Below are 69485 nucleotides of genomic sequence, written 5' to 3' on the forward strand. Positions count from 1 at the left end.
AACAACTTCCATCAAAATCAGTCCCACTATGACCGCGATAGATGGTTAAAGCCGGCCAAACCAAAAGACAAGTACCTAAACAAGGTGTTTTGGATCGTATATTTAGTATTAGTCAAGTTAAATAATATAGTTTAAAGTTTTAATATAAAGCCATAAAACAAAAACACGCTTAATAAAGACGGCTTTTTTTAACTTCATTACTAGGCAAAATTTTTATCACCTATCACTACTAGGTGGAGTAGAGATCTGCAAATCAGGCAAACTTTTGGGTCGATTCATCAAATTAGAAAGTTTGTACCTAGATTTGGTTTTGGTTTTTTATTTATTTAGAAAAACAGTAAATTTATACATCAATGATCTCTATGAAAAATCTTACAAGACATAGTCATGAATTGAACCCGTGAGTAAAAGCCACCAGAAATTTCTATTATGTATATATGTTTAATGAACCTTTAGGAGTTTTAAGCTTTAAAAAAACTTAACTGTATATATAAACATCAAAATATCATCATATCAATGAACATCGTACGCCACCACATATGCAATTCTGGCATACATTTTTTTTCAAAAGGAAATAGTTATTTACCTTACCGACTTACCCCAAAACTAAGGAGTGAGATAGTTATTTACACTTTCGTTTGTTGTACAACTCAACTTCATCCATTGCTAATTCAATTATTTATTTAGGGGATTTTTATTTTCAAAACTCAATTTTTTTTAAGAACCATGATATGATAACTCCTAAATTTCACAGAAACGTTATAAAAATATATATTGCAGAATTTATTTATTCTTTCAAAACTTTATATATAGTCGTTTGTCACATGTGAACAAAAGACGTGAACAAAGTCATTTACAAGTTCACAAAGGGCTATATATAAACTTTTGAAAATAAAAAATTTCTACAACATACAATTTTTGTATCAATTCACGTGTGAATGGAAAAAAAAAAAAACATATGATTATATGAACACATATAATTGAAGAGTTTCATGATTTTTAAAAAAATAAATGTTTCTTATTTAAAACTCTATTTATTTATTAATAACTATAAAGGTCAGTATATATCTATTTAATTTACATGCATTATATCGGTCAATTTTTTCTTTTCATAATTATAAAGTACAAATATATGTTCATTGACTCGATCACGACAAGTACATTTAGAGCCATTTCAGTTATTGACCATATGAATGTCCATAAATGCACCCGTCTAGCTTGGGGGAAATCTAAGTTGACAGAATTTCACATGAATATACACACTCACATAATGCATATACATGATATAAAACAAAAAATACAAATTAGATAGAGAATTTCTGAATCTCATGTATTATTTGATACTCACTAATCTCACAGTCAATATAGTATCCAGATGAATCTCAACTACTTAATAACCATCTAATTATCTCAAATTTGCCTTTAACAAGAGGCGAACTCAGGATCCTCCGGAAAGTGGGGGCAGGTGGCCATTGGGCCATTACCCAGTGGTTCACATACATGATATATATATATATATATATATATATATATAGGAACACTCAAATAAGAACACTCTTAAAATAAGAACGGTGAGAACACTTAAAAAACATCATTTTGATGCACATATATTATACACACACACACACATATATATATATACACACATATATTATATACACATACTAACTAATTAACCCGGGTTCAACCCGTGCGTTTATATAAAAGTTTCGCAAAATACGTTTATTAAAAGCATAAATACGTTATATGTGCCGTGGCTATACGGGAATTTGATATGAAAGCAGTGAATCAAAATTAATTTCATATGAAAGTAGCAATGTTAATAAGTTTCAATATTAGATATCAAAACTTCAATTCCATGAAAATGCTTTATCCTTTATCATGAATCCTAAAACAATTATAGTGTAAAAATATCTGCATTTTTGGTGTCAAGTTCGCAATGTTGCTAAAATCGAAAGAAAACATTTAATAAACTATATATATGATATATCAACCTCCTAGCTGCATCTTTTTTATACAACCAACCAAATAGTCCTTTCTCATTCTTTCACTTGCATCCTTTCTCATTCTTTCACTTTCTAACACACCATTCGTAATGGGGTCCATGTTCATGGTTCCTGTTGAGAGAACCACCGTGTCAGATGAGATATATTTTGAAAGAGTTCCCTTTTCACAGCAAAATAAAGATTACATGTAATATTAATGGTGGAGGCAATATATATCTTGTTTTATAAAATCAATGTTTACCAGTAGTGTGATATGCTACTACAGGGCAACTTCAAGAAGCCGGAAAGCCTCTAGATATATTTTCTTAACCCATTTTGAGAATCGAATCCGAGCATGGGAATCACTTTCACGTATCATGTCAGCCTGACATGACCACCCTAACCCATCTAATTTGAATACAAGAAAGTCAAGGAATACCTTGGTTATATCGGAAGCTTTGGTTACAACATGCATCCCAGGAAAAAACAGGAATTCCTGTATATTCATTTTTAAAAGTCAGCTAAGAGGTAACATGTTTAGGACACAAATTAATAATGATCAATACCCACCAAGAGAGACTTCCTTTTTAACAGCCGTATTTGGAAAAACGCCAAGATCAACTACTCCAAAAAAGATAGATATTTGCTCAAGAAGCTGTTACACAAAAAAGATACAATCATATTGATATATACTTGTCCATTTTGTCACTGATGAATAATGATCAAAGTCATGTACTCACCTAGTGGAGAGTTTAGGGAGAACTCCTTTGGTACGTATGCAGGTAGATGCAAATGAAGTCCAGAATCCACCTGTAAAGAGTAGCCTAAATAAGCTGAAGAGTTCACATCCTCTGAGTTTGACCAATCCTCGCACTCATAGCCCGGTATATAACAGTGATCTTTTCAACAAAAATAAAAGTCAGTTCAAAAATGAAAGCTACCAAGCACAGTAAATAAAATTCCAACACATTTCAAGTTCATATTGAAGTTTACCTCAACACTGTCACCGAGTTTACCAGAATCGACCAATTAATCGTATGAGCTTATACTCTCATTTCATCAGGCGTATCCTGAAACCTTATAACTTGGTTATCGGCAATCCTGTTATAGTAAAATCAACTTATTACATATACAATCTCAGTAGCAAACAATGTTGCTTACGACATATCTAAAAGTGTAGTATATTCAATCAAATAAATCAACATTATTGCGTTAGATGCATACATCGTACATGATAATAAACACTTCATAAGACAAGACAAAGAGGGCAGCAAGTTTCCTTATGGACCTTAAACATGATGTATCAACACCTTCAAATGCATAAAATTGGCGTTAAGTGTTACTAAATGCGTGCTTGACTATATATTTTTAATAGTATTAGCGTTTAGTGTCATTGTATTGTTTAGCTCGCAGTTTTGTTTACCCTATGACACAAAAGTTGGAAGACATGAATTCAGTTGATAGCTTCAGACAAAGCTTGTAGGAATAGTCTGGCAAAAGTTACAAAGAAAGAATGCGAATGATTTAGGTTTCAATTGCTTTACATTCAAAATAAGTGAAATGAGAAATGACTATCACTAACCACAAGTTGGTTTCCGTTCAACTTGTATGTTTTTTATATACAAATAGAAAGTATGCCCTCAGTAGTGGAAATAAGTTGTTTTAACCCATAATGTGATAAGTAAGATTAATTTTGAATTGTTACATAGACTACATATGATCGGATACATTATACAACCATCTAAGGTTATCTAATATTGTTGCAGTCCACCTAGCAAGATTTTTGTGTCATTCACATTAAAAATATGGGTAGCCAAATCAGATGGTAAATACAAGTTAAACACAATAATTTGACGTGGTTGCAACTAATAAAGCCTTTGACAATACACTTATCCAACAAAACTCCATGTCGTCAATCCCAAGCAACCCAAATATCTCATCCAACAAAACCCTCAAAAAGAATAGTACTAAAATTGCATTTTATATATATAAAAAAAATACGTTTGACGGGAGGCGAGCTCTGAACAGATAATCAACAAAAATTAGTTAGAAATAAGATAAAAACAGAGAATAGATCTAAATTTGCATTTTATATAAAAAAAATAACTATAAGCCAAGAAAAACAAATCATAATCCTAATTTGAAACTTTCAATGCTGTTTTCCCGGGGAAAATTCCGTGCAAATTCCGTCTGGCCAAGAGCAAAAAACATCTTCAAATTGAAACCCTAAATATGAGAAAGGTGAAGAAATAGTAAAGTCATGGAGAAGAAACATCCCTGAAAAAAAACATTGAATCATTTTCCAATATCTTTTTGTTTAAAGCCTCCGTGTAAATTTTGTTAAGTTAAGGGGGTGTTTTTTTTTAAAAGAAAGGGAGAGGTTGCCACTTGGCAACTTTTTAAAACATTTTAGATGTAAGGAACCTTGCTTTATTAGGGATAGAGAAGAGATATTATACTAGTAGCTATAGGATATCCGCACACTACGACGGCGGTGACGGCAAAGACGGTGTAGTGATGGCGGTGTCGGCGGCGGCGAAAACGGTGCGGTGGTGGTGACGGCGACGTCGAATGGTGCAGTTAATTGATGTCAATATAATCAATGGAAAGGTGTTAGTGGTGCCACTAGCCGCCGCCACCACCAGACCGATATTGCCACCACCATCTTATTGCGTAGATAATGTGCTATATTAATGTATGCATATGTAACAGATCGATCAGTTACTGCATGCTGGTATATATTACATGAGACAAATTCTTGTGCATTGAATTGAAATTTAATTCATAAGGTACAATATGCAGGCATGCAATTTCTTATGAAAAGAAAAAAACCCTGTAAAGATTATGTTCTATATCATGTGAAAGACCATGGCCATGAGTTCACTATTAAATGAAGTCTTTAGAGTTACATGCTTACATGTGATCATCACTAGTTCCCTTTTGGCCTAGGGTAGTTCCATACCCAGATTCAAATTACGAAGCATTTAATCAGCTAGTAAAAATTTTATGTTAAATATATGTATAAACTACGTACGTGATAAATAGAAATTTAATTATCGGAATAATGAAAAAAACTGTAGAGTTTAAATAATGAATGAGCTCAGACTGATCGATGAATGACTCCCTTCTTTTAAGAAACATATAGAATGGTAGGTATGATTCAAAAAAGTTTTAATGATGCAGTTTATGAATACACATTAGTAAAGCATCTTTTTAACCATAACATTTGCAAAACTGATAAAGCCTGTTCGAAGTACACGGAAATTAACTTTTGCAAGACTATAATAGTCAATTATGGACATGACTGGTCAATGGGCCAGAAGGACTCTAGCTAATCTTGGTTCAACTCATTAAAATCTGGGTATGCTAGAAGCCTAGTGAGCAGCAATCTCACCCTTGCATTACTGACTACATCCAGTTCTAGACTCCAAAAATCGAGCCCTTCTCACAAGTAAACTTGCACTGTTGCACATCACCTATACGATCAGAAATCCATTGCACATCCAGTTTTGGACTTTTCAAAATGTCTTCCTTGAAAAGAGATGAGCATTTATCCGGTAAAGGCAAATAAAATGTCATTTCGCCTCTTCCACAATCCAGAGAGCGATGTAGCATGCAGATAGGAAGGCTTTAACTCTCCATTTGCTTTCTATATTTTCTGGGGGTTTTTTTTAGCGTCCTGCACTTGCAGCCCTGCAAATGCCCCCATGCCCCACCAACTATACAACTTAGCCCATACAAGTCTGATCAAAGTACAATTAACCAAAGCACGCCAGACCAAATGTTTTAAGCTTAAAATGGTTACACGACCATGAGCTAGTATGTATGAGACTAATCTACTACATGAGTTTGCACCAAATAAATCAAAACTTCCATCAATTCCTCTTTACAAATACCCGTCTAATTAGAAGTACCAAAAAACTCAAAACTATGATTCTATAACTATACACACATTTGATTCTACAAAATTGGTTATAGTATCTATTAAATGTGTGGTAATGAACGTTAGACCTATGACATACACAACTGAACAACATCATCCTACATAAGATTTAATTGGCTTTTCTACAATTTACTAAAGGCCGAGTTTGTCAGGTAATCCTCAATAGTTCAAACGCGGTGCTAAAAAACCAAAACCAGAACTTTCACGAAGAAGAGGGGGAGGCTCAATATCTGATATACTGATCCGATCCATTGATTTTGTCAGATCATCAGTGGAGAACGGTATGCTGCACCACATGATAGGCTTTAGTACATACAGGGTGACGATAAGAAAAAAAAACTGCTAATTATCGACTAACCAGGCTAGTGCAGATTTGAAATTTGTCAAGTTCCATTTGACTAATCTAACCTCTCAGTTTTAATCACGAGAATAGCCGTTTTTTGTCAATTGACTGCATATAAAGACTATTCTCCTTGATACAGGTGACTCAAAGCTTAACGTAGAGGTGGTAGTCTCGACCTACTTATTAACTGATAAACTTGGATTATGCTTTCTAAAGCTAATGTTTCAAATGGGCTTAAGAAAGTAGCTACAAATGAAAAAAGACAAATGGGTCTGGGAAAAGTTATCCAATTATATTATTGTAGTAATAATATCCCACACTTAAGTTGCTCATTACATTTATTAACAAATGGACATAATATGTTTCCAAAGTGACATGAACAAGACTACAAGAGTCACATATTTTTACCAGTTAAACCCCTATTCAGGACCTATAGTTTAAAGAGAAAACTCGGAGCTGCCTATTTCAATCGACCGTGAAATTGTGCACTCTATTGAAAGTGGTGATAAAAAGTATTGACAAGAAGAAATGTTGAAGAAAGATATTATCTATTAGGTTATATACAACCTTGAATCATCATCAAGCAAGAAAGAATTGTTGGTGACGGCATTATTTGAGTCCTGGGTCATTAGAATCCTCATGTTGGAAATAACCTGTCAACAGAAAATATAAGAAGCAAGTCTGATGACCATTGGATATTCACTGGGTTTCCACATGATATCAGAATTTAGTAAGTCATTTCAACAGGTAACATTAAGCCAGTCAGCATTCAGACAGTACTCAGCACAGAATAAAGACAGTGTTTTCTTTGTGGTAATTCCATGTGTTGAAATGGAATTCGAGAATAGTATTTATACGGTTCGGCCAGAACATCTTCAATTCTTCTTTTAATTTCAATAGAGCATCTAAAGGTTTATACTACCTTGAAATTCCTGATACAGGCCTTACAGCAACTCACTATGTCCTTATCCGTTCAGAGAAATCCTTCACAGATTGCCAAAAAAGTAATGACAAAGGCACTTCCTCAATATGCCTAGCTGAGCTTAATAGTCCTAGTTTGGTCCTTATTTACTTTCTAAGAGACTGGTTAGAAGCCCAGTACGGCAGTACTGGACAAGAACCGCTGTCTAGTCCGGAAGTCTTGGTTAGTTTGGCAACCATATGATTTGGTTACTTCTTAAACTTTCTAACCATTCCTAGATCAAATGATCAACTGCTGAAAAGTTAACAATCACGGATTGATGAAAACCACACACATATAACTATGGATATTCATATTGAGACTTACTTCTGGAGAAAGGCTATGTGTGCCATGTTTGTCATCCCAATACATTGTACTGATTCTGTATAGCTGTTGTATACTAAGCATCTGCAGGTCATCAATAGTTATACCCTCAGTTAATGATGTCAGATTGTAATCTAAACTCTACTGGCATCGGAAAGAAGTTCACACTTACAGGACATAGATCACGGCTTATTTCAACCAGCCTAATCTTTGGTTTTTGATGGGTAACCTACACCAATAGAGCAACTAGTTGAAGCAAAGCTATATTTTTCAGTTAGAGGACTACAAAAATAATATAAATTGAAGAACACAAAACAATACCAGGAATGCAATAGCTTGTCTTATGTGCTTGAGCTCATCCCAAGCTGATCCAGAGTACTGCAATTTGACTTCTCCAAAGTCAAGAGAAAGAATATAACACGCAATAAATTAGCGGTGACAAAATATGTGAGTTGGGTAATGGGTCAAAACATGTCGGTTTTGTACGGTCGAAACTGTTAGGGTCGGGTTGACCCAAAGTACTTTTCTGTCCAAGATTTATAGCTTTTATATACATAGCTAGAGCATCAAGTATGAACATAGAAACTATAATAGCAATTTATAACCCAATATATATTCGAAAAATTTAATATTGATGTTATTAAAGATCCATCTTGGATAAAATTTGGCATTTTTGATCCATTAGACCTAATTTATTGAAGATTTAGCTATTTGACCCGTTATTAATGGAACAGAGTCCTAGTCTGCCTAGTTATCAATAAAAAGGTTGAATTTGCCACCTTTAGAATAAATAGATTAAGATGCTTCATGAAGCATAGGTTATAATAATGTTACCTCTTCGGTTGCCTTATGGCACCAGCGTTCCAACATAGCCAACCCAGACCTGACGTATTCTCCATTACTGTAAGAGCAACATTCTCGTCTCAGTAGAAGGCTGCACGGATAGAACAAAATTATAAAAATCGAAAGAACAAACTTCCACTACTGAAAACTTTAGAAGGCATAGACACATGCAGCTTGGTGCCTTGAAACCTGTTGAATAATTGGACATTGATGAAAGCAAATATCTGTGTGAACACTTGGCGTATTAAAAATGGTGGAACCTACAAAAATAAAATCGTTGATGACATCAGCAAGATTCTGGCTCTTAAATTATCAAATAATGGAAAGCATAACCACATTAAAGACCTCAATACTAACTCACATAATAGGCAAAAAATGACCCATTTACTTATGTATGGGTCAATTTAGGGTATCTTTTATCTCTAGCTGAAAAATAAGACAATAGTTTCAAAGGAATGGGTCAAATGTTACCCGACTTATGTGTTGATACCTAAATCTCCTCAAAAAAATATATGATTATTATCTTTTTGAATGGCGAGTTAGCAGTTAGATGGCTCGATAATCTATAGTGACATCCAAACGGGAAGTATGCAGCATTCGAACCCACGCTCCATATGCTACACTAGTTCCCATCCCCATGGGATACCCTCAGGGTTACTGTGAGAAGGAAGAATCCCAAGAGTGAGACTTGAATTCAAGACCTCGCTCAGAGGATACAACCCCCTACCCCATCTGAAAGCAGGTGGCTTAACGTTTTGTAATCATAAATAACAAACTATTAACTTATACAAAATAAAAAGATATTTGAAGAAAGGTTTTCGGTAAACCTGATCCGGTTTACCATACCAAAAATTATGCATTTTTCGAGCTTTAATATTGGACTTACATAATTAACCTTCAACGTGTTTAACAAAGTTCCAACTTTGGTGACAATCCCTTGCCATTGAGCAAGCAAAATCTCATGAGAAGCAGCATTAGCAAATGCACGCGCCGTCCCCTTTGGCATATTTGTTCTGGAAATTCTTGGTGCCTACGTCATTTGCCCAGAAATGTTGTAAGCTTTCCAAAGAGGCAAAGAGATTTTTACATCAGTAAACGATGATTACTGTACTGATATAAGAACTAATATATAACCTGAATGCACAACCCAAGCAATGGAGAAATCTCTCTCTTTAAGTTATCTCGTATCAAACCATAAGTTTTTTCAACATATGCTGTCAATTGCTGCTTGAAAAGCAAAGCTGGGTATTTAGGTTCAAGTCGGCGAGGGGAGTCGTTTACACTGATTGCATCACCATCGACTGAAGGAACGTTTACACTATGAGGACTTCCACGAAAGCTCTATACAGTAAGACGAAAAATTATATCCAGAGATTATAATCAGAATTTGAGAACAATCATTATAACCCATCATAACTTCCCTACATTCACTAAAAATGAAGAAGTGTCGTTCACATTATCCCCTGGAAAATATTAGGTTTTTGTCTTTTTTCTTATAAAGAAACTTTAGTTTTTTTACGTACATTGTGTGCAAGTTTTTTTTTTTTCATTTTTTTTCAAGAAAGGGGAAGGAAGGAAACAAAAAAACATATCGTGTTTTAGAAATCTTTGGGATAATTGTGAAGGAAAGAAACCCTCCCTTTTCTTTTCCTTTTCTCTTCTCTCCCCTTCCTATTCTTTCCTCGACTATCCTTCCAACAAGGGTAAACTCAAGAACATAGTGTAGTGTGTCGAATGTGATTGCTAAAGCATACTCTTTCAAACCAATTTAATTTTTGGATAAAATGATTAGCGGGTTTTATGTATTAATAATACACTTTGAAAGACTTATGGTCCAATTGATTCATTATGTATAAAAGATGACCAGATATAAATAGGTAGCTATTGCGACCTGCCCACCTCAACCAAAAAATGCATGTTACTTACGTGAGTTCTCTTCCCTGATCTTGTTCGTCTGTAATACTGATCTTCTGCAGCACCACTAGATTTCAGTGTATGTTGTAAAAGAAACATAAGCGTTGATGCATTTGATAACCAATAGGCTAAAACATCACTGTTGTCTTGTTTCTACATTTCAAAACAAGATTTCAATTAATTACACAATTAATAGATACTAAAGGTGGCAACATGGGTGGGTCATGTGGTTAAAAAAATGGGTCAAAACGGGGCTCAGGTTGACAGTTATCTTTCTAAACGGGTTGAGTTGACTCCCAAACAATGATAAGCTATATCTTTAAACTAAAAGTTTTAGAAATGTGTTTGCATGAAAAATAGACTTAGTATCAACAGGCATTGGCCTAGACGTACCAAAAAGGTACCCTTCCAAAGTGATGTGTATCTGAGTATTTTCCAATTTCCATTAATATAAGATTAAAAAATAAAAATTGTGAGACTCCATCCTTTTCAACGCATTCAGTCCATTGCCACAATTTGTTATTTGACCCATTTGAGATAGAACACAACCCAAATCAGGTCATTTATAAGTGATGTGTCAAAATCGCCACTTCTAATAGATCATGTTATTCAAACCTCAATAGCGCTGCCTATAGCTTGGATTATGCGATCAAAAATGCCGGTTTTTTCAACTTCGAATGATCGCCATTTCCTTAAACATTTGTATATGATGCAGGCAGCAACTGGTCTGCCCTTAGAAAATCCTACCCGTTGTGCAATACATCGAGTGAGCAAATCATGATATTCATGTCTCTCATCAAGCGGTCTCTTTAGTCTTTCCTCTGGATCCGAGGCATCTCTTGAGTGAGTTGAAGAGCTATGAAGATCCTATTTCAGTTAACAATGGCATACATTAAGTTGAATACATGAGTTCACAATAATTTATTTTTAAGAAACTTTAACTTGCTAAAAAGGTTTTGCTCCATCTTATGAGTACCTTAGCTGAATTTGAGTGTCCTTCATGGCACTTATTATTTTGCGGCACTGATAAACCCGGCTGTCGAAGAACTTGATTTTGTGACTCAATGTCAGAAAGCTTATCCTCCAGCCTAGTTGCATAGAAGATTTTATCAGCATTGCTAATACACATAGAAGCAAGGAGCAAGAAATTGAATATATGGCTGTCCTATCTTGAGGAAGCTCTAATCAGATAAGCAAATCCCGTCTTTAGTAATTGAAAGTTTCCTAAAATCCCAAGTCTAGCTACTAACAGTTGAAACATACAAGACAGTAAAATGTAAAATAGATGAGAAACTGATTTGATGAACTCTAAAGGATCTAGGTATCCAAAGGACATATTTTACATAGTGCAATCTTCATTCCCATTGTGCAAAACTCACATATGCTAAAGCTAAAACTCCTATATGTAATAAGGATATAAAATGATTAATTATAACTTGACTTGGCTGAAAACAGATTATTGCTTATACGAACACAATATTAATTTATATTAGATTCTTGTTGCTATTGCAATATGAACTCGACAAAAAAACCAATGTGATTTGTAGCAGATTCAAGGTAGAAGTGTGATATGATCCTGCATCGGCCAAGTATGGGATTGGTTGGTGGTTTATAAGCCTAGGTGTCCCAATCCTACTTTGAGCTAGCTTTTGGGAGTGAGTTCTACACTAAGCTTATGGCATGATGCGAGCCTATTATGGGATGGGTTCGTATCAAAGTGACCTAACATTTTTTATTTTGGTACAGGACAGTTTATTTGTGGTCCTAAGTCTAACTAATCGTTTTACTGAAGATGTTTACAGCAATGATACCTATCCAAAGCTTCCTGAAGCTGAAACACTCTTCTTTCAGTTTCTTCCAACTTCATCCGCTTAGTTTCACTTGATTCCAGGGCTTCGTCTGCTCGTTGCCTTTCCCATTCTGATAAAGCCTGTACATGAGAGGAACTATTTGTATTAAGTAGAAGTCACACACACACACAGTGGCAGTCCTTGATGTGCTGGAATTCACCATTAACAGTCTAAAGAAGCTAACAATAGAGGTCATAAACAGGATACTAGGGTGGATTGAGTAACAGATCAATGCGAATTAGATTTGAAATGGCTTAATTATAGTGCTGGGCCGAAACGTGGTTGTGTTAACCTGAAATTTTTTTTCCAAAATTTAAAACTGTATCACAAAAGCCACAATAAAAGATAGCTTTTTGGAGTAAAAAAACTTCGGGCTGAAATGAATTAAAAGTACACTTGGAAGGGCCTTAAATTTGTTTCCCTTCTAGCAAAAGATATTCATTGACCCTTTTAGCCCATTAGAGATTTCCAACTTTAATCACATGCAGTACCTTCAAGTTTTTCACTTCTGTAGTTAAATTAGCAATTTTTTCTGTGTCCTCCACATGAACTGGAATTTCTTTGACTATCGATGCTTCTTCAATTGCTTTCCGTGCAGACTCACGTTCCTTGACAAGCAATGCATTTGTTTCATCCAACTTATTCTGTGTTTCTTGCAGGGAGTTCTGCAATTTCTGAACTTCCTGATCTTTTACATGTTTTGCTTCTTCTATTACTTTCTGCAGAGACTCACTTTCCTTCACAAGCAATGCATTTGTTTCATCAAACTTACTCTGCAATTTCTGAATTTCCAGATCTTTTGCTTCTTTTGCTTCTTGAATTGCTTTCTGTGCAATATCACGTTCCTTGAGAAGCAATTCATTTGTTTCATTCACTTTATTCTGCATTGCCTGCAGAGAATCCTGCAAGTTATGAATTTCCCGATCTTTCAATTCTTTTATTTCTTCAATTTCTTTCTGTGCAGAATCACGTTCCTTGAGAAGTAGTTCATTTGTTTCCTCAATTTTATTCTGCAATATCAAAACTTCCTGATCTTTTTCTTGTTTTGCTTCTTCAATTGCTTTCTGAGCAGAATTACGTTCCTTCAATAACAATTCATTTGTTTCATCAACTTTATACTGCATAGCTTGCATAGAATTCTGCAAATTCTGAATTTCCAGATCTTTAGATTCTTTTGCTTCTTCAATTGCTTTCTGTGCATATTCCCGTTCCTTGACAAGCACAGCACCTATTTCGTCCAGCTTAATCTGAAACTTCAGTATTTCGTGATCTTTTGATTCTTTTAACTGTTCAATTGCTTTTTCTGCAGATTCACGTTCTTTGACAAGTAACGCATTCATCTCATCGACATTACTCTTCATGACTTTCAGGGAGTTCTTCATTTCCATTATTTTTTTATCTTTTTCTTCTATTACTTTCTGTGCCGACTCCCGTTCCTTCACAAGTAATGCACTTGCTTCATCAACTTCACTCTGCATGGATTGCAAGGACTTCTGAGCCTTCTGAATTTCCCGATCTTTTGCTTCTTCCAACTCAGTCTACACCATACGATATACTAATTTATCAAATTCAATCATTGATAGAACAATAATGGACACAATTCACAGTGATAAATAACACGAATGTGACATATTCCACTTGTTTTACTAAAGTTTATAGCCATAGATATAAAATTAGAAGTATCTTGTTGAAAAGAAGATATGCTACTATTACAATAGTCTGATCTTACCTTCAAGCGTTTTTCGGACTCTATATACAATGTGAGATCTTCAATCTGTTTTTCAAGATTATCTTTCGCTTGTTGGAGTACGCTTGCTTCCCTTTCCGCCTGTGTAATTTAAAATTTTAGATAAAAACAATTACGACGAATACTGTTTCTCTTACCTACAAAAGGCGATTTCATCTAACCACACAAACAGTCCAAGTTCCCACTATTAACAGAAATCAGCAAAAGCAAGCTATAATTATAATCCATAAAAGACATAGAGCAAACCATTTTTAATTTCCGTAGCTCTTTCCTGGCAAGTCTTTGCTTCCATCTACATTGTGTAGCAACAGCTGCCCTTATGAGCTTTTTATAGTATAGATAATCTCTATGACCACGCCATTGGGCCTACAATCAAGAATAATTTGAATTGACTGTGATGGTTTAGGCTTATGAGCAGTATGTCGAGGCAGCAGTAAATGGGTTGATTTGGACATCTATTTTATCTCTAAAGCGTCAAATCCATAAAACCAGGTCAAAAGTCACGAAAAAAGTTTTTGTAACGCATAAAACATCATAAACTTACAGATTGGGAAAAATAAAACTAATTAACACACACACACACACATATATATATATTTGACACAGTAACTATCTTTGAGGAAATAAATAGTGACAAAACAATATTTTTGGGGTCAAAACAGCCAGGCATAACCCATTTTGCCACTTCTGACAGTATGTTAAGACAAGGTCCTAACCTGTAAAAGAATTGCTGCCTTGTGTTGTTGTATGTTTCTAAACTTTTTGCCAGCAACCATTGCACGCAGACGTGCCTGGAAGAGGATTACTGACAGCTTGAGTTTGTTATATGTTTTCTTTGATAAGTGTCGCCTAAAACTAGTCTGTATTTTAAGTGAAGCAGTACTCTTCTTCATGTGCTGGTACAAGTTGCAGGCAAGCTTTCCTGGTGACCATAAAATAAATTATTGGGGTGAAACCATATCGTCATATATAAAACTTATATATATGCATGCAAATTTTTTTTAAAAAAAATATTCCTTAATCAGTATTTAGAGAGAGAAAGACAGAGAGATGAAACAAACATACAAATGACGATAAGTCATTTGGAAGATGAAATATTCTTATAAATAATGCATAAACTACTTCTAAAAACATGGGCAAAAAGTTTATTTGGGACAACCAAAACAACCCATCCCTTTCCAACCTATGTTTCAACCAAAACCCATTATGAGCCACCATCCAACCCGACTATCCATCTTGCCATCTCTATTAAGTGATAAAGTCTTCTTGAAAGCCAACCTCTGCAAAAAGATTGACAGACAATAGCAGACTTCTTCAAAGCAAGAAAATGCTTCCTGACAATGTGAGTTCTTATCCTTCGTTGCATAAACTTGGCTGCATTGCTAAGCTTTTGCGTTTTTAGTGCATCTAATTCGGCCATCTGACCGGCTCTAAGAAAAACTTTGGTTTTGCCTATCTGCCACATTATTTACAGACTTTATTTAGTACATTAAAGTATTCAACTGCAAACATAAGTTTACAGAAAGCTGAACTTTAAACCATCAAAAATCAAAGCTTGCATATTAATACTAAGTCGCAAAGCAGCATATAGAAGAACGAAAAAGATCATTTTATACCTGAGACCCCTGAAGCCCCACTTTGTCTAGAATCTTTTTACATGCAACCTTTGCATTCAGACTGCAAATGAAAGTATTAATTCACAATATAAATCAATGCTGGAAAAATTAAACAGTAATTGCATAACAAGGGAACAAACTTAGGTCTAATTTCATTTTGTATGACGAACTTTATTTTCACCCTTCATAAAATAGCCCTTTAGGGTATTGGTAAGTTAAATGGTTTTCATGCACTTTGATAAAAAGATTAACATGGTCAAAGTAAACAATATATCAATCATTACCTTTTTGATTTTTTTTACATTAAGCCTTTTTCAAAAATTTTAAAAGTTTGAGCCTCATTATGGTCAAAAACAGAGTGTTGTTACCTTGTAGTTAACAACTTATCGAATTTATTATTTACTTACTTTCCTTTCTTCACCTCTGGAGCAAGAATGCTAAACCGGTTAACAAACTCAGAAAAACTCTTGCGAGTAGGATAGCCAGCACAGCTGATGCGAATTGCTTCTAGAACCCCCTTAGCAAAGAATAAAAGTATTTTATTTCTGTAGTTTTTAAGAGCATATAGCTAATAAAACTCTACTTCAAATATGTAAAATGCTTACTCCACAACGTAATTGTTGCACTATGTTGACATTCTCAAATATAGACGGCTTAAGAAGATTATTTGGCTTCACACATCTAATATAGTGGGGTTCAGTGCAATTCAGAATCTCCATTAACTGCTGAAGTTGTGACTACATACATAAAAAAAAAGATCATAACACATTAAAGATATTAATCTGTTAGGTGAAAATCCCTTTTTGTTTCCCTATATTCAACTGGTTTCTAAGAGGCAAACTGCATATGACCTTTACTTATGATTACTCTTGAAATAAGTCTGAAACAGGCCTGGTCGGGTCAAGTTGAATATATAAGTACAGTAATAACCTAGCTCTCATGGCTGTGTTTACCCTAAACAGTTCTGATATTTTTTAAGATCTATGTACCTGTGTTGCATTAGAATATTATCAAATTTACTATAATATAATTTTTTAATAGAGTGACATAACAGATTATTTGCATCACCCTGGGTGACATTTGATCCATCTGAACCATTTTACCCATTTAACTAGTACATAACAGATCAATTGACATGTCCATAAGTGAACTTAAAATTACCACATCTACTTAAATTTATCATTAACGTGACAAATACCCTTCTATAAGTAATGACCTACATGATATTAAGGAATATCTTCAGCACAGAAGTTACCTTGAAGCGAGAACCAATTGATGAGAACTTAGAGGATTTGTTTGAAGATTTGGTTGGTTCCTCGGGCAATGGAGGGAAAAGAGCTGATATAAAGGAACACTTGGAAGCAGTCAGCATATCTTGATGTTCTGGAACAACATAATCTTTGTTTTTGTCGATAAATTGCTCAGACTGGTAATGAACCTGAACAGAAACAAGAAGCACATAAGCTTATGTAAGAAACTTTCAAAAGTAAAAGTAGAGGTAGCTAAATGGGCAAAGAGTCAGGTTGAAACAAAACAGATTAGCAGGGTCAGATTGGATTAATCCACAAACACACTTTGCCCATTCTATAATAAATAACTAAATTGTTAAAGATGATTAAAAAGAATATAGGACAACAATAATATAAATACTTGAATGAAACAACTTAAGAGGTTGTATGCACTGAAAAATAGACTATAGTCGAGTGTCAACGAATTAGAGATCCATTTGACGCATTCCCCTATTAGCTAGATATATGTGTTGACCCATTTTAAAAAAGCATAACCCAATTCGACCAATTCGCATATAAATGGGTCAATCTTTGGTTCTATACAGAAAGGACTAAATATTCATTACCTCTCCTGCATAATGAGCAATGGTGAAACCAGTGCGAGACAATTTAGGTTTGAAAAATCGTTGGTGGTTTCTGAATGTCTGATAAAGCTTCTGTGAGAATGTTTCATGAGTCGACTTGGGAAACATACTGAAAACATAACAAGTACGTCACTGACTCACGGGCTAACAAAACGCTAATTTAACCAGGTAAGAGATGCAAAATGCTAGAGGCGGCATGATGGCTGGGTCATGCAAGTTTGGTAATGGATAGGTTTACTTGCAAGAGTTTTTGATCATATGCTTTATAAAAGTAAATCTAACATAAAAGATAATGCAACATTTGTTTTTTAAAAGCTAACCACAAACAGCCAAAACGGTGGGAATTGTACCTCAGGGAACTCTTTATAGTGTTTACCTTTAAAGTGTTCAACCAGTTGGTCGCCCTTAGTTTTCCAAATAATGTTAACTAAGAGGTTGTATACTAGCAAATTACACTTTTGGGTGAATTTTGAACCGTTTTCTTTATAGCTACATTATTTTATTTTTCCCGTTAGATATAAAACATGACCCAAAAGCAGCCCTTTATAAGTAAAAGGGTAGACAGTGCCATCTCTAGAAAATGCATACAAAACATCAAGTAATGGTACATATGTAAGTTAAATAATGGTAATTACCAAGCTTCATCAAGTAGAGCAATTATTCCACCGGGTTTCTGCAATCATAATACAAAAATTAATCTGATACTGACGTCATCATAATGGAATGTCGTGTTTCTATTTTACATTGAACTTGATATGCTTTATATTAGCCCAAATATATAACTACTGCAAACTACAAATTTAGATAATATGAAAATTAAATTTATATGGAAGACCTTTTCAATAAGATCCAAAACGTCCTTATTATCTATAAACTCTATGTAGCTCCAATCAATTCCTTCTTTGCTATACTCCTCTTGCTCCGTCTTAAACACGTGCTGCATGGAATTACCATTTAGCAGAATTATCAATGAATATGTCAGAAACACCAAAAGTCACACCTGGTTGAAATGTTGTTGCAGCTTCTCATTAGTATAATTAATACAAAATTGTTCGAAACTGCACAAATTCATACATAAATGAATCATCACAAGCAATTCCCTGATTAGCAGTTATATTGATTAATATTTCAACACGAAAGATTTACCTATTGGAATTAAAGCTTTCAAAACCGTAGATGTCAAGAACCCCAATCAGATATGCTGACTTATCATCTTGCCCAATAGACACGTTAATTTTATCCACTAACCTGCAGATATGAACAATCATGAACTTAAGACTCCTATATCATATATTTCAAGTTATAAAATGCCATCTTGTGTATGACTCATGATTGCACATATAGCCCACACTTAAACTGCCTTGACTATTATTAGCCAAATGAGGGGTTTTGATCAAAGAAATACCACCAATTCATAGTTGTTTGATGTTTAATATCTACATATGTATATATACATCATCTCCTTTTTACCCCCATCATCTCATTATTGGACGTAGGAACATATAATTTTTCCACGTCTTTTAACTTTAACTTCCATCTCTCCCTAAAATGGTCTAGCCATGGTGACATTTGTTAACCTAACTACAAGATAACACTTAGACTGATTTAAGCAAAAATACATATGTAAAATTAGTTGACTTTACCCGGGTCAAAAGGGTTAAACAGAAGATAAGCTAAAAAAGGGCCAGATGAATTGAAAAGTCGCCCCAACTGTAATTTTGAGATTTACAACCTCCTACACGCTTTATTCAGAAGATTAGATTATTGTAATAATGTAGCTTTGGTAATAAGTTCTATATATCTGTTACTCATAAATACTATAGATTGAGACATAAAGTCTTTGACCACACTTGACCCACTTTAATCTGTACAAAAACTTACCCATTTGAACTGAACCTATTTTGAGCCATTACCCTACCAGCCCCTTCAGCCATATCTGGTAGTACATATAATGTTAATTGTTATACACTAGGAAGCCCCAAATTACCAGTCAAATAAGCGTGAATATAAGGTCTTGGCTAAACCATCCCTGCTAACAGATGCCCCCTCAGGATCAAGACTTCTCTTGATAACTTCTTCAGGGGTAACCATGACACGCTTCAGTAGTGCATCTTCCAATGCCTGAAGATCACACCTGCAAATCATAAGCAGCAAGTCAGAGATGCACACATACTCCAAGAAAACCGAAAATAGTAGAGATGGCAATATCAATAGATTTAATTATGAATGGGACAGTTCAGGAAATGATTTTCTCCAATTGGGTATATGGTAAGACTGAAAGATAACTAAAAGTAACGAGTCAAACGGGTCAAAAGTCACCCAGAGTGTTTTATTAGTGCAAAAACCTCAATCATTTTGTTCAGGAAACTAGAATATTAAGAAAAAAGTGTAACCTTTGCAATCACATGGTAAACGCTAATAATTTACCCGCGCCCCCAAAAAGGTACATTTAAGTCTGTCCCAATATAATTGTCTACTTCTAAGAGTGGATAGGTATAATTTACCAAGTCAAAATTTTACCCTTAATACACTTATCACGATTATACATTCCTAATAAAACTGCGCATTTTCAGAAAGTGTAAACTTGGCATTCAGCTAACTGAAAGCTGCATTGATTGTACATTCATGAAACTGTGTCTTTTCCTTTTAAAGGATTAACTTGGGACGGAGGGTCTACATGATATTCTATTTGGAAAAAAAGTGTTTTCGGGCAAATTAAACCCATACCAACTCATTATGACCCGTTACCTAAGCCACCCATAAAAAATAGAAACAAACAAACATATCAAAGCCTATATACGCACAATAGTAAGTCTGCTGTCATCTGGAGATGGAATATGGATCTATCATCTTTCAGGACTGACGAATCAACCTCTTTCCCTTTGGCAAATTCAACATTACCAAGATGAAGAATTGAAGCCAGAATTCTGAAAATTGCATCCTGGAACAGGTGAGCATGTTATTGTAGTTTTGTTATGTATTTAATACTAGTAAGCAAATTAACATGAAGACACTATAACCTGTTCCGTTTCATTCATTCCAACAATGTCCATGGCTCTCCTAGTAGCAAGATAATCATGGGAATCGCTTACATCATCAAGCTCGTAGCACTTTGACTGGTTAAGATAACGAAAAGATCTTGGATCGCCCAATTTATATTTCTTAATATCCTGAACATGTCAGAAAATACTTAAATATTTCACAAGTAGCCAGACCCTTAATTTTTTGATGTGTAACCCATATAAAACAACCTCAGGAGGTGCTGCACATAGAAGATAGAAACAGTGATAGTTACGTTCAGGATCCGAAATTTGGCAAACACGAGATCTCTCAAGGAGGTACGTTCGGATGGCTGCTCCAGATATCCGTGCTTGTTTATCAAACTGAATCTCAACAAATTTACCAAAACGGCTGCAATTATTCAAATATAAGAAAATTTTAGGAAAATGCAACTAAGAAGTTTCAATCAACACATAGAATAACTTTAAGAGTGTTGCACCTGGAATTGTTATTTCTAACAGTTTTTGCATTTCCAAAGGCTTCCAGAACTGGATTTGACTGCATATACGACACTCAATTTAGGATTGGATCCATCATAAGCCAAAGAACATAAATACTTCAACAACCTTTATGAAAACTTTACATGGTAACTAAATGTAACTCTAAAGAAATACTTCCTGTGGAGACAACAAAATGATCAGATGAAATTACAAAACCAACCTCCAAAAGTTATATTCTAAACTTAAATATTTCCAACAGACCATTAAAAGGTATCAAGTTATTTTGAAATCTTACTTCAAGAATTTGCTGTTCGACTGTCCGCCCTTCGGTCTCTTTACGACCCCCCAAATAGGCAAGATATTGCATAAGCATTTTAGTAGTCTCTGTTTTACCTGCCCCACTTTCACCACTGACCAAGATCGAGTTACTTTTTCCTTCATTAACCATTGCCCTGAAACACCAGAGATAAGAATGCTCGTATAAACCTCTGCATAAAAAAGTATGAACTAGAGGTGGCAAGATAGGTGGGTCAGACAGGTTGGATAACAGGTCAAACTCGGTAAATATGTGGGTCAAATCGGTTGCTTGGGCCGGGCCGGCAGATGCCAACAGTTATTCGCCCTTTTTAAATTTGTAAATAACCACATATACTTCACCTGAGTGACCTGTTACTAGTAAACCCAAATTGATCTGTTTCCATACAGTTTGGCTGGAATTTTTGCCTCCGCTTTTACAGGACAAAAAGTGCAAGAGATAACCTGAAAGCAGCATCGGCAATTGCAAAAACATGAGGATCAAGCTCCCCTATTGCTGCTCCTTTGTACCGTTCCATCATTTTAGCATCATATAAGTGTGGCAATCTTTTAAAAGGGTTAACCGCAATTAAAATATTGCCCGTATATGTCTGCCATATGTCAGAATACAATATAATATTATGACAGAGCCGCCGATAGCTGCATTATTTAATGGTCTCCTTTCACCAGATTGAACAAAAATTAAATTAAAATAAATAACAGATGAGGCAATGGAAGTTGGATATCTTCTTACATATATTTCATTAAGCTGATATCTAGTGGCTAAATTTTGCAACACTCCAGGCTCATGCAAATAAGAAAGCTTTGTCATGTCGTCAACTCCACCATCAGGAGCTTCGACATCTTTAGAATATATATTTGATAAATTCTCAACAACCTTTAATAGTGAGAGAGAAAATGCAATGTAACATTTAATTTAAAGCTGGAAATTAATGAAATAAAAAATATCGAATTTTGGGATTTCATCTTTTTCCACTTAGAATCAAACTTACTTTGTTGCCATCAGTAGTTTGGATCTCAGCTTCCTCTCCTTTTATTTTTAAGACTTCTCCATCTATCCAAGCAACTGACGGGTCTTCAACCCATACATGGGAACCTACGATAATATTTGTCGCAGCACCCTGCAAATTAATTCAAATATACATAATTAACCCAATGGTTGATGTAACCATCAGAAACATGCATCTCTCAGAGAATAATGGAGGCATTTGATCACATGTATATAAAGTGATAGTACCATTCTTGAACTTATCTCATTAAATTTTACCAAAATGTGCTGGCATCATCCAAGATGTGTATATCAACACCTAAATCATATCTTAAGCTCGCCTAATAGAATCATGTATCCACAAACAAATGAAAAAGCTATGTAGGGTGTTCAATAATTATCCAATATGATGGTGAGTAAGGCCTTGCTTTTAACTAGGTTAGGTCACTCTTTTGCCCACTCCATCCATTTTTGTGATCATTATGATTCTTGCAGCATCCTACTCAAAGTGATTAAAAATAATTTAAAAGGATATGGTGTGGACTAATTCACCATTCAATTTCCTTGGCATCTTTTACGGATTTTTGTTCATAATTTGATAACCTACAAATTGACCAATTTAATGCAGTTATGCTTCAACTGCAGGCTTTATTCAACAGATATCAAACTTAAGCAGAGAATCATGACCAACTCTATACGCTACAACATACTGACGGGTTTCTTCTTAGAAAGTATCAGCCTTAAAACAATTTACTTGGTATACCATTAGTCCATTACATTTGCTGAATTATCAATTTATCATGCCTATAGAGATCACTATCTTTCCGGATCTAAGTTTATAACCAAGTGCATCAAAACATATCAAACTAGTTCCATTTTTCAATAATGTGTATCAAACGTGTTTTTGCTAACATGGCAGTTGCCACGTCATCTGCCATATCATCGGTTTACAACTTAAACAACCTAGATACATACAACCATAAAAAAAAAGGTCTAATACACACAATAGAGAGTCGGAAATTTGATTCACACGATATCAACAACGCCACAAGTTTGATACATTTCGGTGTGCTTAACCCTTGTTATAACATGATATTATTATAATATAAACAAAAATTATATATACATACCATTTATGTATAAAAAAAGATTAAAGTTCCAGCACTTCAAGCTCTTCCATCAAGTTTTCGATGCCGATATCATAAACCTAATTATTTTAAATTTAACTTATAACAAAGTGAGTGGAGTAAACTTTAAATCGTGACCTAATAAAACCCTAACACATTATAATCCTTTAAATTCCTATAAACATTTCGGCGTCGAAAATAAACCTAATTCCCTAAAATAAACAAATGTATATATACAAATATATTCTTTTGGATACTCGATTTCTGCAATTCGCTTTGATATGTAATCGATGATAATAATTATAAAAATAATGAAAATAAATAAATGAAATTCTGCGATGATGTGTGTGAATGAGTGAACCGGAAATGGATTGAGCCGGTTTTGAATTGAGATCAGGTGATATATTTTTGTTCTAAGAAACCGCAATAGATTCGGAGCCGCTGTAGAATTTCACGGATTTCTTTTTTTCTTTTTTTTTTTTTTAATTTAGTTTAGTTGGATTTGATTTGTGGGATTTTTATGAGATGTCATGGATTTTGGCGGGGAACAATAGAATTGTCACACATTAAAAATTAATTCAGGGGCGGTATTTTTCATAAATTAATAATCGAATGAAGGAACCTTTTCTAATTTTTGGATTATTTTAAAAATAAATAAAAATGATGAAAGATTTGAATGAAGTTGGTTCAAAATCATTTTAGTTTTTACTTTTTAGATTATTTTGAAAGAATAAATTAGAACTTTTTTCCTTTTCATTTACTAATATTGTTTTATTTCTTTTATTTGAAAACAAACTCAAGTTGATGTTAAGTTTTTACAACATATTGAACTTACTTATTCATAAGAGAAATTTTTATAGAAGTGGTTAAAAATAAAAGCTTTGATATGGTATGTATAGTTGTAAAATGTTGGATAGAAAAGATGTTACATAAACATTATATTTATCAGTTTTAATTTTATAATTGTTATTTTGTATTGTGACATGATCATATATTCAATATTTTGCTTTACATGAGCTTAGTGGCGAAGAGGGGGGGGGGGGGGGGGGGGGTCAAGCCTCCCCCAATAGCACTAATACGACTGGCTTTTTTGTTGTCTAGTAGTTGATTTATCGAGTTTTATATAGTTTAATCCCCTCCAATGTGTAAATAAATAGTGAAAATCAAATCTATTGAAATCAAAATAAGTTACCTGAGGAAGATGACTGATAAAGATGAAAGAGGTAATTGGTTGGTGGGTGACTGGGTGTGCATGGGTGATGTAGCAATATAGTAAATGTTGTATTTGTTCTTGTGTTGATTTTCATTTTACACCCTTATACTTTTCAAAATTTTTAATATAACCCTTTTAATGATAAGTTTTCAATATATAGCTAAGATTATATTATAAGTGTTGTTATGAATATGTTTAAATAATGTTACTACAAATTTTTCGTCGCGGCTTCTGTCGATCATAAACCCTGTTTTCGCCTCTGCATTAATCAGTTGAAATTATGCATGTTTTGTTCATTTTATTTTATGAGAATACGCAATACTTTGTTGAATATGTTTGAGTCCGTATGTGACCTTTGTAATACATTTACTTTTTTATATTCGTATATGTACAACTTTATAATTTAAACATGTCCATGAATATAAGTTTGAAAAAGTTTATTTCCAAAACATCAAAGTCAAAAAGCAAAATAAATAAGATAACAACTCTCTTACCCGGTAACCTCTACCCGCCAAAAAAAAAAGGGGAAGGAAAAATACAACCACCAACACCGCCTCCGTCAACCACCCACCGACTGACCGACGGCCACTACTTTTACCACTCCGGCACCGTAAACCACCGGCGGCCGTTCCTCCTAATCTCTATCATTATTAGGTATATCTAACCATCAATTTCTTCCACATCAATTTATTTTAGCTTTCTATATCTATACATTTCATCAATTCTTTCCCCCAATTATATACATAGAGTCATAGACGTATATATAATCAATAGATAGATATTACAATTTGTATATATATATAATCATACATATATATATGATTTAATATGATTTGAAATGCCTAATTCATCTGAATTAAAAGATACACAACTTCAATTACAAACCCTAACCCTAAGTTTAACTCTGATTCCTGGTCTTCCACATGATTTAGCTGCTTTAATTCTTGCTTATATTCCTTATTGTTATCATGACAAGTTAAAGTCTATTTCTAAGTCATGGAAACAGTTTTTTTCGTCTAAAATCGTACACTCGATTCGTCGTAAACTTGTTCCGGATAGTAAAGTGTCTCATTTGTTGTGTATTTTTCCACAAGATCCATTAGTTTCTTCACCGTATGTTTTCGATTGCGAGAATGGTGCGTGGTGTTGTATTCCGCCTATGCCTTGTAATCCTCATGTGTATGGTTTGTGTAATTTTGTGTCAATTTCGTATGGGAGTAGTTTGTATGTGATTGGCGGGTCGGTTTTTGATACGCGGTCGTTTCCGTTGGACCGGCCGTCGCCGTCTGACGCGGTTTATAGGTATGATTTTGTGAAAAGGAGTTGGGATGTGATGCCGTCGATGATAGCGGCACGTGGGAGCTTTGCGTGTGCTGCGGTGGATGGGAGAGGTAGGATTGTGGTGGCTGGTGGTGGGTCGAGACATGCGTTGTTTGGTGCTGCGGGGAGTAGGATGAGTGATGCGGAGATGTTTGATATTGGGAGGAATGAATGGGTTGCGTTGGATGGGTTGCCTCGGTTTCGGGCAGGGTGTGTTGGGTTTATAGTGGGGAATGAGTTTTGGGTTATGGGTGGGTATGGTGAGTCGAGGACGATTATGGGTGTTTTTCCAGTGGACGACTATTATAAGAATGCGGTTGTGATGCCGTTGAAGAACGGTGGGTTTGGAAGTTGGAGAGAGGTTGGGGACATGTGGGAAGAAGGGGACAGAAGCCAGCTTGGAAGAATTGCAGTCGTTGAGGATGCAAATGGTGGTTTTCCTGGAATTTTCATGCTCGATAAGAATGAGATATTCAGGTAAAACTTTTAATTGCTTACGGATCTTGTACATCATATTGAAAGGTTATATGCATTGTAAATAGATTTGTTTTCATACTATTATATGCATCTATCGTGAGGTCAAATGAAGCATGGTAGCTTGGATGATTCTTCTTCGGTATTGAATTATTTGTTGAACTGGAAACTGTGTCCTTTGAGTTTTGCCTAATGGTTTTAAGGCGTATTTATTGAAAGATATATACATAGGTATTGGCTTCTCTGTCCCTAAAAATATGCTGTTTGTAGATTTGAAATGACTCCTTGGGTTTGTCGATTCTGGGCTATTTACGTTGTGGATTGTGTAGGTGCAAAGCATTACTCATTAAGTAAATATAGATTTAGATCTTTTGTGAGGTATCATGTTTATGTCAAAGCTTATGAATGTGCAACCATGGTGTTCTCCTGAAATTAAAACGTTATATAATATATCTATTTTTTAATATCTGTTGCCAAATCTTAGGCATTTCTCTATATGGCTTGACTTTAAGAGCTCAAACAGCTGGAAAATATTCATTAGAAACTGTGTTCGGATAAGCAAATTTTGATCTGAAAAATGGATGAACTTCGAATTGAACAAGTTTGACTTATTTTCCATATGTAGAAACCCTATAGAAGCTTCCCTTCTTAGCATCCTAGTTAAATATTTACTGGTGCTTACACATGTATAAGGGTCTAAAAGTTCGATAATAGTTCAAGTGGAGTTCTTTTAAGATCGAGCCTAGCCTTTCATGTCTTAGGGGTGTTCAGTTGGAGGTAAATACTCTATTACACACAAATTTGAGGGAAGTGAAGAAGTTTTTACCCGCTTTTTCACTTCACCTCTCCCTTTTAGCATTTGCTTTGTGGTGATTATTATTATTTCCTTCCAGTTGTTAACATTCCTCTCATCTCTACATAAGTCTGAACAAGAATACTACATTAACAAGAAGAAACCATTTTGACTTACGCCTTAGATAAAGTGAAAAGTTAACGTTTGATGTTGCTAATGGTTTCTTCTTACACAATTTTCTTTTATTTCTCAAAGTTTTACCACCCACCCCGACCACCCACCCACCTTGCAGTAAGTAGTACCGAGCTATCTAAGAAAATTACTACAGTACTTCATGGCTTAGATAAAGTGAAAAGTTAAGGTTTGATGTTGCTAATCAACGCTTTTTCCTTGCTGAGTTGCTGGTCCTGATGTTTTTTATAGCATTGCTAATGCCTAATGCAATGATGATGCTCAGGTCCATTCCTTCATATTCCCGTGATCTTTACTATATCTTAAATAAACAAAGCCCCCCCTTAAACTCCTTCCTACATAAAATTCTTTCTAGACTGGCGTTTAATGTAGCTATACTGCTATATTGACAGTTCCTGACAGATGTTTTGGGTTTGCATAATAATTCTAAGCCTTGGTGTACAGACAATGTGAATGATTTACTTCCCAAAGCACACATGGCCAATTCGTATTTAGCATTCATGAAAATATAAATTATCTCAACCTTGTATACACCGGTAAAATCTATTTTCACAAGGTGTGTTTTGTCATTTGTTTGTACTGTTTCTAGCTTTTCGCCATGTCCTTATGCATCAGTAGAGCTATCACTATGAACACCTATATTTGACATGCTATGTACTTTTTAGTTGAGGAAGTGGCTCTTCTAGGGTTTCATTAAAGCCCGCGTTGATTTTTAACAGTGTTTTTATATCACCATCAACTTTTTATACTATTTCTTTAAATAAATACAGAAATCTGTACATGCATGAGTAGGTGTGTTCTTGTGTTGATCCCTGCTTTACAGATTCCTGAGCTACCTGCTTAGAGATGTCAACTGCTATATTTGGACATATGTGTTTAACACAATTGATGTTACTAGAGGTGGCAATATGGGTGGTTAGGTAGTTGGTTTTATCTTGTAACGCGTCATTTCAGCAAGGGCTGGATGGCGTTCACCGAAGACACCTATTTTGGTAATTGAAAATCCATTGGCGATTAAATACGACACAATCACAATCACCATTAATCCATTTGTAAGTAAATGACTTCAGATTGTCACCTTTAGATGCTACTACTTTCATCCCCTGTGGAGCATCAAGTTTTTGGAATGACTTGGAGCATGAATTGTTGTATCACAATTGAAGTCTATTGACAAGCTTATTTACGAATTCCATTATGGTGACAGGTATGAAATGACTTCAAATCGCTGGTGGAAGGAAACTACCTTGCCAAAAAGAGCTATAGATGAGTCAGCGGTGGGGTTTGTTGCTCTAAATGGTGAGCTACTTGTTTTGGCCTGTCACAATGGAAATGGTTCGGTAGAGAACCGAAGGTTGAGACGACATAAGAGGTTAACGTCTCTCTTCCTACAAATATACCATCCTGGTTACAAGATATGGAGGACCCTAATCACCAAACCACCAGTTCAGCAACCTATAGATTTCAAAACCGCAGTTATGTGCACTATTCGTCTCTAAACTGGATTATATCTTTGATGCGCCTGAAGCAAGAGTAGTAGTAGCCTTATATTGTTGTAAAGTTTTATTGTATAGCATGCTTATTGATATTGATACCACCATCCATTTACCATCCTAAAAAATGTATGTATTTCAGGGTTATTATTGTATATAAGAAAAATAAACAAGTTTGTGCGTTACTTTACTTTGTAGTATTTTTTTTTACGGAGGGTCCATTTTATTTTCTTCACTTTAGCATGTAGACAGCTTCAGTTCTCGTCAGTTGTCTGCTGCACGTATTTATGCTAGCAACAGCCAGGAACCCTATAAAACACAGGGATGACATCTTTGACCCATTTGCTTATAGATTGAGTTGATTTATGTCATGTTTAATCTTTAATGGATCAAATGAGTGAAAAAGCAAGGTGATAAAGAATTGCTTCCAGACGTCAAACAGACTGGAAGGGGGGCATTGGGGGCAAAAGGTATTTTCTGTGCAAAAATCTTCTAAACAATATTATGTCAAAATATTGGGTTGTATTGAAACAAATCCAGTGTTCGTAATCATATTTGTGACACTAATTATTTATGAAATAATAGGAATATTCGACCAATTTTTTCCTTGTCAACCAGACACCCTTGACCCATTAAATAACCTGATATAACATGTTATGTAACTTGTTGACCCACCCATTATGTCACTTATGCTAGAAATGACAACCAATAACACCAACAAAACACTACATATCTGAAATCACATTCTTTAGGCAGTCTTATTACAACATAAACCAGATAGAGCTGGCATGACACCTAAAAAAGTCGACTGATGTCAAAGCAGCACTAAAAGTCAACTGAGGTCAAAACTCTCTGGCCTAACCACAAACTCTTACATCGAACCTATATCAAGTTTCTGCTCTATTGAGTTTACCTTTCTTTTGTGGGCTGCCTCCATCAACAGAACTAGGGCTTCTGTTCTCTTTATTTATTAAGTGGCTTACTGGTCTACTTACCCCTTGTGAGCTTTCCCCGAATACAAGTTGGCCGAAGTCAGGAAAAGCTCGAGAAGCTTCAACTTCCGCTCCTGTCCCACTGGTTCCAGTCAAGCCAATACCAAACTGGCCCTGTAACGCATGTTGTATATAGGCCGGCTGCTGAGCAAATTGTGTATGTGATTGAGCCATCATATGTGACTGTGGGACCATATATTGTGTTTGCAGTTGCTGTTGCTGAATTGTGTTCATATATGGCTGCATTTAATTTTAAGTATCAGCAAAATTAGCTCACCAGTATTTTGTGTATTAGAAGTTTCAGATCATTACCTGAAGATGAATGGGAGATTGTTTTGGTTGACAGTCAGCTATTGCTGCCAAGTACATGAGGTTATTTTGAAGCCTTGTTTGGTTTCTGGACAAAAAACAGTATTGTTTCACAAACTTTTGCATGTAGTAGTCTATACTTTTGTTTTATTAATATAGTATCTTTAGAAAGGAAAATATCTTGTCGATCATGGGACCATAACCCGCTACCTCTTGATTAATGGGTCATCTTGAATACCAACTAGGTCAAGGGTCCATTAGTAGGCTACAACGGTTGGAAAAGTTTGCACAATGAGCCATGCATGTGTGTAACGAGTCAAAAAAATTTGCACCGAAAATTATTGATTCTAATTAAAACAGTTCATGAACTAAACTTGATTATTAATGAAGTTAGTGCTACAAATGGTGTAGGAAGCTGTAAACTTTAAATTATATTGTAAATGACTTTCGATCCGTTCTATTATAAGGTTAAAAAATTTATTTGACCCGTTAAAGACAAAACCATAATTCAAATATACTACGGAGTATTATACTAATACATAACTAATAAACTGAAATACATATGGGAGTATACATATAATGTGAAAGTAAACTTACTCTGCACATTCAGTAAACTTCCCATTATTCTGATTCTCCAATATATTCAAAATCAGTGCCTTGTTTTCATCCAAATACTGCAAAATATGTAGCAGACTTTGTCAGGGCTAAGATAAGTCTTTTGTTTAGTTGACTTTGAAATTTGACAAAAGGAAACAATAGCCAATCTCATGAGATACGTCCAGGAGATAAAATGTAGACGGTCATATCTCTATAGTTGATAAAGTAAGATAAAAAAGGAAAGAACCTGTTGGATGTGATCAGTAGTTATACTACTTGTGCTAAAGGCACCTGGATGCTGGTTATGATGCTGATGCTGTTGCTGTTGCATATTATGCATGATTTGTTGCTGCATGTTTGTATCTGTGATCTGCACTTTCTACTGCTGTGTTCTGCAACAAGTTTTTAAATAGTTTTTTTTTGTAAGTAAAAAGACTTAATACTTTCACCTGAAATATGGCCTTTTTTTTGTTGATGTTTTAGTTTTGGTTTCAGAGTAATGCAAGTAGGCTAGTATCTTGTGATTTCCTTTAATATTGCCATTTATTTTAGTTGTTATCATATACTCTCTCTTGGGATTCTCCCTCACTCTCTTCAATGTCACAACTCTCCCCACAATATTATTAGACTATCTCCAATGGGGTGCACTTAGGTGCCATTGGATATCCTTTGTCATTAAAGTTTATCCAAAACTAAGGATTTTTTGAAGGAAGTTCTTACCTAAGGGCATGCCTTACTTGTCCTTATCTATTATATTTTTGTTTTTAGTGGAGGTAAAAGGATATGTGAGGATATTTGTATAGTTGGAAATAAAATTATAAGATTTGAAGGATTTGTAAGGATGTATAAGGATTTGTAAGGATATGATGTGGCAGCTCAAAGACGCCCTTGCATTAGAGATAGCCTTATTGACGTATATTTTTGAAAATCTTGAACGCTCATGCTAGACTGTCTTGGGCAGTAGGCCCAACACGTGAGAGGTAAATCAAGTTGATTAAACAACAAGGTGATAAAGTGTTGTAGACCACAAGGGTTAGAACACATGACCTCTTCTTTTTGAAACGGTAAAATTGCTATACCCATTAACCAACTCAAACAAACATCCGAAAGCTCTATCTACATTATTTTTATATGTAATATGTCATCAATCATCATAAGAGGTATATAGGTAGAAATATCATGTACAAATAATAATGTTCAAACTAAATTATTGTTATTGTAGACGTTTATTTCTGGAAATCTTGATCGGCTCATGCTAGACCGTCCTAGGCGGTAGGTCCAACATGTGAGAGGTAAATCAAGCTGATTGAGCAACAACACAATGAAGTATGTTTTTGGGCGCCCTTGGGTATCCTTAGGTGCCCTTGGATATCCTTTACGGTTGAAGCTTGTCCAAAACTAAAGATTTTTTTATGCATGCCCTTAGGGCATGCCCTTAGGTGCCCTTACTTATATTTTTTTTGTTTTTAGTGGAATTAAAGGATATGTAAGGATGTTTGTATGGTTGAAGATACAATTATAGGATTTTAAGGATTTATAAGGATATATAAGCATTTGTAAGGATATGATGTGACAGTTCAAGGACGGATGTCCTTAGTATTGGAGATAGCCTAATTGTTATCAAACACATGAGCTATAAGTTCCAATGAAACATTGCTACATGACGCACATCAAAGATTTTGGATGTATTTAACATTTGTGTTATGCTAAAAATGTCGTGATTTTTTTTGATGATTTGTTTGGATATGTGTTTTTTGGATGGTTGTAGGGATGAATAATTGAAATGTGGGACCAAGAATATAAATGGTAACACAGGGAAAAACATGTGAATGCATTGTATGTGTAATGGTGAGTAATACGAGGGATGTTTCACCTCGTAACACGTACTTGCTACGTATACACTAAAAGCTACCCTTTCTTTTTAATGTTCTCATTATTTTGTCGTCTTTGATAACATTGTATAGATTTGTTCTCTTGAAGTACTACGAGCATAGTACCCGCGCAATACGGCGGCGTTGACATTAGTTGTGATATGGTGGCGTCGGCGTCAAGTGGTGTTGGTAATTGATATAAAGATGTTTGATTTTTAGGGATAGTGAAAATCTTTTAAAAGATTATGGAATGATTATATAAGTTAATTAATTAATTAAGGGTAAAATGGTAATTTCTTATGTCTCAAAATTATAAACTTTTCAACATAAGGGTATAATTTTTATATAATAATATAGATATTGTTTAGCTGCCTGCGTTTTTGCGGGAGCTTTTATGAATATATCATTTCCCTTTTTAATAAAAGAGGATCCCAAAACAAGTAATCCTTCCGTTTTATATTAAATGACCAATTTTGACTTGTCAGTCTTTTACTTGTAACTTTAACCATAAATATCTTTATTTGTGTTATATAATAATTCATAAAAATTATATTAATGAAAAGTACATTGAAAACTCAATCTGTATATATAGTTTATATAGAGTTTTATATATATAATATAGAAAAATATTTTTACGGTCAAAGTTTAAAGTTGAAAACTTGACAAGTCAAAATTAGACATTTAATATGGATTTATAAATTACCATGTGGCAGGTAGCCCCTTTATTTCCAAAACTATCTGTTTCTTTTTTTTTTTTTTCATTTAATATCCAAAACTCCATGTTGTCAAACAATATAACATTTTCTTAATCCACCTTTTCTAACGAAGATTAAATTCTTATTTCTATGATAAAATTATTGTGAAAAGTAAATTAAACTTGCAAGCTTCTTCATCCCCATCCATGGATATATTATCTCACGCATGTGACCAGGGGCGGTATTAAAAGGGGACAAGGGGTCCAATGCCCCCCTCCAAATTTAACTTTTGTCATGTATTTTTAAAGTTTTCATAAAATTTTAAAAAACTTTTATAGGTTTTTAACATTTTGCCCCCTTTTAGATTTATTTTTCATAATTTTTCTAAGTTTGTCCCCTTTAGAATTTTTTCCTAGTACCGCCTCTGCATACGACTTCAATCTATCTTCTTTGGATACATTAAAAGTTTTATTTACAAGTTTTTTTCAGATCAAGACTGTGAAACAATTAAACTTCCAATGGATATCCCTAATTTTAATTTAAGTTTTTTTTTTTGCATTTAGGTTTTATTTTTGGGAAAAAAATTGATTTTTTAAATTGTAATCCGATTAACAAATATATTTGATGTTTAAACCATTTCATTATCCTTCATAATTCAATTTAGATTTTTTTTTTTTTTGAATTTCTTGTATGTATTTAGTTTTATAAAAATATGGAAAGAAAAAAAAAACGGTTTGTTGGTGATTAACATCACTCACTATTGTAGGCTAATTAGATCATTGCTTCAAAAACTTGAGGGAAGTTTCTGAAAAGTACAAATATAGAAGCACATCAAAAGGTAGCTTTTGATATACGAGTAAAATTGACTCTCAAAAAATTTGACATGTCAATATACTTCATGTTAACAAGATGTATCTTTATATAGTGGAAATAGGGAGAAGCAACTTACAAGAGCTAAACCGTTGGAACGTATCATTGGTTATGAATTTGTGATAAGTTTTACACAAATAATTAAGTATGTTATTAGGACATATACTAAAGCTATACTTAAATTAACCATGTAAAGAGGTATTTTGTACCATTATTCAAACAATTTAACTTATGGTGCACGCGCAATGCGGGGGTGGTAGTCATGACGGCGGTCAGTGGTGTCAGCTACAGGTGGTGATAGAACGAGTCGCGACTATAGGTGGTGGTGGTGGCGGTGGCGGTGGCGGTGTCGGGTGGCGGTGGCGGGTGTTGTAGGTTAATATAAATGTAATTGATGTAAAGGTAATTGATCTAAAAAGGTAGTGGGGATGTTTTAGACATTAAGGACCAATTATGTAAACTATTTCATGAAGGGTATAATGGTCATTTTGCATCTCTTCTTTTTCTAACTTTTCAACAAGGGTGCATAATTTTTATATAGTAATATAGATATAATATGTATATGTATATATTGAATTCGATGCTAATATATGTATTTTACAAAAGAGTTTCCTTTTGTTTTTATCATCAACTTGAATACTTCACAACCTATTAAATGTTTTCTTTTCGTTTAGCAACATTGCTAACTTGCTACCAAAAATAGAGCTATTTTTATACTACTGTCACTTTTATGATTCACTAATAATAATGGACATAACCATCTTCCTAATTGAAGTTTTTGATATGCAATATAAAAACTTATTCATATGGCTACATAATCTTACGCGGTTGAAGTGTTGATATCTTAAATTCAACTATTGCCTTTGGCTATTTGCAAGAAGATATTTCGACACACATATTAAACCTTCTTAGTAGTGTAATAACAATATGAGATAATGTCGATTTACAATGCCATAGGCTGAAATTGACGATATACATGCTTACTCTTTAGGACCAAATATCAGTTAGAGAGACTAATTAACTATGAGCAAAACCTCTTTGATATTTATCGTTTTAGTACATCATATACACTATTATTGTTGTCATGTTTAGTCGTTTAGACAAACTACGAGGGGCTATCTTTGAAGCAATGATCTAATTAGCCTACGATAATGGTTGTTCTTCCCACAAGTACTTCTCATGACCATAACTCACATGTTTCATATTATTCATGTTGATGTTTTTTTTAAGTGTTTAAATTTTCACATTATTGTTTGGCTATTGTTTCGGTTTCCATTGTCTTGATGAATGTTCAAGTCGCACATAAAACTATTGTATCTTCATTACATTTGAATTGAATAAATATTGTAGTTGGTTGAACAAACATAGTTACAATTTTTAAGTTATTAGCATGGGCTAATGATTTTAGTGGGAGTAACTATTTATTACCTGATGGACCAATCCGAGTATGAAAATGTGAGACATAAAAATTGTACGAGTAATTCGTTTAAGAGTATTCAAATAAGTGGCGGACCCAGGATTTGTAGGGACGAGTAGCACAAAAATTTTATTGTTGGCCTTATGTCGCCGTAAAATAATGATACCGACTAAATTGTAACGGTTTTTTAGGATTTTTGCCTATTTTTAATGATTGTTAAGAGTTTTTGGCACTTTCGATAGTTTTCATTTATCATTTAATGCACAAGTACGTCTTTATGAGTTTATTATTAGAATAATATTTTGAAAGTTTTGAATTAGTTACATTTACGGGTATCCCATATTTGTTTGACCCGTAGCACCAATGAATAATATATTGCTTTTCAAAAAAAAAAATACTCTACATGGATCTAGCGGACCCGTAGTCCGGGCTACCCCTAGGTTTAATGTAGGTCCGCCTATGAATTTCAAATATAGAATTTTTATTTATATTTTGCTACTTATACTCGGGTAGTCACCCGGGTTGATTAGCTAGTAGACTTTAATTGTCAAAAAAAAAGTTATTTATCCATCGATATTTCATATTTATAGATAATTGATTTATGGGTTTTGATAATCTTATCTTAATATATAATATAAGACAGTTGAACTAATGACTAGTTAACCAATCACATCGTTTGATTTCATTAAATTAATTTTTGATGATGTCATCATTTAGATAAACTACAAATTAAAATCCTAATAATCCTTATCTAAATATATTATTATATTAATATTTATATTAATTTGTAGAAAAAGTCTAATTAATTTACACTTTTTTGTTTTTCATCAATAATTTACACTTTTTAGCCCTGAATACTTAATTTATATTTATTTTTAGCCATCAACTTGAGAAAAATTTTTAAAATTTACAATCATTTAATTAAATAAAAAAAATTTAACATATGTAATATTTTCTACAAAAAATTTATTTGAAAACCTAATGACTTATTAACAAATATTAGAAGAGTCCTAATTGTTATCAAAGAATACAAAAACAATCTTAATTGTTATCATATTATCATATAACAAGTGATTGAAAATAAACATATGCGTGTTATGAACGCGCATCATGATTAAATACATATACTTGAATGTCAAGTTCGGGATCACAAATATGTTTATATTTTAATTCTTAATTATTTTTCCTAATAATATCACATTATGAGTACATCTGTTTCAAAATATATTATAATGGAGAAATTATTATATATAGCATGTGTCTTTGTGGAATGACTACGACAAACAAATTCCATCAATATGTCTAGGCTAATAATGACAGTGAGGAACCTATGATTATTGTACTACAACTTGCAAAAATATAACACTTAGAACCGTGTTTTTTTAAAATTGTAAGCTTTTATGACTTAAATGTATGAAAATATAATATTGTTAATATCGTAAATCTTGTGTCCAGTGTTGAACACGGGTCTAAAATCTAGTAACATATCATATGTAGCACTAGCTTTCTTTGGTGGCAAAGTTTCGCTATAGATCGACTTTTCAATATGCGAGGTATATGAAAATGAATTTTAAAAGATTGTTACTTAATTTAAACATAAAACAAAAAGTTAAAAATAACTTAGATTATTATTTTAGGTCATTAATCCCATAAATTTAAAATGTTGTTAGGTATATTTTATTATACTAAAACACAGTTGCTCTAATAACTTATCGACCAATCATATTTATCAATTTCTTTAAATTTTTAATTTTAACTTTTATTGACTTTTTATTATTATATATATAAAAAAATAAACACATATAAATGTCGACCATGATGCTATTAAAATTTAAAAACCTTAAGATAAATATCACATTATTAGAAAATATTAAAAATAAAAAATTTATACTTACCATGTGTATCCTAATCCATATTGGTTCCTTACACAATATTTAATTAAATAAATATACATTATATAGATATTTGTAGATATAATTATTTAATTTAATATCTAATATAAACAATAGATCCTACCCTAAACATAATACAAATCGTAAAACATAGATCGATATACAACATTTTATCTTAAACACAATAGCAATCACTATACAAGAGAAATATATGCTTCTAATGTCCATTTATCTCATTATTTTGCTTTTTATTTCATAACTATATTTGAATTAAAACAATTTACATATATCTTTAACTTAAAAATCAAAAGCGAGTTTTATATATGAAAATTTAATATTAATAATGTTGTAAACCCTGTGTCCAGTGTTGGACACGGGTCTAAAATCTAGTATGGACTATGGTGCGGAATTAATTTTAATTATAACCACTTAACAATAAGTAATAAAATGAAGTTGATTTTTCTAATTTATTCAGGTTATTTGATAAGGACAAATTTTTTAATCTAGGTCTACGTGATCTAATCGATATATTATCAAATTCATTTTAAATCCTTTTGCTAGTCACCTTGAATAATATTACCTGAATTGCTTCGAGCATGAAAATTGTCTTGATTATATATATGTCCTAATAATTAAAGTAGTATGATTTTATAACACGCTTTTAAGATTAAATGGAAGAAAAAAAAGGAATATATGCTTCATGGTAAAAAAAAAAAGGGATATATGTTTCATGGTATCGATATCTATACTATAAAAATTTATTTCCATATGTTAGAAAAGTTAGAAAATGTTTCAATTAAAAATGACCATTTTATTGTTAATTCATTTTTTCTTTTGGGATTGAGTTATAAAAATTGTCCAATTTATACTAAATAAATTAATTTACACCACAAACTCTTATCTTATCAATTACATTATAAATTTTATTTATTAACTTACACCTCAAACCCTTATCTTATAATAAATCTAGAATGGGATTTTCTCAAGTAATTTCCCAACTTGTTTCAAGTTCAGAAAATCTTGACTCCTGAATGAAATCAAAGGTCAAGATTTAAAGATATCTTTGAATATTAACCCTTAATTTTTATCTAAGGGTCAAGATTACCCTAACATGTAATCATGTTAGGTAACTTGAGGGAATCCCCATCTAAAATATCTACACTACTACTTCTATATTATTATATTAATTACATTTACATAAACGTACATCATTCAACGCCGCCACCATAACCAATTGTCGTCACTATCGTCACCAATCACCGCTACTACAGACTGTCATCCCCGATACATCCGTCGCATTACGCGGGTACCGTATTAGTTATTTTGATGAATTCAAATACGGAGTATATATTCAATGCATATTATATTCAAACTTGGGTAATGGAAACTTGAATAAATTAATGGATGACTTCTCCTCGATTATAGGAATTGGAAGAACAGAAAACAAGTCTTAAGTCATATGTACGTAACTTATTTGAAAGGGTGCTCATCGTAAATTATCAAGCAGGACCGAATTCAAGCCATGCTGCTCGAGTATATACGACACGATCCTTGCCAGACAATAACTATGTAACTTAACGAAGGGTTGACGTTAAAAATTAACGACATTTTCTTTATTGCGAGTTTTTTGAAATATGATCGTTTTAACGAAAACTGAATAGGTTCCTTTATTATGAATTTTAGATAAAAATGTTATCTTTTTATGAATTTTTCCATGTATTTTAACCATGCATATATAACATTTATATATATAAAAAAATATATATAACTATATATATATATATATATATATATATTGTTACAAATGAATAATAATTGATACGGAAATATCATTCCCCATAGTCAAACTCCCCTTGTATGGAACTCCCTTACTTCACAGTACTATTGAATTAAGGGAGACTTTGCACAGCGTACAAGCTTCAAAGTTCAAAACTAAACCTCTAGTCAAAATATATTAATCTTTTCGTTATTATCTGGAAATAAATACAATAATACTCCGTATAAAACGCAATCTATTTAACTTTTTTAAAATAAGCCACCAAGTCAATAAAAAACAAAGCTTCTTAGTTTGTTATAATACCGTGTATGTTAAAATTAAACATTACGACCGCACTTTAAAGTAAAGATGCATACATTTCCTACTTTGAGACCCATTCAATCTTTGAATTTTTTTTTTTTTTCTTCCTGATTTTGAAGTAATGCAAAGTTTATTTTTCCTTAATATTTGTTTATCTAATAACTATAACTATTTTCAAATATCCCTACCTATAATCAATGGCAGATCAAGATTAGGTGTTAGTAAAGACATAACAAACTAATCAAATACAGTAATAATTGTTACATCAAGTTGGATCAAAATACATTTTATAAAGTTTATATATTCCATCCATCTCATTTTAATTATCCAAATATTAATTGGTCAAAGTATTTTTCTTACGACTTTGACCGTAAATATTTTTGTTTGTTTTATATATTAGTTGATGAAAGTTATATCAATAAAAAGTACGTTTTAAACTCAATCAATTCATATATGTTATATGAAATGTTACATAATACAAGTAAAAATATTTACGGTCAAAGTTGAAAAAAAAATTCAAAATGTCAAAATATGACGTTTAATATGGGACGGGGGAGTATTAATCATGTGTTAATAAAAGTAATGGTCTAGTAAAAGTCAAATATACATCCTATGATATACTTCGAACATAGAAGGGGAAAAAAAAAAGACTTGAATGAGGACAAAGTCATACTTTTTGGTCATTAGATTTGCTTATAAATAAGTTTCTCTATCCTTCACAAATATCAAATCCTAAATAATTCCACTCTTTGTCTCCTTAATTCAAACTCAATATTCATCCCAAACTAAAGAAAATTAAACCCCAATATTGAAATCTAAAACAAAAGTTTTACACTTTTTTTTCATCCTTTATCTCTTTAATCAAATCCAACTGAACTTAACAAAAGAGATCCCTAACATAGAACTTAAAAGAAGAAGAAGGAAAAAAAATGAAGCATCAGTTTATTGGTGTGGCCATAAAGGCATCACTTATAATTTTACTACTAAGTTTTGGATCAAATGAAGCATGCAGACTCTTGGATGGAGAATTTGAAGAAACATGGATGAAGAGAGGAAATCTTCTATTAGCATCTTTACCAAGAGGTCCAGTCCCACCACCCGGCAATGGATGTAACGCCACAGGCAATGGTGGTAACCCTTGTGTTGGCAGCAGAAAGGTCGCCGGACGTCACAATGCTGCCGCTACGCCACCACCACTTGATCCATTCACTCAATCATCAATGCTTCAAGGTGGAGAAGCAAGTAGCTAGATATATACTCATGCATGCAGGCATGCATAAGTTAAAACAACAATAATTTGATCTATAACCTTCAAAGATTCTTTACTGTTTTTTTTTTTTACTTTTGTTAACTAAATATTTTGAATAAATAGCAATATATAAAGTCATGATTCATGAATTAAACTTCTGGCAACAGTATTCAAATAATTGGACTTCTTGGTCCATTACTTATCGATTATTTTTCATAAGACCGATATATAGGTAACACAATAATGTGTATTGTCTTTTGTGATATACAAGCAATTTTTAATTTTATTTTATGTCCCTAAAGGGATTTGAAGAACTCTTAGCGGACTACCTCGATTTCTCTTGGCTAAATAAAGTGTATATGTATCAATATATTTAGGCACATATACAAGTAGAATATAATTGAAGTATATCTGTGGATCCGTTTGTTTCATCTTTTAATTTTTTATGTTTCTTTAATTATTTTACATAATCCAACAACATGGTTGGATCAGTGGTAAACACCATTGCCTCTGGAGACAGAGGTCATGGGTTCGATCCTCATCCCATGCAAAGGTTGGAGGACCTTTTCTACCATTTAGGTAGACTGGACGCAACCTCTCTACTTAGGTAGAGGTAAGGTCTGCCTACATCTTAACCTCCCCCAAACACCGTCGAGGTATTGGGGCTCAAAAGCCGCGGAAGGGGTGGCACTGAGCAGTTACTTACTTTACATTAATTATTTCACATTGCATATATGCATACGATTATATATGTATATATGTTACTCTACCAATCTCGTATATTGCAAAATTCAAACAAGAGATACGTCATCCATTGTTTAATTTTAAATGTTCAAATTTTACTTTCTAAAAAAAAAAGTTAGTTCCAAAAAATGAGTGATCTTGAAATTAAAATCTTATGTACGACGTTTCCTATTGATTAATAACGGGCCGGTTGGATAGAACCAAAAAGATGAATCTGAAGTGACCGAAAGATGTTTAATATAGGTTTATATATATATATATATATATATATGGGTGAGTTATTTTAGGACTACCTCTTATTTTAGGACCAATTAGAACATGTATTTTTTGTAACTTACACACCACCATCATCATCTACTATGATATACAAGACTTTTTTGTAAAAACACTAAAACTTTTCGGCAACGAGCCCACCATAAAATCATGTGTAAGTTAATTTACACATGTGTAAGTTAACTTATACATGATTTTCCGGCGACGCGGTGGCCGAAAAATCATGGTGGTGGTCGGAGATGATCATGGCGGTGGTCGAAAATAATCATGGTGGTGTGTAAGTTACAAAAAACACATGTCCTAAAATTGGTCATAAAATAAATTTCACACACACACATATATATATATATGGGGGAAGTGAATATGGGGTTGTCCTCCATCTAAGCTTAGATGAGGAACCCCTCACATTTGGTTTTTATAATCATAAAAATTATGGGGGGCCATGTATTTATTTAAACTTCAAATAAATATTTTAGATGGGGAACAACCTCATACTCACTTTTTCTTATATATATATATATATATATATATATATATATTAGCCCAACTGGACATTTAATGCCCATTATGTCTTCAGCCAAATATTGGTCACGGGTTCAAAACCTTTGAAAGACATATTGGGAAGTCTTTGCCAATGAAGTGGAACATGGGGGTTTTCTTTAGCATTTAGCTAGTAACGGTACTTCCACCGCCAGTCATGCCCTCGGATTGACTGTGCTGGTGACGTGGTCGATCGATCTCAACCGAACGATGAAGAGGCATGACGCTGAGTCCAATCACCACTATTTTTCAAAAAATATATATTAATCCCTACGTAAGCAAATTTAGTACGAGAATATATATAGATGTTATGAATACTATACAGAAAATGTAGTATGAATATATCTAAGTTGTACGAATAAAATGAGTTAACGAAAGTCTGGGTCGATCGATTTAGCACCAAAATTATATTAAGTGCTCTATTAATTAGGTTTTTGAATGAATAACTAAATATACAACTACAGTAGTCAATTGTTCCCTAAAGAAGAGGGGTTGGTCAACCTCCGGACCAATGGGAATTAAAGAAACCTTCAAAGTCAAAAAACCACTTGTCATCCGGTCTTGTACAATAACAATCAACATGCAGTTGAACAAACTATTTTATAGTCAGATCGATCCGATTGTTTTTTCGAATAATGCCTCTTAGCTCCCAACGGAATGTCACCACTTTGTTTTAGCTCGTCACCACAAGAAAACCGTTGGCATGCCCTCTTATTGACGGCTCTTCCAAGAAGCTCATTACTATAGAAAAGAAGAGTAGACGAACGAGGTGGCGGGGAGTTGGTGGACCCGCCACCAACTATACTAATAATTTTTTGAAATTATACCTTAGGTTTTAACATATATATAATGGTAAATATTTTTAAAATAAACTAGCTAATTTGGTGCTAATATATTTTAGTTGAGAAGACGAACGGAATAATAGTTGTCGGTTGAATTTAGTTGAGAAGAATAATAGATTTTAAATCCGTGTCTAACACTGGACACGGGACTTGTGATATTATCAATATTATATATTCATACATTTAAGTAGATAAAAACTTATAATTTTGAAGATATATGGTTCTAAATGTTATACTTTGTAAGTTATAATACAATATCACATGTTCGTCATTGTTATCATTAGTTGAGACATATTGATGAAATTATTTGTCGTAGTCATTCCACAATTCTATGCTACAATAATTCCTTTATAATATAATTTTTTGAAACCAGTTAACTCATAATGTGATATTATTGTGAATGATAATTAAGAATTATAATGTAAACATACTTGTGATCATGTACTTGACATTCAAGTATATGTCTTTAATCATGACCCCATAACATGAACAAGTTTATTTTCAATCATCTATCCTATGATAATTAGATAATAGTTCGGATTGTAACTTTAGACATTAATACGCAAAACTAATATATAAAAAGGGGGAAAATTTTATACCTTTTTTATTGAGAGATAGAATGAATATTGAATGGAGTTCATATTAATTTGGATCTAGTATTCAATTAACCCTCTATTGTAAATTGTGTTTTGTTGATCGTCCCATTTTCTGTGATTCCTATTATGTTTAAAATAAGGATGTTGTATATTGTTATCTGTTATTGTGTTTGGGATAGTTATCTAGAGTTCATATTGTATTTATATTAAATATTTAATTGAATTTTAATATTTATAATTTATAAAAATCTAATCCAATATATTATTAAATTGGACGACATTATCAATATTGTATTGGAATACTAATATACGACATTTATAGGTATCAATTTATAATATTTTGTTATAAGTAATTTATTCTTAGTCATGTAGTCGACATTGATATTTTGAAATGACTGGACTCGATAAAAGAAAACACGAAATTTATTTATTTATTTTTTTTATAAGTGTTTACCCACTGCGACGCAGTGGGGCTACACCTGCCCACTGCAGCGCAGTGGGTTCCTGCGGCCAACAATTCCAAAACTCCCCAACTGTGGCGTAGTGGGTACATGCTGCCCAAAATTTCCAAAACTTCATTACGACACACTTCAATACTTATAACACATTCGACACCTTTCCAAACCTTTTAAAACCATAACTAAGACTTCAAATTGTATAAAATATCATTACATCATGATTTAACATCAATACAACATTCACAACTTCATTGACCACCAAATAGGTCAATCGCCCAACTTGGGTAATCAAACAAAAATGACCGAGTTTACTTCCAAAAGTATATGACTCAACCAAACCTGAATGTGTAGCACAAAGGTCTCCTGCTTGGAGTCACTATCACTTTATGCACATATATTATATATATGGCTTAGTAGCAATAAAAGTGAGCTTTTGAACAAAGAACCTTTGACAATGGCAATCCTTACTGTAATCGTTGTAAGTTTTGTTTTGGCTAGTAATAACATTGATGACAAAAAGTTGCAAGCAACCAACGACATTTAGTTCATATATCATGCTTTAATCAGCAATAGCAGCAAAAAAAGATTAATTTCTCCATGCTATACAAAGAAGGGGTTTGGTTTAGTGCTAAGTGACCCATTCAATATCTCCTAATTTAAAACTGAAACCCATGTTGCTCCATGCTTGTATGTCTCTAATGTTTTTGAACTCCCTGAAAAAAGCAGCTAGCAAAAAAATCCTTTCTATGAAAATGTCTTCCCGTCTTCAAAGTCATTTTGTTAATGTTAAGCTATATATCCACTCCCTAGACCTGCAAAAACACCTCTTATAAGCAGCTATAATGTGTGTTAAAGTTGGTGTAACTAAGATTGTTATTGGAAATTAGTTTTTTTTTTTTTTATTTGGAACGTATTATTACATATTTTGTTTACTTGGTATAATTATGTCTCTTGATCTTAGCTACCAAGTAAGCTAGTTACTAAGGATATTAAAAATCCCGAACTCTAATTAAGGAAACTTAAGTATCAAATACAACCCGGTTTCTATATACATATTCTAGTCAATTACAAATTTCCCTAATTCTAATCCTACATGTTTCCTAATTGCTATTTAATATCTTTAAAATCTAATCTGTTTAGTAAATAGTGAATACATTGGCAACAAAAGCTGTGAATGGTAAGACTCCAGTCGAAGCCTGGTCGGGAAGTAAAGGCTTAGGTGAAGGAATATTCCACAAGCCTTTCCATTTTACATGTTCTACCTGATTTGTGTTTCTACTTCATAATGCATAGTGTCAAAGCTTTTCTATTCGAATCTTTTGCATATCTCAATTCTCCTCTTAAACATTTATAGAAGTAAGCAGTGATAGATTGAGCTAGTTAATGATTTGTCGGCCAACAATGGACATCATCTGCTGGTTCATTGGAGACCATTTTTGATACTATATTCTCACAGCCTTTTCAATTTCATCGGGGAAACCTGAGCTAATAACATTTCAGAAGCAACCTACTACTCAATTTCCGTAATAAATCAGACGGATGAACAAATAAATGCAATTGAACCCATTTATATAAATGTTTAAGATATGAATACTTTTTAAAAAGTTCTATATTCAAACAAATATATTTCCCTATCCATAAACTGAAATTTCTTTCATTTATACGAGGGAGCCGTAGGTGTACTCTGTTTGTGCATCGCATACCATATAAGGGCATAAGGCCTTTGGTAGAACCCACTAATTACATTAGTAGCTATTTAACTTTTGGCTATACGCAAACAAAGCATAATTCAGATAGTAAAAAGTGCATCACCGCAGAGTTAGCTCCCAACGCCTGGAACTACAGTGTTCTAAGTTGAAAGATTTCATACATAAGATCATAAGATCTGTACGACTAGCCCTGGACTCTACTCTAGCAAAATGGTATCTACAAAGCAATAAAACTAGTAGCAATTCATAATAACAGAGACCATATTCTCACATCCATATTGCCTTCTATATTCCTATGAGGACAGCACAATGCAATCTGCACTGTTTCAAAAACAGCCTACCTGGATTCCAAAATCAAAGCAAAACAACTAATGCACAATTTTTAGTAGCGGTAAAAATAGGTCATTCATATGAACGTTGGTTTACAAAAAGGACTGACTGAGTTCCCATATTCATGAGGTCAAAGATTTAACAGTAATTTTTTTTTTTTTACCATGAGCTAATACCAAGATGCCAACCATAGAGATAGAGAAGACCACTAAGCCGTCATATAAAACTACAACACAAGAAATACGAGAAGACCACAAAGCAACATGCAAAGCTCTTCAAAATGAAAAAGGTTGCAGTAAATGCCATCTACCAAAATGTGAGACATATTCATAGTCTATACTCTATAATAATGTTAATGTATTTATGTAGTTCAAAAGAAAAAAGAAGCCTGACATGCAGGGTCATGGTGACTATTGGTCCTAACGGAAGCACATTTAACATAAAAAAGAAAGAAAAATATAAAGATATATTCCTTGGGTAGCAAATCATGGTTGTACCTTATCCTGGCAAATTCAATTCCCATGCAAGAGGCTAACAGAGCTGTTCCCAGGTTGTGAAGTCGGAAGAGATAAAGCTAAAGTGGTGTCTTCAAGCACACGTTTCAATTCTGCTTTGGCGGTCTTAACAGATTGTTCGGTGGGTCCTGTAATGGACAGGTAAGGTTTTCTCAGCTGTAACGGGGGAATCCTATCAGGTTTATAATCAGTCGAACAATTGCTGATGAGAACTCCAGTCGACTCAGTAATTGGAGTTATGGTATCTAGATGGGTTGCTTTCCACCTGGCGTATCGGGGAAAACCACTGATCTCCAACTCTTCTTCGTAATACTCCGGCAAAGATTTGTCTTGAATCACCAACAAGGAATTAGCCTAGTGGTAAGACAAACACTTTGTGACCTTAAGGTCTCTGATCCCCGCTGGGCACAAAAAAATAATTCCTTTAAGGTCCTCGTTACCAATGAAGCCTAGACCCATATGTGAAGTTTAAATACGTGAGTTCGATCCTTCGGGTTGCCCAGATCATGTGGGGATTAGGATGGAGGTATTTTACCGGCATCATATGGCTCATACGGGGTGGGTCGATGGGTATCTAATTGTGGTACCGGGGCTAGGGTTCCCTCCATTACCAAAAAAAAAAAAAAAAGATTTGTCTTGAATCTTGGGCGTATTGACATACTTCCAGATCATGAAAGCACAAGCATTAGCAGCTTCCCCCTGTGGTTTCTTAGGGACTACAAACACCTCCTCCTCTTTTTCCACATATGGTGGAGAACGTAGTTTGGACATATAGAGCTCAACAAGAGACACGAGATCACCTAGAACAGGTTGATTTAACTCTTCCAACTGTAATGCAAGATGCGGTGCATACATGTAAGTGTCACTTGATATAAAGGTGACTGTACGACGTTTACACCTAGTTTCCCCTTCACGAAGAACATATTCTAGATAATCAGTCGGAAGATCAAAATTAATAACAAGTTGAAGCTCTCTGACATCCACATTCTGGGCCACAAAATATGTCGCAATCAAAATATGATTGCTACTGCTATTCTTGAAATCAGAAACTCTGGACTCAACACACCTATTATCATCAAAATCATAAAGAATCCAGCAACGAGGGTACCCATGTCTGGCCAGAGTGGCAGCTAAATCATCACACTGCACATCGGATTTCACGAGTATAACAACCTTATCGACTGATTATTGTCCCAGGAATCATTGCCAATCCATAATCAAGAATCAATCAATACTAATATGAACAAAGAAAAGAGAATGAACCCTTAACGATGTATATTATTTACTGAACGAAGGGTTAGTTTTTTACAGACGCATATGGGGATATATATACATGTTGGACCGATGCCTATCCAACCAACATACCTGTTGGTAACCGGTTCCTATGACAGTTACATAACCGGTTTTTATAAGACTTACAATTAACACCCCTTATCTAATTAAACAATACATTTCTAACATAAAATACATACTTAAGACTAATAATACTTTGACCCATTACACAATCAAACTTGGGTAGAACAATTAAGTCCAACACTGATGATATGTCACGCCGTTCTTGGAGTAGCTCTAATAATCTAGGCAATCTTTGAGATAATGGCCTTACCTCAACTAGCAGCTCGGGTCCATCTTCTCCTCTATTCGACTTCTTTATATCTCCACCTCCTTCATTGCCATCCCACTTGTGTTTTGTACTCAAATTTTCCATGCTCTGCCCTATATATATACATATTATTCTAGCAACTATATATATTTGTTTTAATAAATACGAGTAACAATTACACTAACATGCTATTCCTTTTGTTCTCATATTTTCCATGCTCTGCCCTGTATATGTATATATATATACACAGTGGCGGAGCTATGTGGTTGCCACGGGTTGCCATGGCAAACCCTCAATTTTTATGAAACTTTATATTTTTAGTACTATTTTCATGTATATTTTTAGTTCAAAGGTAAATGGCAACCCCACAAATTATATACTTCAAATATTATACCTTCAATTTAAAGTTACATATTTATTTAATAGAAAAGAATCTGTGTGTGTATGTAACTTGTCTTCGGCTACTATTGTAGGAAAGAAACTTTGTTTTGGTTCATTGTATGTAAGTTTGTCTCAAAACTGAACAAATTGTGTAAGAAATCGGCCATATACTAACGTGGCACCATCAAACATCTGATACGTGGCTTAATGAGAGACCACCACATCAGCATTTAACAAATTATTTACACAATTTGTTCAGTTTAGCAAGTTACTTACGTATAATGAACCAAAACAAAATTTCTTTCCTATAATAGTAGCCGAAGACAAGTTACATACACACACAGATTCTTTTCCCTATTTAATACTATGTAATACAACAAAAGTCTCAAGACATATAAGTGCAGTTTCATTGGTTTCCAAAACAAAAAAAAACTTATTAAAACCCTTAGAGATGACAAATGGGATTCCTTTTCTGATAAAGTCACCAATTTTTGTGAGAAGCATGGTGCCTATGTTCATGATTTAATGCTCCTTATTATGTAGGGAGGGGCCGAAAGAACCATGATACAATTACTAAAAGGCACCACTTCCATTTTGATATATTCAATGAAACAATTGATTTTTAGTTGCAAGAACTTGATTCTAGGTTTCATGAGAAAGTTGTGGAGTTGTTAGAATTGAGCTCAATTTTGAATCCAAGAGAGGGTTATAAATCATTCAAGATAGATTCTATTTGCAAACTTGCCAAGAAATATTATTCCACTTATTTCACTGAAAAAGAATTAGAGGTTTTGGAATTTCAGTCGAGGTATTTTGAAGCCAATGTAAAGGATCATCCGTTGTTGGGAAACTTGGAATCCAATTGCTGAACTATGCCAAGCCTTAGCAAAAACGAGAAAAGCAAGTCACTATTATCTTGTTGATAGGTTGATTCGACTTGTGTTGACCCTTCCCGTGTCTACTGCAACTACCGAGCGTGCATTTTCAGCCATGAAAATTGTGAAAACGAGACTACGCAATAGAATGAGTGACGACTTCAATTGTGACATCATGGTTCTCTATATTGAGAAGGATATTGCTCAAACTTTTAGTTTAGATTCAATTCTAGATGATTTTGGTGATGTAAGAGAGCGTCGTGTGCAACTCATTCAAACTTTCTGAATTAAAAATCTATTGTGAATTTATCACGTAGTTATATTTTTGTATATTTTTATAATGTTGTAGTTCGATTTTACGCTTTAGTATATGGTGCTAAAAAGAATTTTTTTGGCAACCCAGACCCAGAATCCTGGCTCGCCACGCTATATAATATACATATTATTCTAGCAACTATATACTGTATAATATATCTAGCGATAATATAATTATAGATAAATAGCAAAGCAGTGTATATATAAAGTAGTAAATAATCATAAAAATCTCCAAAACCTTTATTAGTGAATTATTTTAGCATCATAAACATATTATTTTCTAATAAATTTCAAAAAACTTAACAATAATTTATGCAGCATAAACATGTTATTTGATTTCAATTAATTGACTAGACCCTAAATTTAAAACAACAATCATATAAGTATAAATGTCAGTCAAGTCAACAAAATAAATTATTGATCGAGAGTTTTATTATTGTTACCTCGATCAGATTGCTCCGACTTTCGCTCGATCAGTTGGTTTTTGGTCCTAGAGTTTATATTCGAAACGAAACATAACAATTCCTCTCCATTTGCCATTTAATTGTACATTTTTATAATAAGTAGTCAAAGAAGACCACATGTGTTGGCGTGCATCGAAATTCTTCACAAAATACTCCGAAAAAGATTTTATCATTATTTTAAAAAGGTGGGCACAAAGTGTGGCTAAGTTGTTGGCAAATAAACCCGCATCCGATGGTGAAATCCGAAACTCGATATATTTAGGCCGGGTCCGGGTATGCGGGTCTTAGGCTGGGTATGGGGATGATATTTATTTTTTTTGCGGGTCTGGGTCTGGGGATGGTTTTTGATTTAAACCTGCATACCCGCCCCGTATACTCGAAACCCGCCCCGAACCCGTATATTTACATAATATAATATAATATTAGTATTTTTATTTCCAGTAGGTATTTAAATATATAATATACTAATAGATTAGTTAAAAGTTAATCACAAAAATTTGTGCTGCTCGAATAGTAGCTCGACTAAATGGAACTGCATATTTGACTATGGTCCTAAATTTAGTTTGCTGCAAAGAAATTGACGTATCACAACTCAGCTCTTATAATCATAAATTTAGTTAATGAAGTAGAATAGAGCTCTTGTCACAATTATAAAGGAAGTTAGCAGTTGATACTCTACGTATAGATATATTAAATGTATATAAATTAACGGATCCCCGATTACCCGTGGGGAAACCCGTTACCCGATAGTTAGCAAGTAAATGGGGACCCGTTGGGTCCGGGTTTGGGACGGAGATTCTTAATCAGGTCCGGGTCTGGGATTACTTAAACCTGGACCATACCCGACCCGTTGTCATCCCTACTGTTGCTGCTAGCACGTGACATATTTTGAGTGTAACAATCTGATTGTTTGTTTCTCACTTTGCATAAGGCTACAACTAATTTTATTTTATTATTTTTTTTGGGGGAAAGGGGGGGGACTAGGTATTAGTTGTTGGGCTAAGTATATCTCTTCATTTGGACTCTTTAATTGGGCTGCCATTATATTATTTCATTCCAAGATTCAAGACATTTTTACAAATTATCTCATTGTAACATCCCAAACTTTTTATTTAACGGTTGACTTGAGTCGTTAAGTCAAGGTAACATGTCCGTTACGTCCATGTTAAATTTAGAGCTTATATGTAGTTAATGTGTTATGCGTGTGAGACTTGAATGTCTTATTGATTGACGTAGTAATGTGTTCAAGATGTAGTTATATGCCTTTAGAGGTGTTCAAAGTGTTTATTGAGTTGTATATAGTTCATATAGGTGTTTAGGGCTAATAATGTGACGTTTGGAAGCTTAGGGACGGGTTTTGACATAGGGTGAAAGTCAAAAACGGGATTAGGGTCAAAGAGCAGGTCTTTAGCTTCTAATATCCTTTTCTCTTTGAGCCCTAACCATTCCCCATTGCCATAATCAATTCCTTGTTCGATTTCATCTTCGTTTGGTTGATTCGAGAGTGTTTTGATCAAGTTTTTGTATCCTCATTGTAATCTCCAGGTATTCAAGGTATAATAACATTGATTTTTATGTCATTTCAATCATATAATCAGATCCATAACTGGTCTAGGTTATTAGAAGATCAATTGATGTCAAAAACGTGTGTTTTGATCAATTTGGTAACCTAAAACGTTTAATTATGTGATGCAAATCAAGTAAGGATTAATCAATGATTTCATTGCATCATTATCGTCTTAAAATGGTGAATTTTGAGGTACAAAAGTCGTTCATAAGGTTTGGGGTCGTTTGGGGTGTGTTTGGTTAAGTTTTGGAGGTTAAACAATGAGTTTTGTGCAGAACCAGGACTAGCTGCGGCGCAGCTACTAAGCTGCGGCGCAACTGGAAACCAGTGACACATAGCTGCGACGCAACTTGGTAGTTGCGACGCAATAGCGACGGAATTTTCAAATGGCCATAACTTTTGAACCGTAACTCCGTTTTTGACAAATAAGATATCCACGGAATCGTGAGAGAGTCTACTTTCTAATGGAAATGTTTTTGAAAGATGATTGTAATGTCAAGTTTCCAGAAAGGTCAATTTAGTGAGTGTATCCTGAGTTTCGTCGAGTTATGTAAGCTTTAAAGTATTAATCGAATGTCCGATGCATCAAGCATTGTCATGAGTCATGTTTATAGGTATTTAGACGTGAGTCATGACCTTAAGTGAGTGGGTATTTATTAGCTCATTATGTCGTTTAATGATTATAGGTAGTCGGAATACTTGCAAAGCTCGGTAACTTACGTTATCATTTCTTGTGCACTCCATTGAGGTAAGATACACTACTTTGACACGCTGAGGGTTCAACAAAAATATAGTTTTCATATAATAACTTCCCCTAATGATATCTCGGTTGCTTATGGGTATTCGGGATTATACGGGAGGTGATATGGGCTATGTAGATGCATATAAAAGCCTGAAATGCTACCCCAATGATACGTATTGCTATGAGATGTTATGTATGCTTAATAGATGATATGATATGAAATGATGTACGATCTAAGATGATAAATGTTATGCAATGTTGTAATGATATACGATATGCAATGATATACGATATGCAATGATATATGACGATGTACGCTATGAAATGTGATGTATGAGGATGATATGTGAAATGTGCATGATTACATGGCTTGTTCATCTAGTTCACTAGACTTGTTAAGTTGCCATGACACGTGCACGTTTAAGGGCCCAAACGTAATGATGTATATGTGATGATTGTTTAGGTTGTGTAAACACCTAAACTATATGTGATGTGAAATCGAGCTCGTAAATTTGATGTGAAAGTGTTAAGCTTAACCCGTACTTGCCCTTGCCCGGTGAGTGCGTATATGGTTGCTTGGGTGGCTCCTTGCAACATAATTACGTGGTTTGAGTACCTCCGGGTGGCGTGATTAACCACTAATGTCTTTGAACATACGGATTACTCCTGGATTGGCTTGCCATTCCTTAACGACATTGATGCACTACTGAATGGTGGTTCATCTAGTCGGGTGCGACTTATGTCACACTTAACGAGATGCATATGTTATATGAGATGCGTGACTTTTGTCACAATTATAAAGATGTTCAAATGTGATATGTGATGATACAAAAGATGACTAGGCACATTTAGGATGACCCATCCTAATATGAATGATGTTGATGATATGATATGTAAGTGTGATGATATGTATGGGGATATGTGCCTTAACGAATTAATATGACTTTTATATAATGTTTTAAATGGACAAACGTTTCATAACTTATGTGTTATCTTACTTAGCTAATTCGTTAGCTAACACTTGCTCTTTTAAAATGTGTTGTGCCCTCAGGTCCAACAATAGTGAGCAGGTAGATGTGAGAAGATGTGAGGCATGGGTAGACGATCTTGAAGCTGGTTATAGTTTACCCATAGTGGCTGCTCGCATTAGACATTTGCTTATTGTTTAGATAATAATGACTTGTATTGATTATGTGCTCGGTTGTTTAATATTAGGCAACCGATGGATTTCCATTTAGACTTATTTTGATGATATGGCTAGTAACACCATTTAATGAATAAACCAAACAGATTTTACTGGTTTGGACTTTTAAAGTTAATTCCGCTTCTTTTAACGCCGTTAGGCAAAAGTTTTTGGAAATCCTTGTTTTTAAACGATGGGTGTTACAAGTTGGTATCAGAGCAATGGTTTAAGTGAACCAAGGACTATAGGTATGCCATAGGAATTGGACTTAAACCGATAAGGAACAAAGTAGGCTCAAGTATGTATACTTAGCCATTGAGATGAAATGCTTTTAGGACGGGCTGGGATGAGTGAGAACATAGGATTAAGGCTTTATGTTCTTTGATGTGTTTTTATGTGTATACTCCTGTTTGTGTAGCCCTTATTCCTCTGTTTCTTGCGCTCCCCGTCGCCAACTATTCTATTGCTATGAAAGACGTCCTGTGAAAGGTAAGGTGCTAATACTCTATTTGAAATTGATGACTTGTGCTTCATATTACACGGACTTTTGTTGAGATGCACAAAACTTGAAGGATTTTGTGAAAAATAAGATGATACACAAATGTGGGAACGAACGCGCGTGTGAAAGGATACAATTACAATTATGGTCCGAAACATAGCTGCAGGCGTATCATGACGCGAGTGTGTTTGTATGACCATGCTTGTGTAGACTGGTGTACAAAGTAATGAAGTGGGAGAGATTTTTATGGATTATACCCCTATTTGTCAAGAGTAAATATCGTGTTACAACTTTAGTGGTGTTGATGCTTCAAGTGTATGGAAATGGATGAAGATAGATGGAAAGTGATAGCCGAATGAAATGTTTATGATGAATAATGATGTACATGAAGTTGAACGAAGTGATTGGTAGTCAATGTAGTTGAGTCTACTAGTTAAAGGACACGGATTTGAAGTTTGAAAATAAAGTTGATGCTGGTTACTTGAAGGATTATAAGTAGGTGATGCATAGAAGGGTTACCGGGCACACGTATGAAAGGATATAGTTACAATTCCGGTCGCGAACGTAATTGTAAATGTATCCCGAAATGTGTGTGTTTGTGAGATTGTGTCTATGTTGATCCGAATGAGGTAAAGATGAGAATGTTGGAATCACAGAAAGGCATCATGTTTAACCGCGGGAGGTGTAGACACGTATGAATGGAATGAAGAATGACGAAGTTAACACTACGGTTGATTGGACTTTTAACCATGAAGCTCTTCAATTCTATGAACACTATAATATGATGTGAAGCCACCTTCGAGCTGTGAAGGGTTGAAGTCGTGCTAGAGTGTAAGGAAAAACGTTTAGCTTTTGTTTCGAACTAGCTTTCTGGGTTATCGATAGAATGCGGCACATGTTTTGGCCTGTTTTGGATTCGCGACTCGTTAAACTTGATTTCTCTACGGGACGATATATGACGATTGGGACGAGTATCTACAGGTGGAGATTCTTCCGTATATTGCACGGATGTAAGGGCAATGTTGAGATCCTATAATAGTTATTTGTTAAAGTATACGAAGTAGAAGTACTCAAGAGTATTTGGTTCCGAAGTGATCATGTCTCTCACCTGTGTGATTAACCATTTAAGGCGAACATTATACTTCTAAAGTCGAGGTTACACGTAGTTTTGAGACGTTCTAATAAAGTTCTCAATTTTGTTTTGATCGTGAGGTCGAACCTTCAATCGATGTGTGACCAGTACTACTTCCATGCAAGTGCACCTTCTGTTTTTGCCCTCCTTTATAGGAAGAAGTTAAAGTTTTCGATTGTGAGATGTATTTCTTTCTATAAAATGGATTTATAGTTTTGCTATCAACTGATAAAGGTGAAAGTTCCACTAATGCTATGTCTAACCTCATCATGACCCTGTTGAGTTTCTCAAAGTACCTCCATGTTAACGACTGGTCTTTGCCATGTCATGAACTTAAGGAATAAAATTTAGAGTTTTCTTTAGATCAATCGATGCATGTATTCGATCCATTAATCATCCTCCCAGGTATATATATCAAAGTCTTTGCTGAAAATCAGTCAATTCCATCCATATATTTCGTCCATACCTGGACTTGTTGAGTTTTAATTGATAGGGGACGATTTGTTGCTAGATTTGACGATTTTGGGTCATTCAGTGATTGTTATTGCAATCAATATGTATCTTGAGATCCCTACAGGTATGAAGTTGCTTCCAAAGTCATTTTAAATGTTCAAATGGAACCAATATATGGTTCACATCTGGTCTTAAGTCTTGTATGGATTCGATTACGTTTGTGAGTCGATTTAGGTCAATCGGGCGTCAAATCAGATGTAGAAGGAGTATAATGAATCTGTGGCTCAATTGATGATTTCATAATGATAACCAGGTCATAATTTTATGTGTGTGAGCTGTAAAGGTCGTTGTGGCATGCTTGAAAGGTTGATGGCGGAAATGGTTTGCAAAACAAAGAGTTTATTGGTATGAAAATTCAGTAATATTGCAAGAATGATATCTTCCTTATATGAACGATTTAGAAGTTGAATCTTACCTTTCTGGAAACCCCTATGTGTCCCCTAAATTTGATATGAACAAAGTTTCTTGTGATTTTGCCCAGAGATATGCGAAAAACGTCGATTTCCAGAAGTGGTCAGGTTTCTAACGAATTCTGCAGACTTGCCTTGCAAATGTCACAACTTATGCATTAGATCTCTTCGAGAGCTAAAACTAGCATTTTTGAAAAGTTCTTTGAGTCTGATACATTTGTTAAGAACTGAGTTTTGTCTAATTTGGTCATCTTATGACCTAAAAGTTGTACTTAAGGAGGTTTATGAACCATGGTAACGTGCTTACTTGGATGCCATCTGAAACGTGATATGACCTATTGTGATACGACGTGTTGTAAATCTTTTATGTGAACGTGTGATGGGGCTAGAAGCCTAGACAGGACGCCGAAAGTTTTGCTACAAAAGTAATTATTTAATGATCCCTTAACGAAAGTGAGGAGGCGCGTCATTTATGGACTAAGAGACCAAGTTGAGTGAAAGTTAAAGGTAATGATATGAACGACTGGTAAACTAGTTGTCCAAGAATGTTTGTTCCCTGGTGAACTATTGAACCGTTTCATTGGACATGAAAGAAAATATGTATGTTAAATAAGTTCTCTTAAAGTGTGAAAGCTAATTGTTGAATGCTTCAAATCGGGACGAGCGTTATGTAAACAATTTTAAGATATGTTTTGGCAAAGTATGAAGCGAATGGTGAACTCAAATGGTGTCTATCACTCTTAGTTTGATTGGGAAAGAGAATGAATGACCTAGAAACTTAGGCAAAAATCATATGATTGTGCGATGGTGCATCGAGATCTATTGTGGTGTTCGTATGCAACCATAGTTATGCCATGTGCATTGGATGTCACTACATGATACGATATGTTATTGAAAGAATAAATATGCAGCCAAAGATCATGAATATAATAGTTCATGAAGTTGGAACCGTTAAAGAAGAGTTCGGAGTAGCTCAAAACTGACTGAAGGTTTCGTGATGAGCAAAGAAAGCTTGTAATAAACAAAGTGGAAATTATGGTCTAACCATAAGACTTTATGGAGGGATATGTTATGTAGTAAAAGTTGGTGAGTCGACCCTTTGCTCAAATGAATCGTGTGAGTTATAGTAGCAGGTTAATGAGGATATGTGTCAAAAGTTCTTAATCGACAAATGAATAGCCTTCGCCGAATGTAATGGGTGTACTATTTATGAAGGTTAAAGAAATCCGGTGGTTACTTGGTTTGATTTAAAGATTGAGCCAAAAAGATAATGAAACGGTCGAAATGTAAAATGAAAGTAAAAAAAAAGACTATGTGAGACACTAAATGAGTTTGGCTATGCTAAGTTAAAGTACAACTCAAGGAAATCCTGAAATGATATGATAAAGTGAGGGATGCGGATAAGTCATTTATTTATGAGTGGCGAAATGATTCTGAGGACAGAATCCTCTTAAGGGGGAGGTAATTGTAACATCCCAAACTTTTTATTTAACGGTTGACTTGAGTCGTTAAGTCAAGGTAACATGTCCGTTACGTCCATGTTAAATTTAGAGCTTATATGTAGTTAATGTGTTATGCGTGTGAGACTTGAATGTCTTATTGATTGACGTAGTAATGTGTTCAAGATGTAGTTATATGCCTTTAGAGGTGTTCAAAGTGTTTATTGAGTTGTATATAGTTCATATAGGTGTTTAGGGCTAATAATGTGACGTTTGGAAGCTTAGGGACGGGTTTTGACATAGGGTGAAAGTCAAAAACGGGATTAGGGTCAAAGAGCAGGTCTTTAGCTTCTAATATCCTTTTCTCTTTGAGCCCTAACCATTCCCCATTGCCATAATCAATTCCTTGTTCGATTTCATCTTCGTTTGGTTGATTCGAGAGTGTTTTGATCAAGTTTTTGTATCCTCATTGTAATCTCCAGGTATTCAAGGTATAATAACATTGATTTTTATGTCATTTCAATCATATAATCAGATCCATAACTGGTCTAGGTTATTAGAAGATCAATTGATGTCAAAAACGTGTGTTTTGATCAATTTGGTAACCTAAAACGTTTAATTATGTGATGCAAATCAAGTAAGGATTAATCAATGATTTCATTGCATCATTATCGTCTTAAAATGGTGAATTTTGAGGTACAAAAGTCGTTCATAAGGTTTGGGGTCGTTTGGGGTGTGTTTGGTTAAGTTTTGGAGGTTAAACAATGAGTTTTGTGCAGAACCAGGACTAGCTGCGGCGCAGCTACTAAGCTGCGGCGCAACTGGAAACCAGTGACACATAGCTGCGACGCAACTTGGTAGTTGCGACGCAATAGCGACGGAATTTTCAAATGGCCATAACTTTTGAACCGTAACTCCGTTTTTGACAAATAAGATATCCACGGAATCGTGAGAGAGTCTACTTTCTAATGGAAATGTTTTTGAAAGATGATTGTAATGTCAAGTTTCCAGAAAGGTCAATTTAGTGAGTGTATCCTGAGTTTCGTCGAGTTATGTAAGCTTTAAAGTATTAATCGAATGTCCGATGCATCAAGCATTGTCATGAGTCATGTTTATAGGTATTTAGACGTGAGTCATGACCTTAAGTGAGTGGGTATTTATTAGCTCATTATGTCGTTTAATGATTATAGGTAGTCGGAATACTTGCAAAGCTCGGTAACTTACGTTATCATTTCTTGTGCACTCCATTGAGGTAAGATACACTACTTTGACACGCTGAGGGTTCAACAAAAATATAGTTTTCATATAATAACTTCCCCTAATGATATCTCGGTTGCTTATGGGTATTCGGGATTATACGGGAGGTGATATGGGCTATGTAGATGCATATAAAAGCCTGAAATGCTACCCCAATGATACGTATTGCTATGAGATGTTATGTATGCTTAATAGATGATATGATATGAAATGATGTACGATCTAAGATGATAAATGTTATGCAATGTTGTAATGATATACGATATGCAATGATATACGATATGCAATGATATATGACGATGTACGCTATGAAATGTGATGTATGAGGATGATATGTGAAATGTGCATGATTACATGGCTTGTTCATCTAGTTCACTAGACTTGTTAAGTTGCCATGACACGTGCACGTTTAAGGGCCCAAACGTAATGATGTATATGTGATGATTGTTTAGGTTGTGTAAACACCTAAACTATATGTGATGTGAAATCGAGCTCGTAAATTTGATGTGAAAGTGTTAAGCTTAACCCGTACTTGCCCTTGCCCGGTGAGTGCGTATATGGTTGCTTGGGTGGCTCCTTGCAACATAATTACGTGGTTTGAGTACCTCCGGGTGGCGTGATTAACCACTAATGTCTTTGAACATACGGATTACTCCTGGATTGGCTTGCCATTCCTTAACGACATTGATGCACTACTGAATGGTGGTTCATCTAGTCGGGTGCGACTTATGTCACACTTAACGAGATGCATATGTTATATGAGATGCGTGACTTTTGTCACAATTATAAAGATGTTCAAATGTGATATGTGATGATACAAAAGATGACTAGGCACATTTAGGATGACCCATCCTAATATGAATGATGTTGATGATATGATATGTAAGTGTGATGATATGTATGGGGATATGTGCCTTAACGAATTAATATGACTTTTATATAATGTTTTAAATGGACAAACGTTTCATAACTTATGTGTTATCTTACTTAGCTAATTCGTTAGCTAACACTTGCTCTTTTAAAATGTGTTGTGCCCTCAGGTCCAACAATAGTGAGCAGGTAGATGTGAGAAGATGTGAGGCATGGGTAGACGATCTTGAAGCTGGTTATAGTTTACCCATAGTGGCTGCTCGCATTAGACATTTGCTTATTGTTTAGATAATAATGACTTGTATTGATTATGTGCTCGGTTGTTTAATATTAGGCAACCGATGGATTTCCATTTAGACTTATTTTGATGATATGGCTAGTAACACCATTTAATGAATAAACCAAACAGATTTTACTGGTTTGGACTTTTAAAGTTAATTCCGCTTCTTTTAACGCCGTTAGGCAAAAGTTTTTGGAAATCCTTGTTTTTAAACGATGGGTGTTACACTCATTTTGAGAGAGCTATTTTCATCCACGGTTACAAAACCTACTTTGGATCAAGAGAAACGTTATGAAGATATGATGTGTTCATGTTGTTTAACTACATTGAGTCGACCTCAAACCACTCCTTGCATTGCAAAGATTTACTCAACCAAACAACATGCTTTTAACAAATTCCATTTAATTGAGCTTGAGAACGAGAAACTCAAATTGGAAAACAAAGAGCTCAAGTCCGCAAATGATCTCATTTTGGGAGAGCTCAAGTCCGCAACTTCAAGCCTATTCACGGTCATTAGAAACACAACTTGCAACCCTGTCAACTCAATTGACTTCACCATCTCCTCTTAATCCCGATTCACTTTCTCCCAATCAACTCATACAATCAAAAAACAACTATTTTCCCACCAAACCCAAAGTTCAATCAAGTGAGTCGAAAATTCACTTTCAGAGCTCTTAAATCTTGCACCAAAACCATCACAACCACCAATAAAGACCAAATCAACCACTATCGAACCACCAAAGAGATCTCTCCCACCACTTCAAAAGTCCAACCCAACCTTTCCGAAATCTGTGCCTAGTTTCCCTAAGACTCCTACAATTCCTCGATTCATCACCTGTCGAGTTTTTAAAGATTCTACCACTAAAGCCGTTCGATTTAAAGATCAATATGGTTGGTTTTCTCATATGCCACCAAAGTCCAAACCTCAATCTCCTATACATGCCCTCAACTCACCATTGATTCCACAAAAGCTACTTCAAAATGAATCATCAAGTTTCAAATCAATGTGGAATTCAATGTTCTTGAATCAAATTGACAAAACTTACAAGAATTTTTCAAAAGTATCTAAGTCTCTTGGACCCGTTCTCAAATGGTTTCCAAAGATTGCTTTAAAGTAAGTTGTTATCAGATGGCTTGTGCATATTTCTGTGTGCAACCCGTTCAAAATCTGTTTTTCTCAATACTAATACTTCATAATAAACCTTCTCATCCACCTTTTGTGCTATCCATTACGGATGCATGATGAACATGGTTCTCGCATTCATCATGAGGGGGAGAGATAGAGATAGAATGATTGAAGATAATGTTCATTCAAGGGGGAGCATGGGAGAACACATAAACAATTTTTTTATATATATTTCTTTTTTCAATTAAAGGCTCTAAATAATTGCTCATCTGAGGGGGAGCACAATGCATAAGTTAATTCGTTGTTTTGAAGATTATGCTCAACTTGAGGGGCAGCTAAATGACGAACATTTTTGGATTCATTAGGGGAGCAAAAATTAGAGAAGATTTTGTACATATGACAAGTTGGGGGAGCTAAAATGACAAATCATGTTCATACCAAATGTTCACTCATTTACAAGCCAATCTTCCGCACTTCACACCAAGCCTAGCTTCCGCATTTTATACCAAGCTTCTGCATTTTACAAGAATCTCAAGTTTTCGCATCCACAGAATGTTTAATGTTCCATCACCAAGTTTTAAAGATCGATGACGATGCATCATTTACAATTCAACACCAAGGGGGAGATTGTTAGCTTTATAATTTAGTGGTGTTTAATTGTAATTATCTAAGTGTGGAAGGGGTATTAGTGAAATTATGATAATGTATAAATACCGCTTCCCACCTCCTTTGTACTTCTTTCTTTCTAATCTACCTTTTATCCTTTAATTCCTACACAAATCATGATGAAAAACATAACGAAAACATAAATTTAACTTTTACAAATTGCGTGTCATACCTTAGTAGTTTTACCGTCGATATCATTTTCTTAAACGGATGTGTTTTGTGTGATGCTATTAAAACTAGACTTCTTACATGAACTATAGTTTGCTTTGATTAGGCTTAGGCTGCAGTTGTTTTACGTGTTTATTTCAAAATTGATGACAGTTTTTTTGTGTTGCAGGTTATAGATCCTTGTTCTGGTTGGTGAAGAAGCTGGTTACTTACCGGGAGTACAGTTTGAACTTTAAAGCAGGTGCAATATTGATGAGTTATAGAGTCCCTGAACTTGCCTCGTGGTTTTTGCGTTTCTACATATATATACTCCAGTATTATTATTATTATTATGTTATTATCCGCTACTTTGAGTATCCAGCTTTTCTGGGTTCGTTATTAGAATGTTAGTAGTATTAACTGTTTCTATATCTGGTAGCTTATAAGAAAAACATTGAAATGATCGACTTAATATCTGATTGTCATTATCATGAATATTTGGCGGTACTTGGTTCCGAATGTATGATTTGCTCTTAAAGCGGTCAATATGCAGACCAGAAACTTAATTCAGGTTTTGGTGTGTGCTATATATGTTCTGAAGCAACGTTTGTTGCTAGCGGGTTTTGAAAATACACACATATGATTGGCAAAATTCCCACTTGTGGCCCCAAGCAGGAGAGACTTATGCCTGAAATTGACTGAAAATACACCTAGATGGTCAGTGCACCAATGAAGCGATGTTTGTTGCTAGCGGGTTTTGAAGTATGTTTCTTCTTTCTTCTTTTTTTTTTTCCATTTTACTTTTGAGTCGGGTTGTAAAACTGTTCAAAAGCTATGTAAGAAAAGTTGATTGTTATGGCCCTAGTCCTGAAAAGAGTTGAGACACCTGATCGAGCAAGTTGTATGAACGTCGATTTAAATACGATCCTTCAAAATTAACATTCACACAATTCTTCAAAATTTTTGTACTATACCGTACTTGTATATATAATACACAACTCCATAAATTAGCACCTCTTCCATTTACTACTTTTGTTCTTGAATTCTAAATGTGATAAATTGTTAAACGTGGAATGTCAATTGTAAGCTGTTTACTAAAGACATGAACACAACTATAACTCGATTTGCGCCCGGATTGTCAACATATCTTGATATAAGACGACTTTGGGATTTGTACAATGCCACAAATGTACAAGACTTATATTCAATTATACAATGATTGAAAAGGTAGTCTGGAAATGAGAGTTGATTTCAAGAGATGGGTCAAACAACATGCTATCCTTTTGCACTCCTCGTAAACAGGAACCTGTAACTGGAGCAAAATGCAGGTCACGAGATCATATGTAGTCATGTAGAAAACTGCTGGGATGATAATTTTGTGTCTTTTACCCCGTCTCTGACATATAACGTCGTGTTTAATTACCAAAAGGTGTGGTATTTTCCCCTCCAGATTAGAAATCTTGCCTCCTATGCAAAAAAAACATATCAACCACCATCAAACAGAATAATTGCTAATGGCATGATCCAAATCCAGTATATACTTATTTATCATAGCTAAGAAATATAATATATGGGTCAATCCGGGTTAGGTTGTAACGCTAGTGTTGAATAGGTCAAATTTAGTAATAAAGGAAATTGGTCAAACGGGTTGATAGTTGCCCAAAACATACTCAAATACATAGAACCTCCTACCTCCTTCAATTAAAACTTGGTGGAAGTGTGATAGTAACTTAATTTGTGTTTCAGGTCAACTCGTTTGTCAATTTATCCAAACCGACCATTTTGCCACTTCTAGTCACCAATATAGATTACATACCTTTGGTTTTGTAGAAGGATATATCCTTAATTGCTAGAAATGTATCTACTATCTAACATATTTCCTCAAGTCTTGTAGTTGATGTGCAATATCTTGAATGAAATTGAGGCCCTCAGTGCCACGAAGTGTGTTACAAGCATGCTTAAGAAGATCAAGATCCGCCTGTAAAGTTTCCATCTTTTGTTTCAGATCCAGTATTTCATATTCCAATGTGGCTAAATCAACTTCAGCACCATCTTTAGAGACCATCTGCATAGTAGTTTCAACATGACTTTCATTTTCTTGAGATTTATCTAGAACCCCATTAGATATCGATGATATGTTATGAGCTGACAAGCTGTTTTCAGCATTTAGATGATCCGACTCAAGCTTTTCCTTGTTTGTTACTCCACTAGACAACTGATGAATCTTCTTCTCTATTGCTGATAATGATTCTAAAATGTACTTCTTTTCATCTTCGAAACTTTTGATGTTGTTCACTGGTTCATCTCCGTATCTGCTTCTATAGTGTTCTAATTCATCTAACAAGTCTTGAATTTCATTTTCTTTTTCTTCCACGAGCTCGTTAGCTTTCTGTAAAGCTTCCATATCATATTCGGCTTGTTCTTCCATCATTCTTAAATACTGTAAAGCTTCCATCTGAAGGGATGCTTTTTCTTGCTGCAACCGTGTGATCATATTCATTGCATGATTTGCAGCAACAGTAGCAGCGTTTCGTTCTGCTTCTAGTTCAGACTGCAATAATCTCATGCAGCGTACATCATCTTCTGCTTGACGTTTCACCCTTTCTAAACCCTCATATTCAATTTCACTAACAGTACTTCCATCTAATGATCTCAAATCAATTTTTTCTAAACAACCTGGGCACAAATCACTTTTTATATTGGTCGGTGAAGTTGTCTCTTTTGTAGGTTGCATCACGGGTAACGGTTTCTTATCTTTTTCCACTTCTTGATGATAATTTTCTTCGGATTTATTAATATGATATTGCTCGGAAATGAAAGAATCAGGCTGTAGTGAACGAGAATAACAATCTGGTGTCAAAGACTTAGAGCGACTTCTTGAACTTCCATCATGATGGATCTCTAGAAGCTGTAGAGATCCTAAATCAGAAGCACTTTGAGAATTCCTTGAAAAAGTCATATATCTATGTCGACTACCCATGTCATTTGAGATGGTAGCAGTTTTATCAACAGAATCAGTTGATAATCTTCCTTCAGTATTTGAATTGTTAGCTGTTGATTTCAACTTTTTGCTTTTTTTGACTTTTGGGCGATCACTTTTCTTGGATTTTTGAAGAGAAGAACTTGGCCCAGTTTGGAATGTCAATAAATTCAATTCTCCTAAACCTTGACTAGTTGAACAACTTGGAGTCGAAGACGCAGACTTAAAGGTAAAACCTTCATTCGGGTTAGTTTGCAGAAGTACTGGAGATGTTAGATCAGAAGTACTGTATGAACTTCTTGTAATATTTGTGTATAGTTTTCGACTATCTTTGTCATGTGAAAGAAAAGAGTCATCATAAAACCCATATTCATGAGGTTTATGTAAGGAAGTGCTTGGTAAATCACTTCTGATGGAGTTCGCTGATTGTAACCGCTGCTCATCTTTCTTGGATTCTAGACTTTGACTTTCTTTAACTTTGTGAGCGAATTGCATAGAATTGAGGGAGCCGATATCTAGTGAATTAGTTTGGATCTTTGGTGTCACGGATGCAGACCGACGTCTTGAACTTCCATCACGTTGCATATTTAACATAAGTGCACACCGAAGCTCAAAAGCACTATATGAATGCCTTCGAGGATTAGGGTTCTGATTACGACTAGCCTTGTTATGTGGGTGAAAAGAATCATCCAAAGAGCGACCCCCATGAGTCTTATTAAAAGAAGCAGTGAATACATCACTTCTAACATCAGATGATGAACCCAACCCATTCATGGGGATAAGTGGTGGCAACAGCTTCTTATCTCTTTTGGCCCTATGATGATGATGATGATGATGAGCTCGGTGAACGTCTCCCAAACTATGTCCAGTTGAACTATTTGGTGTCCATGATGAATGCATACTGTTTAAGCTTTTGTCAACCTGAACTTCTACTATAAGTGCCCGACCCAAGTCAAAAGCGCTTACTGAGTGCCTTCGAGGAACATTATTTTTATTTTGATTTGCCACACTACGCAAGACTAGATAATCATCGAAAGATCCATGCCATTTGGTCTTGTCAATTGACAAACCACTTGTAACACCAGATGATGAACTGTGGCTTTTAACCGAGCTCATTGGAGGTAATGATTTCTTATCTTTCTCACCTTTTTGGAACTTTGACGTTTGTGGGTCTCGTGAACTATGACTTGCTACAGATGCTGAATGACTCATCAAATTTTCATCAATCGGCATGTTTAGAAGAATATCACCCCCAAGCTGGATAACACTATATGAATGCCTTCGAGGAATCCTGTTCTGGTTATGAATACGATTACCTGTGTTACGTGATACAACAGAATCGTCCAAAGATCTTACGAAGTCTATTTGTAGAGGGAATTGGAATGCACTGAGAGAACCAAGATCGATTGAATCAGAAGAAACATTTGGTGTCAAGGATGCTGAATGATTCGTTAAACATTCATCAAAAGGTGGCATATCTAGTAGATATGCACACCCGAGCTCAAAAGCACTATATGAATGCCTTCGAGGGTTTTTGTTTATATTATGGCTACTACCAGTCTTACGTGAGACATAAAAGTCATCGGAAGATTTATACCCATAAGCCCTGTTTGAAGATGGCAATGACTTCTTATCTTTCTTTGCATTTTGATGTGGGGTTTGCATGACATTTTGAGAAGAACTAGACCTTATTTGGAAGTTCAAATTATTCGGTTCTCCAAATCCAAAACCACCAGGATCATTTGGTGTCGAATATGCAGAATGACTTGCTAAACTTTCATTATAAGGCATATTTAGAAGAATTTCACACCCAAGCTCGAAGAAACTGTATGAGTGCCTTCGAGGCATGTTGTTTTGATATTGATTACCTGTGCTACGTGAGACCACTGAATCATCCAAAAATCCATATTCTTTGCTCTTGTTTATAAAAGCATTTGATAGATCACTTCTAAAATCAGATGATGAACCCATCCTATTGATAGAGCTACTTTGTGGTAACTGTTGGTGATCTTTCTCGCCTTTTTCTACAGGGAACTTCATCCCACTGAGAGAACCATATGGATCCAAAATTGCAGAACTTGTAAAACTTTCATCAGTGGGGATGTTTAGAAGAATATCACCTCCGAGCTGAAAAACACTGTACGAATGCCTTCTAGGAATCGTATGATGATTATGATGACTACCTGTTCTTCGTGATATTACAGAATCATCTAAATGCCCATAAGCTGTTGGTACACGGATTTTAACATTGCTTGATGAAACCGAATTTTTGTTAATCCTGATGTTTGGAGGAACAACTTTCACGGGGTATTGAAATTCTCCTAAACCATGACCAGCTGAACTATTCGGTGTCAAAGATGCTGCTCGTCGTGGTAGACTTTTATTATTATGCATTTCTAGAAGAAGTGCAGATCCCAAATCAGAAGCACTGAAGGAATTTCTTGAAAACAGATTGTATCTATTCTGACTGCCACTACTACATGCGACCATAGAACCGTCCAAAGATCCATACCCATCTGCATAGCTGAAGGGAACCGATAAACAAGTAGAGTTCCTTGATGACGATAATAGCTTCTTATCCATCATAGCTTTAAAAGAATCACTTTCTTCAAATTTTTGTTCCAATCCTGCTAAACCATGCCAACTTAAACAATTGGGAGTCAAAGATGCAGAGCGTCGAGGTAGACTTTTATTATAATGCATCTCTAGAAGTGCAGACCCCAAATCAGAGGCACTGTAAGAATTTCTTGAAAAAGTCTTGTATCTATTCTGACTACCGCTGCTACATGACATTGTCGAACCACCAAATGATCCATGCTTATTGGGTTTATTTAAAGAATCAACCCATAAACGAGTAGAGTTCATTGATGATAGTTGCTTCTTACCTTCGGTTTTTCTATTCAATTTTGCCAAATTATGCCTGGTCAACCAATTGGGCATCAAAGATGCAGAACGAGTTCTAGTTCTTGTCCTTGTTCTTGAATAATCGTTATCTTGCAGAGAGACAGACGTGAGGTCAGGTGTACTATAAGTACGCCTCCCAAGAATCTTATACTGATTCCCACTATTTGTATCATCTCTTGAATTTCTTTCACTGATGCCTGCCACTTTGGAAGTTCCACCACCATCATCATCAGAGAAAAGAAATCCAAACTCTGAATCAGAAGTAAACTTGAGCTCGGGATATCCTATAGGAAAAGATGCATCCTTATGGCATTGTTTCACCCTATTTCTTGTCCTCTTGGGCCTACCGTGTCTAGCAACATGAGGCAAAGGAGGCTTTGTAGTAGGTTTAGATAGTTTTGACCCAACCAGATTTGGCTGGATCAATCCTTGACCAAATGGCTTTTCTTTCCATTTCCTTTTACAACAAGAACAATAAACACCAACCAAATTCTTATTCATATATGATCTGCGAAAATTAGATTGGTTTTGTAATGTTGCAAAATTGAAACAATCTTCACACATTTCTCGTACATCCACTAACTCGTTGTGAAGATCACAATATATCAGATTTGATAAATCTCCTTGGTGCTTATTGCAGAACAAATGTAAATACGATGAAGATCCACGTTCTTCGTTCTCAAAAAAATGGTCAAGCCTTGAGCACAACAAGCATGGTATTTGGAGGTGGCATTTTTTTGCAAATTTCGTAAGAGAATAAGCCAATGCCGCGTCAATAAATATCCAAAACATCAAAAACCATTCGCATGCAGCCATGAACAAGTAATCCTTAAATCCATTTGTGGCAGCCATTGTTAACAAACCCAAAAACCTTCACCTCCAAGAGGACATATAACTAATCGAGCACACCCCAAATGAGATCATACGATCCCTAATTAGGGTTCAAATGCTGCAAAAATAATTTAAAGACTAGATTAAAATCTCTATCCTAAATAACGGATTAGGAACGAAAGTACAAACCAAAGTTGAAACCAAAACTTACAATATGAATGAAAACCACGCCCTGGTCGCGAAATGCAGAGTTTCACATGATCATCTTAACCTATGGATATATATATTTTTTGAAGATGGGAAATGGAAATGTGCTTTTGAATTATACATGCATTTTTTTGGAAAATGAAAAGGTTGCTAGAGATCAAACATTTGTAAAATAGGAGGTAAATTAGGAAAAGATTAATTAATATGGATTAAAAGAGTCATTGTATTTTTGGCTACAAAAATAATTGGACCATTTGATGTACATATATTATACACCATAAAATAGTTGCTCAGTGGCTCATGATAT

General features: G+C 34.5%; 3 protein-coding genes across 4 annotated transcripts; 1 reads left to right on the top strand and 2 right to left on the bottom strand.

Moving 5' to 3' along the window:
- Positions 1 to 5842: 5842 nt before the first annotated feature.
- LOC122607371 (myosin-9-like) lies at positions 5843 to 22040 on the bottom strand. Of its 2 annotated transcripts, none has more exons than XM_043780334.1 (36): positions 21948 to 22040; positions 21659 to 21804; positions 21195 to 21351; positions 20899 to 20957; positions 20651 to 20810; positions 20420 to 20569; positions 20204 to 20340; positions 19387 to 19533; positions 18546 to 18647; positions 18400 to 18457; positions 18235 to 18336; positions 18035 to 18072; positions 17382 to 17508; positions 16782 to 16964; positions 16132 to 16263; positions 15934 to 16043; positions 15527 to 15587; positions 15189 to 15366; positions 14627 to 14832; positions 14157 to 14276; positions 13893 to 13991; positions 13630 to 13701; positions 12655 to 12801; positions 12125 to 12243; positions 11290 to 11401; positions 10929 to 11180; positions 10326 to 10466; positions 9534 to 9740; positions 9286 to 9429; positions 8589 to 8659; positions 8391 to 8490; positions 7878 to 7934; positions 7729 to 7785; positions 7560 to 7640; positions 6839 to 6924; positions 5843 to 6214 (listed from the first exon to the last, which is right to left on the bottom strand). In XM_043780334.1, exons 1-36 carry the CDS (start codon positions 22023 to 22025, stop codon positions 6088 to 6090), a joined length of 4323 nt encoding a protein of 1440 aa, XP_043636269.1. In that variant the 5' UTR covers positions 22026 to 22040; the 3' UTR covers positions 5843 to 6087. The 2 variants fall into 2 exon arrangements, with proteins under 2 accessions (XP_043636269.1, XP_043636268.1); XM_043780333.1 differs by having other exon boundaries at positions 11260 to 11401.
- A 2974-nt stretch (positions 22041 to 25014) lies between these two features.
- On the top strand, positions 25015 to 28996 carry LOC122607372 (F-box/kelch-repeat protein OR23-like). The gene is made up of 2 exons (XM_043780335.1): positions 25015 to 26339; positions 28526 to 28996. Exons 1-2 carry the CDS (start codon positions 25381 to 25383, stop codon positions 28815 to 28817), a joined length of 1251 nt encoding a protein of 416 aa, XP_043636270.1. The 5' UTR covers positions 25015 to 25380; the 3' UTR covers positions 28818 to 28996.
- Positions 28997 to 29545: 549 nt separating this feature from the next.
- On the bottom strand, positions 29546 to 31119 carry LOC122607373 (GRF1-interacting factor 1-like). The gene is made up of 4 exons (XM_043780336.1): positions 30957 to 31119; positions 30710 to 30786; positions 30116 to 30200; positions 29546 to 30043 (listed from the first exon to the last, which is right to left on the bottom strand). Exons 1-4 carry the CDS (start codon positions 31062 to 31064, stop codon positions 29699 to 29701), a joined length of 615 nt encoding a protein of 204 aa, XP_043636271.1. The 5' UTR covers positions 31065 to 31119; the 3' UTR covers positions 29546 to 29698.
- Positions 31120 to 69485: the final 38366 nt, after the last annotated feature.

Source organism: Erigeron canadensis, chromosome 7, assembly GCF_010389155.1.
Source record: "Erigeron canadensis isolate Cc75 chromosome 7, C_canadensis_v1, whole genome shotgun sequence".
NCBI classification, from domain to species: domain Eukaryota; kingdom Viridiplantae; phylum Streptophyta; class Magnoliopsida; order Asterales; family Asteraceae; genus Erigeron; species Erigeron canadensis.

What these genes read in the sequence shown, in the direction of transcription:
- LOC122607371 (XM_043780333.1), bottom strand. Translation starts at nt 22,025, where the DNA reads ATGACAAAGCTTTCTTATTTGCATGAGCCTGGAGTGTTGCAAAATTTA. An exon ending in AGGCAGCAATTCTTTTACAG is followed by an intron (nt 14,277 to 14,626) that starts GTTAGGACCTTG and finishes TCTTGATTGTAG; the next exon opens with GCCCAATGGCGTGGTCATAG. An exon ending in CTTCAGGAAGCTTTGGATAG is followed by an intron (nt 11,402 to 12,124) that starts GTATCATTGCTG and finishes CTATGCAACTAG; the next exon opens with GCTGGAGGATAAGCTTTCTG.
- LOC122607372 (XM_043780335.1), top strand. Translation starts at nt 25,381, where the DNA reads ATGCCTAATTCATCTGAATTAAAAGATACACAACTTCAATTACAAACC. An exon ending in GATAAGAATGAGATATTCAG is followed by an intron (nt 26,340 to 28,525) that starts GTAAAACTTTTA and finishes TTATGGTGACAG; the next exon opens with GTATGAAATGACTTCAAATC.
- LOC122607373 (XM_043780336.1), bottom strand. Translation starts at nt 31,064, where the DNA reads ATGCAGCAACAAATCATGCATAATATGCAACAGCAACAGCATCAGCAT. An exon ending in AAGTTTACTGAATGTGCAGA is followed by an intron (nt 30,201 to 30,709) that starts GTAAGTTTACTT and finishes TTTTTTGTCCAG; the next exon opens with AAACCAAACAAGGCTTCAAA. An exon ending in AATCTCCCATTCATCTTCAG is followed by an intron (nt 30,044 to 30,115) that starts GTAATGATCTGA and finishes AATTAAATGCAG; the next exon opens with CCATATATGAACACAATTCA.